Raw genomic sequence first — 65,878 nt, 5'->3', positions numbered from 1 at the left:
ACCTCTCTGAATCTGAAAACTTTTTCAGATGGGTGACTTTTTGCTGTTCTCTTGACTGGTAATTGGATGATGCTGTTCTCTTCTTGTACCTGCAAAGCTTTTGTGGAATGATGCTGGAGCTGATGGCTTTGATTCTTTTGTTAAGGTAATGGCAACTCCTGCTCCTGCTCCCCCTCCCCAGCCTGCTGTTCCTTCTGCTCCAGCAGTCCCCACAGCTGGGGCACCTCCTCACAAAGGAAGGGTCCTGGTTAGTCCCCTGGCAAAGAAACTTGCTGCAGAAAAAGGAATTGACCTTGCCCAAGTGAAAGGTAGGTTGCCCTTCCACTTCCTTGCCCTCACTATCAAGTGTCTGCCTCTCTAGGTACATTCCTGCCTTTTATTCTCTTTCCTTCCTGCCAGGAACATGCTTAGCCCTTACCAGAGGTTGTGTTAGATGCCTTCTCTCTGTGGAGTGGAGCTGTTTGACATCATTGACATCATCTGATGTTTTTGTTTGACCCTCTTAGGTACTGGACCAGATGGTAGAATCACAAAGAAAGATGTGGAGTCATTTGTACCATCAAAGGTTGCTCCAGTGAGTAGGTCTGAGATTTGTACTCCCTACCCTTCATTTGAGGGCTGCATTGCTATGGATTGAGCTAAGCCCAGTCCCAACTGATCTGACATGGCTGAAAAAGAGGGAATCAGAAGAAAAGGCAAAGTTCAGACCCAACAGCTCCTGGCTGCTGCCATAAATCTGTTCTTAGACCATCACTTGGCTTTGCTGTGAGGTGATGGAAGTGTTGCTTTGTGCACTGCTAGCAGGGATGTGGCTGAGTGTAGATGGAGAGTGCCCTTCAGCATCTCTCTGCTGTGTAAAACAACCATCTAGCAGGACTTGCTCTTCTGGGAGCTTCCTAGCAGTGAATATTCACAGCAGCAGAACTGTTTGTGTTGGGAACATCTCAGCCCAGCCATCAGCCTGACATCACCATGGCCCCAAGTGCCATGGCCACAGGTTTCTGGAACACCTCCGGGGATGGGGACTCCACCACCTCCCTGGGCAGCCTGTGCCAATCCCTGACCCCTCTTGCAGCGAAGAAACTTTTCCTCATCTCCAACCTTACCCTCCCTTGGCACAATTTCAGGCCATACCCTCTCCTATCACCACATACTAGGGAGAAGAGCCCATCCCCCATCACACTGCAGCCTCCTTTCAGGGAGCTGTAGAGAGCCATGAGGTCTCCCTCAGGCTCCTCCAGACCAAACACCCCCAGCTCTGAATCACTTCAGTCCTACATTTAATAACCCAATGCAGGATTTATAAAGAACCTAGTGGGCACTGGGGAGGCCAGGCTGGAGAGCAGAAATGTCTGCTGCCCTCAACCAAGAGGCAGCTTAGCCTCAGCAGGTGTCCCACACCCTGAGCTGCTCTGCACAGTTGGTATTTGGGTCCTGGTGTGAATTCTGCTCTCTCTGATTGCAGGCTCCAGCACCAGAGGCAGTTCCTGCAGCTGCTGCAGTTGCAGCAGCACCAGTGGGGACCTTCACAGACATCCCTGTCAGCAACATTCGGAGGGTAAGGAGCTTTTGTTCCTTCCTGGGGTGGTGGTTTGCAGGCAGGGCTGTTCCAAGTGGGTTTATTTCCTTCTCTGCTGTTGCCCACAGGTCATCGCTCAGCGCTTGTTGCAGTCTAAACAAACAATACCTCACTACTACCTTTCTGTGGATGTAAACATGGGAGAAGTACTGGTGCTAAGGAAGGAGCTGAATCAGGTGAAGCATTTAGGTATTTCAACTAGAAATGTTGGAGCAGATGATCCTTGGGGTCCCTTCCAACCTGGCGTTCTGTGGAGCTGTGTGGGGAGGAAAGCAGCAGGTTGAGGGAGATGATCCTGCTCCTCTGCTCTGGGCAGACCTCACCTGCAGTGCTCTGGCCAGCTGTGAGACATGGACCTCCTGGAGCAGGTACAGAGGAGGCCACAAAGATGGTCAGAGGGCTGAAGCACCTCTCCCATGAATCCAGGCTGAAAGAATTGGGACTGTTCAGCCTGGAGAAGAGAAGGCTCCGGAGAGACCTTAAAGCTGCATTTCAGTATCTGAAGGGGACCTAGAGGGAGGTTGGGGAGGGACTGCTCAGAAGGGCTTGGAGTGGTGGGATGAGGACCAATGGTTTGAAACTGGAGCAGGGCAGGGTTAGGTTGGCCATCAGGAGGAAGCTCTGCACAGTGAGGCTGGTGAGACACTGGCACAGGCTGCCCAGGGCTGTGCTTGAGGCCCCATCCCTGAAGGCATTCAGGATCAGCCTGGATGTGTCCCTGCGCAGCCTGCTCTAGTTGGAGCTGTCCCTTGTGCCTGCAGGGGGGTTGGACAGGATGCCCTTGGAGGCTCCCTTCCAACCTGATGCAGTCTGTGACTGGGAAAGCTGCATTCTCTCACAGGTTTGCTCACCCTGCTGTTTTGAGGATATTGCCATTTCCATTTTGGATTGGACAGCTAAGGATAGGGGGTTCAGTGCCTCTTCTGCCTGTTCTGAATCAGTTCTGGATTGCCTGTGACACAAGGAGACCTTTTATCTAGGTGCTGTGCACTGATTCTCTCTTCCCTAAGAGGGCTGCTTTGTGCTCTGCTTGGGGTTGTGCAGTTCTTCCAGCTGGGAAGTAAGGCAGAAGGACAGAAAAGGCCTTCAGAATAAAATTTAAAAAAAAAGTAACAAACTGAAGAAAATAATTTTAAGCCAAGTTTGGGGGAAAACAGGAATTAAAAGAGGTTGTAGATTGTTAAATGATGAAGGAGAAGCATTCACCTCCTCTCATCCTGGCACCTCAAGTGTCACTGCTTGGTCTGGGTGTTCTCTGACCTTTCCTCTGTGCAAGGCTGTGTCAGGGGCTGGCCAAGCTGCTTGAGCCAACAACCTGATGCCTCCAATCTCTCTGTTTGCAGGAGGTCTCGGATAACATAAAGCTTTCTGTCAATGACTTCATCATTAAAGCTTCAGCTCTGGCCTGCCTGAAGGTGCCTGAGGCCAATTCCTCCTGGCTGGACACCGTTATTAGGCAGTAAGTTTATGGTACGGTCGAAGCCAGAAACTTTCTTTGTTCAGTAAAGAGTTGATGGCAAAACAGCAGAGCTGCTGCTGAGGGTTTGAGGAAGGGCAGCTTGTATAGTGCAGAGGGTGGGGGGGGGTTGTGAGTGTGCTAAGAACCTGGTGAGACCTCACCTGGAATACTGTGTCCAGCTCTGGGGTCAACACAAGAGGGACTGGCACCTGCTGGAGTGGGTCCAGAGGAGGCCACAATGATGGTCAGAGGGCTGAAGGACCTCTCCCATGAATCCAGGCTGAAAGAATTGGGGCTGTTCAGCCTGGAGAAGAGAAGGCTCTGGAGAGACCTTAGAGCTGCATTTTGATATCTGAAGGGGACCTAGAGGAAGGCTGGGGAGGGACTGTTTAGAAGGGCTTGGAGTGATAGGATGAGGATCAATGGTTTGGAACTGGAGCAGGGGAGATTTAGGTTGGACATCAGGAGGAAGTTCTGCACAGTGAGGGTGGGGAGACACTGGCATAGGATGCCCAGGGATGTGGTTGAGGTCCAGTCCCTGCAGACATTCAGGATCAGCCTGGATGTGTCCCTGCGCAGCCTGCTCTGGCTGGAGCTGTCCCTGCTGCCTGCAGGGGGGTTGGACAAGATGCCCTTTGAGGCTCCATTCCAGCCCAGTGCAATCTGTGGATCTAAGGCTGCTGTGCAAAGTTAAATGAGTGTTGCAAAATGAATGCAGAGCTGTCTGAAGAGTTTTGAAGCTGCTTTTCTTGCAGGAGTAACTGGCCCCTGGCTTGTGTCTTGCAGAAACCACGTGGTGGATGTCAGTGTTGCTGTGAGCACTCCTGCAGGGCTCATCACTCCCATTGTGTTCAATGCTCATGTGAAGGGCCTGGCTTCCATCAGCAGGGACGTGGTGTCTTTGGCAGCTAAGGCCCGAGAAGGCAAACTTCAGCCTCATGAATTCCAGGTGAGAAAACTCAGACTGCTGCTAAACATTGCTGCCCTTGGCTTCTGTGCTGGACACAGGCTGAGCAAAGCCTACTTGGTGATGTTTCAGCCATGTTCAGCAGTATTCCACATGAAGGAGCTGTTGTGAACTTGGCTGTGCTGTCCTCTCCTTGCAGGGTGGTACTTTCACCATTTCCAATTTAGGAATGTATGGGATTAAGAATTTCTCTGCCATCATCAATCCACCTCAAGCCTGCATCCTTGCAGTTGGTTCCTCAGAGAAGAGATTGGTGCCAGCTGATAATGAGAAAGGGTAAGAAATTCAGTGTGGTAGAGTCACAGAATTGGCTCTGGTTGGGGGGGACCTCAGAGATCATCGACTCCAATCCCCCTGCCGTGGGCAGGGACTCCTCTCAACTAGACTCAGCTGCTCCAAGCCTCATCCAACCTGGCCTTGAACACCCCCAGGGAGGAGGCATCCACAACCTCCCTGGGCAACCTGTTCCAGTGTCTCCTCACCATCATCCTGAAGAACTTCTCCCTCAGCTCTAACCAGTCTAACCCTGCTCTCCCTCAGCTTCAAACCATTCCCCCTTGGCCTGTCTCTAGACACCCTCATGAGAAGTCCCTCTGCAGCCTTCCTGTAGGATCCCTGCAGGTATTGGAAGGCAGCTCTAAGGTCTCCCTGGAGTCTTCCCTTTTCCAGGCTGAACTCAGCCTGTCCTCATAGCAGAGGTGCTCCAGCCTTTGGATCATCTTTGTGGCCTCCTCTGGCCTCACTCCAAACAGCTCTGTGCCCTTTATGCTGGGGACACCAGAACTGGAAGCAGCATTCAAGGAACAGAGCCCTGGAGCAGGCTGGCCAGAGAGGTTGTGGAGTCTCCTTCCCTGGAGATGAAATTCAAAACCCTCCTGGACATGTTCCTGTGTGACCTGCCCGGGGTGATGCTGCTCTGGCCAGGGGATGGATGGATCCCTTCAGAGGTCCCTTCCAACCCCAGCCATGCTGTGACTGAACACCATGTGCTTCAGAAGCCCACAGAGAGCTTCTGCTCCTGCTGCTCTTCTGCTAAGGGCAGAAGGGCTTCTGCTAAGCCCTTTTCCTGTGCTCCATCAGTGGCACTGCCTTGCAGATGTGGTTTGGGTTCTGTTGCTAAGTGTTTCATCTCCCTGCAGGTTCGATGTGGCCAGTGTGATGTCTGTTACACTCAGCTGTGACCACCGTGTGGTGGATGGAGCAGTTGGAGCACAGTGGCTTGCTGAGTTCAAGAATTTCCTTGAGAAGCCAGTAAGAATGCTGCTATAATTTCCCATCCTGCAAGCAAAACCTTTCCTGGGTCACACTGTTTTTATTTGAAACCTGCTATTTAGACTTTAGTGTTCAGACTTATTAAAACAAAACAAAACAAAACAAACAAACCAGAAGAGGAGTTGCCTTTTTTTTTTTTTTTTTTTGAGTTGTTAATTTTATTTTAAATATGTATTATATTATCTGGTAATGCTATTTATTACCAGCCTGTACAGACAAAAAAAAAAAAAACAACCAACCAAACAAGAAATCAGTTTGCAAAAGTGCTTTTCAGAGCAGTTAAGGGCTCTGCTGTATTTGGGTACAGCTCCCTTGCAAACTCCTCCAAAGCAGAGGGAAGCATCCCAGATTTCAATGTTATGCAGGCAGCTTGCAAGCTGCTGGCTGCTCCTCAGCCAGGCTGAGAAACCATCTGCTTCTCAACCAGGGGGAGCAGCAGGGGGCAAACCCAAGCAGGTTTCTTGACCTCAGTGTTGTCAGAAACTGGATTTCTAAACAGCTCTTCACAGGAGTTCAGGTGAGGTGGTAGCAGAAGTGGAGTTTTGTAGAAGGTGAGTTCCCTTCTGTCCTGTTCTGCTGGGGGGGAGTGAGTGTGACAGGCACTGAGGGACTGAAGTGCCTGGGAATAGTTTCTCAGAGGCCAAGTGCAAATCTTTCTGGGAATTTGGCACTGGGTCTGGATCTTCTCAGTGATGTGATCCCTTTTGAGCACTGTCAGGTGAAGGAACACTGCTGGCTGTGGGGTCACAGCCTTCAGATCCCACAGGGGCTGTGCTGCCTCCTTGGGAGCTATCCCTGACATCTGCTTGTGGTATGAAGACTCTGGAGGTGCTCTTCACCTTGCTAAGCTCATCTCAGACTTTGGTGCCATGGAAGTAACTGTTCTGCAGAACGTCCAGGAGGAGCTGGGTGTTGGAACCCAGTGTAGGCAAAACCCCACTAACAACTCCATCAGTGAGCATTAATTGTGATGAATGCTTGGTGAAAGACATTTTCAGGCATTCTGAGATAGGAAGTCCTGAGTTAGTCACTGATGCTGTGGTTCTTCACTGGATTGTCTGTGTTGTCCCAGCCTCAGCTGCAGAATGTGCTCTCCATGGATTTGTTGGATGTAAAAGGCTTCAATAGTTGGTTGGACTCTTGTCCAGTTCCCTCAGTTCTTGCATCCTGCAAAGGCTGCAGTGCTGAGTGTTCTTCATTTCCACTTTGCCATGTGGAAATGCTGCTGTGAAAAGGTTGGCTGGGTAGGAAGCACAAAGTGAGCAGGGGAATTAAAATACAGAGGGATGGGGAGAAGCTTAAAAAAAACCCAGAAAGGAACAGTTGCAGCTGCTCTGTAGTCTGTGTATTGCATTCAGTACTGTCTCCTGTAAAGCTCTACAAAAGAAAAAAAAAAACACTACAGATATTGAAAGAAAATACTGTGGAAATTAAATATTAGTACTATTTCATTTTTTGTTGTTGTTGTGGGAACTATTTAATGTCTGGTTGCTGTGATAACCTGGTTGTCATGCCTGGCTTTTCAGCACAGAAGTGCACTAAGGTTTTGGGTTTTCTTTGATCATCTTAAACAAATCTCTTGGTTCCAGACTTGCTTTTAGTCAACCTATTAAATGTTTGGAATTGACAACTACTAAACCTTGCTCCAGTGCTTTTCTCTTCAGTTGTGTGTGGCTCCCTGTAGTGCTTAGAGCAGCAGCTCAGCTGTTTGGGCTTTCAGGCTGACAGTGAAACTCCCACCCTGTTAACCTTCAATTGCAGTGCTCCAAAATAACTCTGCTTTGGTGCTGTCATGCAGCAGGGAGCTTTAATCCTCCTGGCTTCCTTCCTGCAGTGCTCAGCACAGTCTTAGATTCTGGCTGCAACAGGCTTTCCCTGCACACCCCAGGAGTTCATCCCATGGAAATGCTCTCTGGCTGACTGCCAGACTCTCCTGTTCAGTGTCTGTGTGCTTGGAGTGCTGGTAGTGACTTGTGCTGCTGCTGGCAGCCTGCAGCAGGCCAGCTCAGCTCCTGCACTGATGGACTTGGAAGATTGAGACTAGAGATTAGGAAGAAATTCTTTCCAGTGAGGGTGGGGAGACACTGGAACAGGTTGCCCAGGGAGGTGGTGGATGTTCCCTTCCTGGAGGTGTTCAGGGCCGGGTTGGATGAGGCCTTGAGCAACCTGGGCTGGTGGGAGTGGAACTGGGTGATCTGTGCCACTCAGAACATCAATCTCTAATTGCTCTGTTGAGTAGCACAGAGCAGGTCTCCTGTTTTATGCTTTCACTCAGAGATTACCAAACCATGAAGAAGCAAGGTAAGGCATATTCAGGGTCTGAAAAGACTACAAAGCCTACTCCAGAGCAGCAGGGATTGTCCTAAAGGGAACAGCTACAGCACGCAGGGCAACTTGTCTAAGGGATTTTGCTACACCTCTGCTGCTTGTTCCACAGCTGAGAGCTGTTCCATGAGGAAAGGCTGAGAGCTGGGTTTGTTCAGCCTGGAGAAGGCTTAGGGGAGACCTTACCACCATGGACCAGTGCATAATGGGTGGGTACCAGGAGAACAGAGACTCTCTTTTGACAAGGAGAACTATGGAGAAGACAAGGGGTGATGGGGACAAGGTACTGCTGGGAGATTCCAACTGGAATCCAGAAGAAAATGTTTCCCCATGAGAACAGCTGGAGATTGAAATCATCTCCCAAGGGAAGCAGTGGAGTTCCCTCCACTGGACAGTTTTCAGCCTCAGCTCACAGGGTTCTGGGCCAGCTCCTTGCAGCTCTGCTGTCACCTAGAAAGGTTGGAGCAGATGATCCTTGGGGTCCCTTCCAACCTGGCACTCTGTGGCTCTAACCACACAAGTCCAGTCATGGATTTATTTAGCAAAACCACTTCACCACTGTTGTTGCTCTACCTTAAGGCCAAGTGAATGATGTAAGGAGGTTTGTATGGTCCTCTGCTACAGCTGGTAACATAGTCAAGTACTCCTTCAGTATTTAATTTCTTTACTTATTTGTTGTTCCTAAGTTGCATTCCTCCAGCTCTTCTACATTCATCTTCTAGGGGCATGTGAGGTATTCACCCCTGAAGATGAGAAGATAGTTAGAAAACCCCAACTCATCACCATCTAAAAGTTAGATTCTCATCCTGGGCTTCTGTTCTACCCTCTGTGAATACAAAGAGGGTGGAATGCAGTCTTTAAGGATCTGGCCTGGCAACTGGCAGTGTGACAAACAGCAGCCCTTTCCCTGTGTTAAATACTGCTGTAGCTCCCTCTTCATCCACCAATTCTGGCAGATCCAGCTGTAATTTGTATTTTCCAGGCACTTCCATGATGATGTCATCCTAAAGCAAGAAAAGGAAAACAGCTGAGTAACTGTTTGACAGCAGTCAGCCTGCCTGTGCAGGGGGTACCAGACAGAAAACACAAAGGAGATTCTTCTGCCTTACCTTTGAGATGCTCAGCTCACACTCAGAGACTGAGCCAACCCGAGGCAACTGAATCTTGAGTTCTATCTGGAGTGGTTTCTCCTTTGCATCCCTCACAGTGGTGATTTCATAGGCAGGGACAGTTGGCTTCTCTCTCATTTCAGGACTGGTGATTTCCTCTATCAGATGCCTTCTGGACTGTGTCACACTTTCCTCCTTCAGCAGTACAGGGGAATTGCTGCAGTCCTCAGCTTCCCCAGTATGCAGCAGCTGATCAAGGGTCAGCTCTTGGAAGAAAAAGAAAACTTTCATACCTATCACTCAGTTACCAAGGACTGTAAAGTTGTACTACTTGACAAATGGAACTGGATGATCCTTAAGGTTCCTCCCAACCCAAACCATTCCAAGAATCTATTCTCTGAAATGTATCAAAATTTTAACTGCAATTAATTGCCATTAGCAATTTTGCCTGGTGCTGCCACTCTCTCCTTTGCTCATGATTTGGTTTTATTGCCCAGGAGTTAAAAGTTGTTGTTTTCAGACCAGTAGTTACAGCAGCAACCTCTTTTTTTACTCAGGTGAAAACAGAAGAAACTTAGCACCTCAAAGGATCAAAGTAGAGTTCCCATGTCTAGTGGACAGAAGAAGAAGGGAGTTTGCTGTCCCAGGGCCACTGCTTTCTCAGTGGCCTGACAGCAGGGACGAATGCAGGCAGGCCAGCAGGGTTTAACTAATCCTGCTATGGATAGTGCTGCCTGACTCTGTTGGTTGATGCTTATGGCAAGAACTGGAGTGAGAGAGATATGAATTGAGTAAGTTTGTTGGACAGTCTGATGGTTCCTGGAGGAGAAGTGGCAGGAGCTCTCTACATACCCTTCTTTGTGTTCTGACTGAGCTGTGGAGCTGGCATCTGCCTTCCTTCCAGACGTTGCTTCATCATTGCCAAGCTTCCTTTCAGTGTGAATGGCTCCATGGTGTATGAAGAGGACAGAGCAAGGTTGCATTGCTCCTCAAGGAGTCTGAGAGTCAAATGGATCAGGTGCTCCATTTCCTCTGGGTTTTCAGCCCCCTGAAGAACAGCTGGGTTGTATGCAACGTCTATAATTCTGCAAAGCTCTACAAAAAAGAAGTGTCAGAATTATTGCCACCGTTCTTTATAACCACTCCCATTTAAAAGCAAAGGGAATGAATTTGTGGCTTCTGGGCTGATGCTATTGACCTCATCTAGAAATGACCCTTCTCATGTGGTGATCCTGCAGCCTGTGTGTTCAAGGGGAGGCCTGGGAACACCAAGTCAGCACGAGCAGATGTGGTCACAGAGATTCCTAGTGCATAAGTGCAGTACAGGATTTAGATGCACTCGAGTTTTGTGTTTCTCAGATTTGGTTTGTTTGTGTTTAGGTTGTTTTGGGGTTGGTTTTGTTTGTTTGTTTGTGTTTTGTTTTTCAGGGGTTGGTTTGTTTTTGTTTTGTGGTTTTATTTTCAACAAGGACGGACTCGTTTAGGGGCCCCGATGGGATACACCTCTGGCATCCTTGCCTTGCTGAACTCCCCCTGAGCCAAGAGCTGGCCGCGGCACAGCACCGCCCTCCGTTACAGCAAGAACCTGAGTGTGACGGCCGTGAGTGCAAGGCAATGCTGCAGGAAGAAATGCACTTGGGCCGAGTCATAGTTCCTTGGGGCCCTACCTCCTTCGCCAGATCCTTCTTCTAGCCGCCCCACAGTGACAGGGGTGGGGTCCGTGGGAGCCTTGGGCGCTGGGACCCTTCTCCAGCTGCAGATGTTGATAAACAGCGGGCCCCCGACGACGTCCTGCAGGAGACCAAGCCGCGGCTGAGCACCCCGCGCCCGTCACCTCCGGCCCCGCAGCCACCCCCTGGTACCCATCCCCAGCACCCACGCGGGGGACCGAGCGCTGCCGGCCGCGCACCCACCGCGGGCCGGGCCCGCAGGCACAGGTGAGGCTCCGGCGGGGCGTAAAACCGCTCGGCCTCGGCGCGCTGCTGCCGCAGGAACCGGCGGTAGGCCTGGGGGTCGTTCTCCGCCATCTCGTCCAGCAGCGACCAGAGTTGCGCGGCCCGCGCCAGCGCCGCGCCCGCCATGGCTGCCGCCGCCGTTGCTTAGCGACGGCAACCGGAAGAGGCGCGCGGCGCGGGTCCGTTCCCCTTTTCCGTCCGCCCCTCGCTCCCGCGCGTTCCGGCTCCGCCGCCGCCCTCGCTCCGCGCCCGCCGGCCCTCCCTGCCGGCTCGGCGGAGAAGGCGGACACTGCCCGCCTGTCCCCTCAGCCGTTCCTGGGCCGTCCCGCCCCGTGGTCGCCGCGGCTCCGAGCCCCGCGTTGTGCTGCCAGGGGGAAGCATTTCGCGAGCCGCACTTCCGGTTGGCGGCTGCAAGGAAGCCTCCGTGAGCGGCCCCGGCCCGGGCCTGGGGGTGGCCGTGGAAGGCGAGAGGATGTCCCGGGTGCCGGTGGGGAAGGTGCTGCTGCGGAACGTCATCCGGCACACGGGTGCGCACAACAAGGTACGGCCGGGGCCGCTGGGGGCTGCCGGCCTCCGCCGCCCCCTGTCCTCCTCCCTGGTGGCTCTTCCGCCTGGCTGTGCCCCACGCTCTGCGGGTCTGAGTGGAGACTCCTGGGCATCACCTGGGCGTTGCCTTGCGATGTATGTGGGGCCCGGGACTGCCGGTACCTCCCCGGTGGTGCGGCGCTGCCGGCGGAGCAGGGAAGGGGCCGGGCGGAACGCGGAGCTGTGATCCAGCGGTGGGGAGGGCAGGGGCGCTTTGCAGAGAGGAAGGGAGCTCGTTGGAGGAAGTTCCGTAGCTGTCGTTAGTCTCGCCGCCAGTTAAACCGTGAGTTCTCAGGCTGGCGAGGGAACGTGTGCGTGGATTTAGCGATAAAATGTGTCCCATGAAAGACATCTTCTTTGGGGTTTGCCTTTATAAAAGTAGCAAACCTTAACCTGGGAGCTGCTGCTGCAAGCAACACGTTTGTAAGCTTTCCCTAACGTTATGTTTTTTTCCCTTCTATGACTCCCAGATTCAGGAAGAGACAGAAATGTGGAAAATAAGAGAATGGGAGAAGCAGACAGAAGAGACTTACTGGAAAAGGCAAAGCAGAATGCTCTCAGACACCTCCAGGTGGGGTTTATTTTATTTTTATTTCCCGCAGAGTGTTCCAGAGAAAGAAAGCTGCATTTGTTGTGCTAGACAAGGTCAGCCCTTCCTCTGATTTTGCACTCTGAGCATCTCTGCCAAGAATTTTGCTGTGCACAGGGGGCTGTAAGCTTTGGAAAGCGTGTTAGCTCCTGAAGGGGCTTTGTGAGAATTGGTGGTGGTGGCTGTTAGAATGCTAGGTGGTCTTCCTGCATAGAGGGAGCACCCCAGCCTTGCTGGATTTTTGCTCCTCTGGCTGGGCTAGCCCCTTGCTCCATCAGACAGCTGCTCCATCAGAGCTGGCAACTGAAGGCAAACTCTTTCTGCAGCAGTCGGATGCGCAGCGATGGCTTCGATGAGGACAGCCACAGGGCTGACTGGAGAACAAAGAACTCACAGTTCCTTGACCTGGTGGAAGATGACCTCCTTAGGGCTCGATCCTGGAATAAAAAGCTGTATGAATGTGAAGCCAACATGCCAGACAGGTGAGAATCTGTGCTCATAACACTCATTAAAACACCTTCTTGTGGTCCTTTACAAGGTTACGTTTCTCTTTTCAGTGCATACTTGTGGTTAGAAAATCAATAATGCTGAGTCAATAGTGCTGATTCAGTAATGCTGAGTCTCATTCTGACACCACACACTTGCACTCACAGAATACTCAATTCTTAAGTCCCACTAAGCAGCAAAAGCTAAGTAAATAAGCTTAGTGTTTATTACTTTGCCCAAGGGACTTTAAAAACCTTGAGAAATGCAAGGGTAGTGCTCTCCAGAGTGATTATAAAGTTGTAATTTTCCCTAAGTGGAACTGGAAATAAGTTGTATTTCAGTAGTATCAACCAAGTGAGTGTCCTATTTCCTTCGTTCTTTGCTGGGAAGGTTCTTACAGCCCTTCTTGTTTGTGATCCAAACTCCTCTTCGTTCTGTGGCTCTGTCTTTTCACAATTTTGGAGGGTTTTTTTTTCCCTTCTTTGTTTCTGATAGATGGTTCTGATTTCTTCCAGGTGGGGTCACAGTGGTTATAAAGAATTGTACCCTGAAGAATTTGATACAGATAGGTAAGGAAAATAGATTTACTGATGTGAGGTTTCCCAGGGAGATTTTGATGCCCCCTCCCTGGAGGTGTTCAAGGCCAGGTTGGATGAGGCCTTGAGCAACCTGGGCTGGTGGAAGGTGTCCAGGGCAGAGGGGTTGGAGATGGATGATCTTGAAGGTCCCTTTCAACCCAACCCATTCTGTGAAGCTACAAAATTTTCCTGGGCCAATGGAGAGCCAGAGGAGGAGGCTGTATCCAGACCACCTCAGTACACACCCTCTGAAATAACAGCTCCAGGTTTTCCTTCCCATGTAGTGTACCTCTGTTTGCTGTGTTTCTCCTTATTTGGAGAACAGAAGTTCTTGTAGTGTTTCTGTGAAGTGTTCACAGAAGTGTTCTTGAAGTGTTTCACCTTACTGTGAAATCAGATCTTAGCATGAATTCTTTTTAACCTTCACCTAACAGTATCATCAAGTACAATATTTGTCAGGTTTACATAGTTCAAGTTGCTATAAATGAGCTTTCAGCACTCAAGTGGCTTTCAGCAAACGTTCTCCTTGGTTCAAATTCCTTAAGCCAGGAATATTAGTAAGCTGTGGGCCCAAGCTGTTGATTAGTGAAACAAAAATGTAGCTACCACAACTGTGGAAGCATCATCTGCTTCCCTGCTCTAGGAGTGGGCTTGCTTAAAACATTTGAGACAGAAAAGGTTCAGCTGCTCTGTGCCTGCCTGTCTGCTGCCTTTCGGTCATCCTTTGTTTGTTTGTTTTGTTACAGTGACCCTCAAGAAAGAGATGAACAAAATGTTATCAATGGGCAGAAGAAATCTCATCTGGGGAAACAAACAACTGCTCGGGAGTCACACAAAAGGAAAAAGCCAAAGAAATCACACAAGAAGAAGCAAAAAAAGAGATCACACAAAAAGAGAAAGAAAAAGAAAAAGGAGCAGGGGAGGACATCATCAGATTCATCCCGAGAGAGTGAATGCTCAGAAGAGGAGACCTCAAGCACCCGGAAGGGGAAACACAAGCGCAAGAAGAAGACCAGGAAAGTGCCTGCCAGGGAACCTACTTCCTCTTCTGGGCAGGACAGTGACTTTTCTCATGCAAGCAGCTCAACCACCAGCAGCTCTGAGGACAGTGAATCCGAGGAGAAAAAGGCAAAACGGCCCCCCAAAAAAAGAAAGAAACAGCACAGTTCTGCGTCAGAGAGGCACAGTGAAGTGCCAGAGAAGAAGAGCAAGAGGAAGAATTGGAAGGTGGCCGCTGATGAGAAATCAGAGGATAGCTCAGATGAGGACTGATGAGTCTAGGCTGCAGCTCAGACAGTAAGGTAGAGGACAGAGGCAGGTATTTATCTCTCAGCACTGCCCCATGGTACAACTTGTTTCCACACTGTGGTTTATACACATCCTGCCAGCCCCCAGGGGAGAGCCTGAGCCTTGGCAGCCTGCAGGAGGTGCCCCCTTGCTTTTCATTGACTTGCCATTCAGAATACCAGTTGTGTGTCTCCCTGGGTGGCTGGGCCTGTCAGATGGACCTCTGCTGTACCCAACTGTATCTGCAGGGGCAAAGCAGGCATGTTGGCACCATTTGGATTGTTCTTTTTCTTTTAAATGTTTTAACAGATTGCTTTTTTTGGGGGGGGAGTGTTACCAAATCAATGACTAACAACATTACCAAATCAAAGACTAACAACAGGAGAGGGGCAAGACAAGAAATCTGAGAGCAGAGGAAATGTCACTGGATTGAACTCTGTGGTAGCTTTGTCTTCTCATCCTCCAACAAAAGCAGACCTGTGTGGTGGCATGCACATGGTCAGCTGGACACAGAAGGGAGCAGGAGGGAACACTGATTGCAGCTGAAGGTGCAGTGACTCCTACCATGGTGCTGAAGACAAAACACCAGTGCATTTGCTTAGACTTCTCTGCAAATCCTGGCCTGGGCTGGCCCTTGTCTACCTTTCCTCTATTCTCTCTAGGGAGGATGCTGAAACCATTTGTGCTGACAGGGGAGCCTTGCTGGGGGGTGAGTTCTGTCTCTGGTCTGCCTAAGGTGTTACTGCAGAAACTGGTATGGGCTGTTCTCCCTGCAGCTAAGCAGCCCAGCCTTTTAACAAAATAAACCAATCCAGATGTGGTGGATGCTTTTGTCATTCTCTTGGGAGCAAAGCCTGGGACAGAGCACAGTCCTGACAAGCCTGGGTGGTCCTTGTGTTCTCTGTGCCATCTGTTTCTACCTGATCAGGCTAGGTGCCTGTGGAAGGCTTAGAGATGAAGCAAAGGAGGCTGGAGTGGAAGGCAGCCATCGGGGACATGCCCTCGCCTGGCACAATTTCAGGCCATTTTCTTTCCTTCTATGACCTGGTACCAGGGAGAAGAGACCAACCTCCACCCTACTGCAGCCTCCTTTCAGGGAGCTGTAGAGAGCGGCCTCCCCTCAGCCTCCTCCAGACTAAGCAAATCCGCAGCAGCTCTCCCGATGTCCCGAGCACCTTTTGGACAGCTGCTGCTGCTGCTGCCCCGGTGAATCGTCTCGTCGAGCTCCGAGCAGGGCCGCGGTTGCCCCGCACTGCCCGGGCCCGCAGCGCTCCCGGCCGTGCCCTCCCCACTGTTCCCTCATCCCCAGGGCGGAAGCGGAAGGGCTGCGGCGATTTCCGGCTCCGGTGCGCGGTGCCCTTGGGCGACTGGGGACGATGGCGGCACTGGTGCTGCTGCGAGCGGGGCTGCGGCGGCCCCGCGGCGCCCAGATGGGTGAGTGCCTGCCCTGCCCTGCCCTGCCCTGCCCTGCCCAGATCTGCCCTGCCCTGCCCAGCCCTGCCCTGACTCGCCCTGACTCCGTATTCTCTCCGCAGCTCTCCTTGGGGGCGCCCTGCTCCGCCGCCCCGCTGTCCTGACAGCTCTCGCCGATCGGAGCGCTCCGGCCCGGCAAAGCCACAGCTCGTCCCAGCAAGGCCATGGTACGTACGCGTCCCGAGGCAGTCCCCGCCGTGTGCGGGGCTCTGCGTGTGTGTGCGCGGCGGGGATGACCTTCCCCATGGCTGGCGCTGGGCCGTTATTTCCCCGCCCTCGAAACGGTTTCTCCGCGGCGTGTGCCTCATCTGGCCATTGTTTGAGCTAGGGAGATGTTAAATGTGAGTAAGCCAGGGCAGAAGGAATTGATGCGTGACAGGGTGGGGTTTGTTGGGTTCATCTTGGCAGGGATAGCGTAACCGGGATTGCCATCCTGTGCTGCCTTCCCCAGCAGCAGCTGTTGGTTTGCAGTCAGCCCCGGGGCTGGTTTGAAACAAGATATCGCTGACTTTACACTGCTTGAACTCGAGCATCAGCATGGGAACGCAGCAAATCCTTAAACAGAGCATGCTGACTGAATGTTAGAAAAGTAAATCTCTGCTGATTAACAAAGGTGGTAGGGTTCTGGGTGTGGAAAACTGGCTGAAAGATTTAAAAAATAGAAGACTTCTTGTGGTTCAGTAGCAGCAATAATTGGAAAACACTGCAGTTGTGACTTCCTTCCTTGGGCAGTAGGGGTTCTGGTTCCCTTATTCCCAGTCTGATCTGCAGGCAGAGACTATTTCTTGGTTTGTTTTTCCCTGTCTATGTGGTAAGACTACACAGAGGTAGTTCAAATTGTATCATGCTTGAGTAGAGGCCTTCAGGCTACTTCTGGACCATATATAGCCTGTGGTGGTCCCAGAATGTTAATCTGCAGTTAAAAATAGCAATATCAGTTCCCGGGCAGAACTGTCCACAGAATTATCATGATCACTGGAACTTGTAGTTTTGTTTATCTGGATGAAAGCTTAGTAATCAGGTCAGAGAAAAAAATTCCAACCTGTAGTTGTGTGTTGCTGACCTGGTTTTAAGGTTACAGCTCTCTGAACAGGAACTATGCACTGAAAAATGCTTCTCCTTGCAGGCAGTTCCAAGGCTGCATCTTTGCACTGGACAAGTGAGCGAGCTGTCAGTGTCCTCTTGCTGGGTCTCCTTCCTGCAGCTTACCTGTATCCGGGACCAGCCATGGACTATTCACTGGCTGCAGCCCTCACTCTTCATGGCCACTGGTAAGCACAATAGATCCCTCAGAATTAAGAGCGAAGTCTCAGAGGCAGGATGGCTCCAAGCCTTAGTTTTTAAGTCTCCCAGCTTGTGCAACAGCTGTGATCTTTGACAAGACATTTGTACCTTGGTCTTCCTTGGTCACTGTTGGCTCAGTCAGAAGGCAGGATCCTTATTACTATTCAGGAATCTGTAAGCATGCTCTGCTGTTCTTCTACACAGTATCCTGCCTTAGGAGGACTTCCTGACCACTGGCTGTGTAGAATCTTGGACATTTTTACCTTGTTGTAGGAACAAATAGAACAGAAACAGGACAGATCTATAGAAAACAAGCTGTTCTTCCAAGGTTTTGTGCTATAAGCCAGCTTTGTACAGCTTAGTGGTGATCAGGTTCTGCATAGGAAAGTGTTGATAGCATTATTGTGTTGATTCCTGGGAAATGGACTCCAGAAGACAATTTGTCACCCTGAGAACAGTTGGAGGTTGGAATTATCTCCCAAGGGAAGTGGTGGAATCCCTTCCATTGGGCAGCTGTAAGACTTGGCTTGGCAGGGTGCTGGGCCAGCTCATGGCAACTCTACTGCTACCTAGAAAGGTTGGAGCAGGTGATCCTTGGGGTCCTTTCCAACCTGGCATTCTGGGATTTCAGCCTTTTTTTTTTTTTTGCCTCTTCTCCTGTAGGGGTCTTGGACAGGTAATAACTGACTATGTCCACGGAGACACAGCCATCAAGGTGGCCAACACAGGGCTCTATGTGCTGTCAGCTGTCACCTTCGCCGGCCTCTGCTACTTTAACTACCACGATGTTGGCATCTGCAAGGCTGTTGCCATGCTGTGGAGCCTCTAAGATGCGACCAAGTTCCTGACAAAAATGATTGTTCACTGCTGCCTCTGCTTCATCATCTTTTTACCAACATGTTTAATATGAAACAGATGAGTAAAGCAAGGGTCCACGGGTTGTACATACTGCAGCAAGAGCAGAGCTAAGGCTTTTAGAAATAAATACCCAAGTTAGAGAAGTAGATTTAAAGTGGATGATGTCCAGGGGAGAGTGAGTTAAGCTGGACTGTAAATTGTGAAGAATTAATGCCAGACTCCCTAGCTGAAGGTAACTTGCTTTGTAAAGGCAGCTTTAATGAGTGTTTTTTTCTAAACCAGCTGTTGTTTGGTTATTTTATAAAACAAGCTTGAATTGTGGAAAATAGAAACTCTTACTTCTGAGATCACACCTGAACTGTATGTAAGGCACATCTTTGTAACTCTGTGGACCCTTGAGAGTTGATGTAGAAAAGGGAATATTTTTTCTTAATCCATGCAATAAAAAATATTTACAGAAACGGTGTGTGTGGTGTTCTGCTTTTTTTACTGGTTTTGGGTTGCTTCAGATGTTTTCTCTGCAGGTTAATATTAGGAGCCATAAATAGTTCATGACTTCAGTTTCTCTGGAACCTTTACATTCACCTGCAGCATTTTTTGGGGTTGTTTTCTAAATAAATACTGCTACACGTTTTCCTGTGTGACTGAAAAGACAACAACCAACCCCTTTCTGTCCCAGAGGCAGCCTCTTTTCTATATTTTGAAGCATTTTAAGAGAGGGAAATTAAATTCTGGGTTTTAACTTTCTTCTTAGCTTTGTATGTTCTGTTTTTCACAGTAGTGGGGAGTGGTTAACTGTTTCCATGTTTAAATGGTTTCTGGTGCTATTAATAGCAAGAGGAAGAGAATTTTGTGTACTATCAGATTGGTTATGCAATGAACAGAGTAAGTTGCTGTTGGCATGGATTTCCACCAAGCTCAAAATTCTTTGCACTTCATCTTTGAGATACCAAATTCAAAAGCTGTTTGGTCAAGTGGCAGTAAAGATTTGAGGGATCAAATTAGGACTATGCAGGCTTGCACATCTTTTTTTCCCCCCTTCATTCTGGAAAGCCTTGATTCTTTTTGCCAAGCATCTGAGTTTCTTTTCCTTTGTAAGATTCTTATTTTTGCACTGTTATACATTAGCTAAAAGCACAAAAACAGCTTGCCTCAGATAAAGAAAGTAAGATTTTTATTTGTAAAAAGACAAAACCTATTTTAAGGTTGTTGAAGTAGATCACAGGTTGTAAATTCCATTCTGACTGAAGTTAGAAACTTATCTTCATGGTTTCATCCACTTCATCTTCTCTTGACAGTTTCTTTAGAGTTAGTTTTCTTAAGCAGCCTTCTTCCTCAAAGGCCAAGAACATTCCTTGTTCCAGTGAGTATTCAAACTTAAATGCTTTGGAGCTACAGGATGTGAATGTCTTTTTGAAAAAGATGGCATTGCTTTCACCAGGAATGTCTATGGGAACTTCTCCTTCCTGAGGAAGAAAGGGGAATGGGTTAGTCGACAAGACAATTTTGTTTCAGCTCACATGTTGGAATTCTTAATTTTGGTCACTACTGAAAAGCAGCAGGGATGGAAAACAGGTACTTACCCTAAATCGAACCATCATTTTCCCACATTCTTTCTCACAGCACAGGTAATAACTTTTATCTGCTACCTGGACGCTGAATGCAACAGGCCTCCCTCCTGAGGGGGTGGTAGCGTTGTAATAGTGAATGTTGAATTGCATTCCATTGCCTAAATACAAATGATTTGTTATTAACAGTCTGCTCAGGAGACAGCTGTAACAGTTCTATTACATCTTGCACTGGCATCTCCTGTCTTCCCAGGATTCTTTTCCTGACAAGAGAGCCAGCCAGGGCATGAATTTTGGAAATGCAATAACCAAGGTTCTGAATTCAGAAATGCAATGACCAAGGTTTTGAATCTGGAAATGCAGTGACCAAGGCTTCGAATCTGGAAATGCAGTGACCAAGGCTTCGAATCTGGAAATGCAGTGACCAAGTTTTTAAATTTGGAAATGCAGTGACCAAGTTTTTAAATTTGGAAATGCAGTGACCAAAGCTTTGAATCTGGAAATGCAATAACCAAGGTTCTGAATTTGGAAGAAAGCATGTAAAGTTACCACTTACTATAGATAGGATGATCAAATCCTTTTAGGTGCATGCATAAATTGAGAATTTGATTTGTAACCGGTCATCTGTAAATCAGATTGTATCTGTATATATGTGGTCTGTAGAGAAATGAGTTCAACAAATACAGTTCTGAATGAATTGCTGAGGTTCCCCCCCACCTGCAGAAGAAAAGAGCCAAACCCATAAGCACATTGTTAACTACTGCTGGGGGAAGGCAGTAAGAGCTTTTAGTGCTAAATCTGTTGTTTGTTTAAAGGGTGTACCAGATTTAATCTCCTGATCTGTCACGTCCTCAAAAGCTGCCACGTTCAGATCTGGTCGAACCACAAGCAATTGGCTGTTCACGTTTCGAAGGACTTGTTGGTGAATTTTCTCCTTCCTAAAGGCATCACATTCCAGCCCTGAAGAAATATTAGGCAAAGAGGGTGACATATTTCAGCTGTAATCTGCTCAGATTTTAGCAGTTCACTATGGGCTTAATCTGTGTCAATAAGGATACCAGGTGAAATAAATTCTTAATATGGCTGTCTCAAATCAAGGAGAGGCCATGTCCTTCTTTCCACTCTGCCCTGTAGCAACTCAAGCCGGGAGGATTCCCAAAACAGACTGTTCTGTATATATAAGCAAGAGAAGCTGCAGTATCTGTTGATGAGAGTTCAGAAGCAGTTCAGGATCAGTTCAGAAACAAGAGTTCTCTCTTTTGCCCAACAATTAGAACTGAATTACAATGCCCTTCTGTTAGGGGAACAACTACCCTGTACTTAGGAGGAAATAAAGCAACCTCAACCTCAGAGAAGTGGTAAACTGCAGCTCTCTCTTTCACACTGGCCATTATCACTTTGAAAGCTTGTTCTCTAAAGCATACAAAGCATTTATGGGTATGTGTGAGCAGGTTAGTTCAGGTAAAATTGATAATGAAGTTAGTAAATCAGGAGCTTTCAGCTTACCATCATCATCTTGGTTCCAAGTGAGCAATGAAGGAAAAAAAAAAAAAAAGAGGAAAATAAAGGAAAAACAACATTAAGCTCTGCCCCCACAAAAGAAACCACTTTCTACCCACTTTTGTTGTGCAGGCTCGGCAGCCAGCCAGCCACCTCCAGGTTTCTAGCTGTACTCCCCAGTATCACTAATTGGCCACGCTGAGCTGTTCTGATTATGTGAGCATAACAGACTCAACAGAATGATGAAACCACCAATCATTTGGAAACTGCAGTTACCACCAAACCAAGAGGCATGCAGAATGTTTTAGGGTTACTTAAGGGTGAGCAGCTCAGACCAGTTTAAGCCTATAAACCATATATAAATAATAAACCCAGAATATAAATAATAAACCCAGAGCATGCAAATTTTGGGGTTTAATCAGCACTTTTAGGCTAAGTGAGAAAAAGGACAAGAAAAGGTCATTACAAATTGCTTCTAAAGGAGAGATTTTTTTCTAGCTTCATCCTACAAGATGGGAAGTTATCCCCATATTCAAAGCCCAGCCCTTCTGAGTGTCCTTTACAGGCATGTATTGCATGAAGCAACAAGTATTTTGCTAATTCAGATACTTGGCTTGCAGTACTTCACACTGAAGCTGATGGGAAAATTAGGTGCAGTCAGACTGCTAAATCTGTATTTTATACAGAATATTGATTGCTTAATCAGTATTCAGAGAAAGTTTGTAAATGCTTAAGGTGTTCAGCAGTGTGGCACTGACCTGTGAAGACTCTGGGACAGATCTATCACACTCAGGTTCTTTCTGCAGTGAACAGCCTGACTCCATCATCTAACACCTATCATTCTTGTAAGTGCATGGGGATTGTAGCTGGGGTTTTAATCTGCAGGAGTGCAGATTTATGTTGGACACGAGGAGGAAGTTCTGCACAGTGAGAGTGGTAAAATACTGCAACAGATTGCCCAGGGATGTGGTTGAGGCCCCATCCCTGGAGACACTGAAGATCAGTTTTGCTGTGTCCCTGTGCAGCCTGCTCTAGTTGGAGGTGTCCCTGCTGCCTGCAGGGTGCTTGGACAAGATGACATTTGAGGGTCCCTTCCAACCTGATGCAATCTGTGAATTTGTGAATCGGTAACTGCTTTGAGGATTGCTCAGGTAATAAGGCAAGGGAGGGAACAGGATGTCACAAAGCCAGGGATGCCCAAGAAAAGGATTTAATTGTGGATCAGCTTTTGATCTTCTATGCAGAAAGGAGACACAAGGTGTCTCAGCAGTGGGTAGGAATTACCTTCAAAATAGAGGCAGAAGTTTTCTCCCAATTTTACTGCACACACAGGAATCTCTTCACAGCTCATCTTCACTCTGACAAGGAAAAAACCGCACAGGATTCAGAGTTAAGAACAATGCTTTGTACTCTATAAGGCAAGGGAGTTCTTGGGCTAGTCCTCTCACAGCAGTCAAGGACTGCTCTGTTATTCGAAAGCAAAGGGGATGGCATTATTGATAAAGGTTAAAGGAAAAGGTGGCTCTAGGTTTAACGGGTAAAATACACAAACAGAGGACACTTCTTCCCCTGCTGTGCAGTAGGAGCTGGCCAGACGTTTTAACGATCACGTCTGAAATGAAGGGTAGAAGCGAAAGGAGTTAGGGAAAGGAGCTGTTACCTGACTGCTGGAGAGTGTGTCCTGACCTGCCTCGCCGGGACACAGGGATGCAGGGAACGAGAAATGCAGGGCCGCGCCCGAGCAGGTCCTGCCCTGCTCGGCTCCTGTGCCCCGGGACTGCGCGGAGCTGCCAGCGGCCGAGCCGCTGCCCACCGCCTGCCCGCGGTCCCGCTGAGTGATGCCCTCCACCGCCAGCCCCGGCAATGGGCACGGCTCTGCCACTTGCTGCAACCGCGAGAAGGGAACGGCCGCCGGTCCCACGGAGGGATGTCCCGCCCGGGTCGCACACGCGCGGGACGCTGCGTTTCCGCCTTTCTCGGGGAACGGCGCAACCCCAGTGCCAGCCGAGCTGCTCTGCCCCTGCCCCTGCCGCGCTCGGCACTCCGAGCAGAGGGTGCCCCTACCTCGCTCCTCGGCGGACTGCGGCGGAACGATGCAAGACGGAAGGGCGAAGGCAGCCGCCGGAGGGGCGGGGACCGGCGGCGGCGGCGGCTCCCACAGCCAGAGCCCACTCGCCCGTCCCGCTCCCTACACGCGTGGGTACCGGCGGCGGCGGGGTCCCGCCCGGCAGGGCCGCTCGGGCTTTCCCGAGGCAGTGTCACCGCCGTGTTACCTTCATGCGTGGCTCCGAGCCCGCGGGACAAGCGGTGTCTGCCGCAGGCGGCGGCTGTGGGAAGGGGCTGGGGAAGGGGATTTTATCCCCGCTTGCATCACTGTAGCACAGAAGGAGCTGACTGAAGGAAGAAGCCAGAGAGGACTCTTTCCCAAGATAGATGTCTACGTCTGCATGTATTCTGCGGCACTTCCCCTCCTCGGCGGAGAAAACAAATCATGCAAATCTGAGGTGGCGGAGGCAGCTCTTGGCGACTCCCTTTATCTCACACAGACGTAGGTCAGAGGACAAGGTTTGCTTTCAACACCAGCGGATTGCAGCCCGTTTGCTTGGTCCTTTAAGGTCTCAGTTAGCAGTTCTGAAGCAGGTAGTAGCTAACTCGGGAATCCCCTTCTGCACATTGGGTCTGCCTTGGGAGGAAGCCAGTTTAGGATTGAAACACGTCGTGCCTCTCTGGGGTTTTTTATAACGACAATACCAAGGAATACACAACTGGTGTCTGGTGGGAAATCTTCACATTCTGGCTTAGATATTTCGATTATTTTTATTTGGTCCTGAGTTTTCTTCATAGGCTCACATCCGTAAGGTACTGAAAGTAGTAAAACAAATCAGATATGTGGTCTGTTAATAAAAATATCTTAACACGCTAATGGTATCTCAATTAGGGAAACACTTTAAGAACATTTTCTTAGCATATTCTTTCATACCTGTTCCTTAATGGTGAGACAGTGTTGCTAATGACATAATTACCTGTAAGATTTGTGAGAATTAAATGAAGTGGCCGTGGCAATGTATTGAATATTGTTTCTGCTTTGGGGAAGTATTTCATTCTTGTTCTTTCCGTGGTTTCATTTCTTGTCCTGACTTTTGACTTTCAGAGCCTGTTTGGATAATGCACGCAAGATTAAGATCTTTTCTGAAAACCAGAAATGAAAGATGCAATGAAAAAACCCAGAGGAAAACTTCCCTTTACTCCAACATAACTTCAAATCTTGCAATGATTTTCCATCAGGATTAAGCTAGGATTTAGGAAGGCATTTAAGATACAGCATTTGATAGTTTTGGCTGACAATGTGAAGTAATACTGAAAAAGGTCTTCTGAATCATTGTGTCTAGTTTTGTCCTCTTGTAAGCAAGCCACCTCACCATTTAATGTCATTTCTTGATGAAACCAAGTACAGCTTTCCTACAGAAGTGAAAGACAACATAAGGAAAATGCAATCTGATTTTCCATCGTTTAGAGAAAAAAAAAAAAAACAGATGGTCTCAGCAGCTGTCTAATTTTACTGGCATTACTCATTTTAGTGGCAGTTAAAGTCTTTACTGTGTTTTGAAATGGGTTTATCTATCCTTGTCTGGTACTTCATTCTCATCCCAGAATGTCCCAGTGATTCAAATTGTGACTGCATCCATCACAGATGCTTAAATGAAATACCATCAGAATTGCTTTGAGTGGACAAACTGGAAGCCAGGAGGTTCTACCTGAACATGAGAAGAAACTTCTTCACTGGGAGGGTGCTGGAGCCCTGGAGCAGGCTGCCCAGAGAGGTTGTGGAGTCTCCTCCTCTGGATGCTTTCCTGTGTCCTGCCCTGGGTGATGATGCTCTGGCAGGGGGGCTGGACTGGATGATCTCTGCAGGTCTCTTCCAACCCCTAACATTCTATCATTTTATGATTCTATGACAGCTCAACACTTCAAATCTCCACAGCTGGATTAACTCGAACATTTAACTCCAGGCTTCTTCCTGGGGTCGCTGAAGCAGCCGTTTTAGTGGCCAGCCTTGCAGCCTCTTTCCTCAGGCAGCCTTCAGAGGTGGGCCCGGCTGGCAAAGCCTGTGCGGGAGCGGGCTGGGCTCACCTCATACCCAGGGCCCCACTTCCCGGGCACCGGCCCTGCCGCAGCCGCCGCGTCCCGGGCCAGGCAAGGGCTCCAGGGCGGCTCCGGGACCAGAGTCCCTCCCGTGTGAGGAGCGGGGACAGCCCTGCCGCGGCCGCCCTCACGCGCGCCGGCCGTTAACGGCCGCCCGGGCCGCGAGGCCCCCTCAGCGCCCTGGGCTGGCGCTGCCTGAGGAGGGGCCGCGGGGCGCAGGGTCGGGGAGAGCCGGGCAGGGACAGGGCCCTCCGGGGAGCCGCAGAATCGGCCTCCGCAGCCCGAGGCAGGCCAGAGACACCCTTCAGCAGCCGCGCCGTGAGCCCCAGCCCTGCCCAGGATGGCCCAGGCTGGCCCGGGACGGCTCGGGACGCGGACCCGCAGTCTCCAGCCCCAGGCGGTGCATTCGTCGGCCTTTGAGGCTCTGCCTCACACCGACGAGGAGCAGACCTCCTTCGCAGAGGAGCTTACAGAGGTATGGGTTACAGGTTTGACGCCTTTTTATGTATTTTCCTGTCGCACAAGGTAACCACTTAACCAATAGGACGCTGTACTTTTTTATCAGGCAGCAATGGCAAGCAACACACAGAAACCTGATGAAAATAGAAGTAAACGTAAAAAGGAGGTGGAGGTGAGCGCTACTCTATGAGGAAGGGAGGGAGGACCTTGACTCTTCATTTAAGCTACATTCTTACCCTAAAAGGTTGACCTAGATGATCCTTGAGGTCTCTTCCAACCTGGTATTCTGTGAATCTATGAATCTTCTGGCCCGAGGGGAGTGATATAACCTTCACCTTCCTTCTCTGGCCCTGATATGTGTTCCTGTCAAGGAGAGAGGGCAGAGAGCTCCATGGCAGTTTGTGTAGGTTAAAAGAAACATAAATGGCTTTCTTGTATCAGGAGAATGTAAAAATTCTTAGTGTTTGAAGGTTAACAAAGCTGAGGATACACTGTACACAGTTAAGAGAATCATAGGATTGGTTGGAAGCAACCTCTAAGATCATCAAGTCCTGACACCACCATGGCCATTAAACCATGTCCCAAAGTGCCATGGCCACATATTTCTTGAACACCTCCAGGGATGGTGACTCCACCACCTCCCTGTGCAAAGTCTATGGACTTCCTGAGAGTGAGTTTGTGAAGTACATCAGCTTTTACTGACAGAAGCAAAGAGCTTAAGCTGGTCCCCACCCACTCCTCTAGATGCTCTGCATGTTCACTGTGGATAGTGTTGATGCTGCGAAGCCAGTGACTCTGAAAACAAGTCTCTCAAGATCTTTTCCAAACTCTTCTTTTTCTCAGTGAAACTTTATCTGTGTAAGCTGTTTTTTTTTTTTATTATTGTGCTTTGTTATTAGAATGAAGGTTCAGAAAATCCTCAGTTGTCCTCCCATGACAAAACAGATTTGGCTTTTTCTGAAGGCTCACAGTCCCCTTACAAACATGAACCACTGGAACAAGTTTTAAAAGGTGATGTATTAAATAAACTGAAAGTAACAATGTGATTACCTGATTCGAAATGGAGATGAACATTTGCTGAAATGTTTAAACAAAATTCCTTTTCTTTTAACAGAAATGAACAAAGAAATCACGAACTTCTTATCAAAATATGCTCACATTTTAAGGCAAGTTAACTTTGTCCTATTTGCACAGCACTTTTCTACCTCCTCTAGAGAAGGAGGATTATTGTGCTGCAGGTTAGGGAAATCAGCACTGAAAACTCTTGAACACATCTTCAGAAGCAAATGCTGGTTTCTGCTACAACAGAGAACTAATTTGGGCAGAAACTGAGTATTGATAGGCAACATGTTTCAAAGTAGTGAGAAAGTTAATGGCTTTAGTATTGATTTTAACTACAGATTTTTTCAATTAAGTGAGAGAGCAGCGATGGATACTTCTTATGTCCAAGAACTTGATGGAATCTTAAAAGAAGCGAGGACCATAGAAAACCACTTAAGACAGAAAAGGGAGACTCTGAAACAGAGATTCGCTGTGATTGCAAACACTTTGCAAAGATAAATGGAGTTCGGTAGGCTGCAGAAATGCAGAGCAAGACTTGTAGTCTATTTTATGTATTAAAATGTAAACTGTGATGAGTGCTGTGATGAGTGTTTCATGTAAATATTTCTAGCAGTTCAGGAAATTTACAATAACTTAGGCACCAACTTTTAACATACAACACATAGGGTAGTTGTAGTTAGTACAAAACAATAATAAATATCATTTTCAAGTCCTGTGACTCCAAGAGATTTGACACATTCAACTATCTGGTTTTTACTTGTTGGCCCATTGCTTAGGCTTATCCCTGTGCTTCCATCCCTAGAAAATACTGGCAACATTTGAAACAGAAAGCAGAATGAATTTTGTGTTGTTTGGCTTTATGGCTGTGGAAGTTCAACAAAATTTCATTCAGAAGCAGTCATGGTATTTGTGACATTACTGCTAAGGGTGTTTTCTTCTTTTGTTGTCACAAGTAGGCTGTCAGTCTAGAATATAGTCTAGAAACTTCTATGAAGCATCAAATTTTGCTGTGTAAGTGGAAAAAGACCTCAGATTACTTAATATTAGCCATTTTATGCATTTTTTCCTTTTCTTTCTACTTTAGACAATGTTTTGGTGCTAAGGATCTTACTAGAATGTTCTTGCAATCTTATTTCCATTTTGTCTCAGAGTAGAAATAGGCTGAAAAGCTCAAATAAGCAACAGGAGAGTTCTGTTAACTTTGGGAAAGGTACAAAGAGGTATAAAGTCTTCATTTGAAAAGACATTTTAATACTGTTACAGCTCTTCAAGTGAAACCAAAGCCATTTTGATAGAAATATAAAAGCACATCATCAAAACTTTGCTGGTAATGGCAATAAAGAACCAGATAATGTTAACATAATCTGGAATGATTTTGTTCTTTAGATACATCAGTCTTGTTTGCTGTCTAGCCAGTTTATTTCAAGAGGGTTTTGGAGCACTTCCTTGTCATTTGGCTGTCACAAAAGATGAAACATAAAGTGTAAGAAGCATCAATTGTTCCAGTTGTGAGGCTGATGTAATAAAGTGCCAGACAGTCCTGTTGCTAGCATAAGACACATTTATATTTTCACTCCAGCACTGTGTATTAATTTTCTCTTTAAATCTTTTCAGTCTTAATCAATCCTTTTGTCCTCCTTTTATTAGCTAAAAGTCATTAAATGAGCAAATGTGCTACCTGTCAAACTGATAGTATTTAAAACAAATAATGAGAGAAATTGGACATCTAGGGTGAGATTTTCCCAGGTATTTAGATGCCTAAAGATGCAGATATGGACTTAGTAGGATTTTCCAAGTGCCTAAGCATGTAAGCGCCTTACATGCTTAGGAATTTTTGAGAATCCCCTAAGGTGCCTATCTGCATCTTTAGCATCTAAAGGCTTTCAGAAATCTTGCCACTGGTCTGTCATATTTCCCCCTCTCTTAACTTTTCCCTAACAATCACACCTAGTTTTGTAATCAGTCCCACTAATGCTGTTTAAACCAGAAGAAAGTGGAAGAAACAGGAAAGAAGATTTTGGAAGCTAAATTTTCTAGAATGTTGTGCTAAGTGTTTCTAAAATCTACAATCATCTATAATGAGGGCAAAAAGCAGAGTTTTAAATTGTCACCTGTGGAGTATCTGAATTTAGACATTTCCTTATTTATGTAAGCCTTTAAAGAACAATTACACAACTTTCATTACTATTAAATATCTGTTATTAAAGCCAGAAGCTTGCTGTGTTTTATGTCTGTGCTTGGGAAAATGATGCAACGTTTTTTAGGTCACCTTGAATTTAGATCATCTAGATTTAGTTTATGTGGCTCAAATAGCCAAGTTGCAAACCTTTGGCTCTAGTATTAATTATTCTGAAGAAGAAGAACTTAGAAAACTGTTGGATCACATAATCTAAGTTTCTTCCCTTAGGGGATCAAGAGGGCACATATCCATAGTGTCACTTGTAGTACTTTGCTCCATTTCAAAACTTCGTAACATCCAATAAAAAATTAGTACAAATATACTTCTTAGAAGAATGAAGAACAACTTTTTTTCTGGCATTTAAGTGCAGTTAAATTCAAACCAGACCTATCTAAATGACTTTGGGTTTTCTATTGTGATTTCTTATGCGGTTGTCATGATGTTGCAGTTTAGAGTGGGATCTCTGTGCTAGTGAGGGGATGGATTCTAGACTTTGAGGAGACACTGAAAGTAAATAGTAACTATGGCCATAGTAATCTAGCTGAGTCTATGAGCAGTGTGGTTATGCTTATTAAAGGGAAGCCAAAGCTTTGTTACAACTTGAAACAGGTGCTTCATAGGATTGGTTTAAAATTGCTAGGAGCAACAACGCCTCTGTTTTTGCTGCATTAATCTATTGGAGGATAGGTACAAAAATAAACACTGACCAAGTACAATTAATAAAATATGTGGTTGTGCAAACTTCCAGCTTGAAATGGTAGATTCAGAAAGTTTAAAACACCTTTTTTTTGCTGGCTAAAATCGTAGTGTGCTTTTCTGCTGGCTGCCTTTCAGTGTTCCACTCAACAGCAGAATACTCACTCCACACTGCTTTTCTTCTAAGCCAGTAGAAAACAAAATTTTTACTGTTTCCATTTGTCTGATCTGCTAATGATGTCTCTGCACTGATTGCCTCTCTCAGGTGTTTTAGTATTTATTGGAAAAAACAATGCAAAGTTTTGACTTCCTTCTCAGGTGAAACTAAAAGCTAATTCATTCTGCCTCTGAGGAATGAGCTACCCATGAAATCCAACTGGCACCCATCCCATCACGATCCGCTTTCCAGTTTTACTGAAGGAGGTTTGGACAGAAAATTAATTGGCTTTAAAGCTGCCAAATCTGATCAGCAAAGCTCAGCTGTTAACTACGTTTTCTTTAAGCTTCTTCTACTGTGGTTTAAGCTGCAGTTCCTTAGTAAATTAACAAGAATATCTAAGATGACAGATCAGTAACAGAATATAAGTGGATATTTTTTTTGTAACATAAGGTGGAAGTGTTTCAGACAAAGTTCCAACCCTCTTGAAGTCAAGGGGACTTTGGATAGTGAGTCTTTTGCATTTCTGAGCTTGCTGTGAGTATTTACACAGTCTGGGGATTGTAAGTGATGAGAAACTAATACTCAGTTCTTCTCAGTGCTCTTCTGTTAGCTAAAAATGGCAAATGGCAGATAATACAGAGACAGCTTAGGTTCTGAGTGAGGAGAATTCTTCCCTGAGAAAAGGCTGCTTGGGGCTGTTTACTTGAAATGAAGCTGCCTTTTAGCATGGATGTAGGAATGTGGGTCCTAATAGAAGATCAAATAGGCAATAGATGTGTTTAAGGCTCCTGGCATTCTGTCTAGAACTCATCAGAATTCAATTTTGCTAATCGTTTTCTGTTTTGTCTTTGAATTGTCTTTGAAAACCTGATGAAGGTAGTATTGGAGGACAAGTCTCATCAGGAGCAGCTGAGGGAACTGGGGTTGTTTAGTCTGAGTCTGGAGGAGGTTGAAGTGAGACCTCATTGCTCTCTATAACTCCCTGAACAGAGGTTGGAGTGAGGTGGGGGTTGGTCTCCCTAGTATATAGTAATAGAATGAGGGGAAATGTGTTGAAATTTTGCCAGAGGAGGGTTAGGTTGAAGATAAGGAAAAAATTTCTTTGCTGCAAGAGTGGTCAGGGATTGGCACAGGCTACCCAGGGTAGTGGTGGAGTCACCATCTCTGGAGGTGTTCAAGAAACCTGTGGCCATGGCACTTGGGGACAGGGTTTGGTGACCATGGTCGTGTTGGGTTGATGGTTGGACTGGATGATCTTGGAAGTAATTTCCAACCCAAACAGTTTTCTGATTCTATGATAGATCAATCAGACTAACTTTCCTCTTATAGGGAGTCTGAGGTCAAATTCTTAACAATTATTTTATAATCACCTGGTGAACATTAATTAATTCATTTATTAATTCATTTCCTTCAGAAAAGAAAGGGAAAGGTACTGGGCTTAATAAGTGGAATCATATTTGGTACTTGCAAACCAGAATAAAATAGCTAGAGTTGGTGTGATGTTATTGTGTGGCTGAAATGTGTCAGCTCTAAGATAGCAGATAAGACAGAAAAACATGTTTGTTCTCTTGCAGTCTGCCCTGGTTTGCTCTTAACTGGAGGCTGTGTTTGCCTCTTAAAAACAAAGTGGGCAGAGTGGGAACCAGCAATAATAAAGGGTGAGGAAAACTATGATCTGTGAGTAAAGATTGAAGCAGTTGTGTTTGGTTAATTCAGAGCAAGCACAAATTAAGGGAAGGAAGGACAGCAGTCAGCTGTTCACTGTGTCTTGTAGAAGGGACAAGAAGAAATCAGCTTAATTTGCAGCAGAAGATTTAGGATGAGCAATAATCTGTCCCACTTTAAGGACAGTGGGATGGGTAACCTAGAGTACTGTATGTGCTGCCTGGCTTGCTCAAGGGATAGGGCAGGTTTAAGAGCTCTTTAATAACATGAAACAGCCAGCAAAGTGCATTTGCAAAGTGCTAGCAGCTTCCTCCAGGCATGCTGAAGGAAAGGGTCCACCTGAAGTCCATCACAGTTTGAAACAGCGGAGCACTACCTGCCACTAGTGCTTCCCTCTCTGCTTTGATAGTCCAGTCTGGAGTGGCAGCCAATACTTGTAAGCCTTGAGATTCCTTGAGGTGCAAAATGGTTACTCAGATTTTGAAACAAAGAAGAAAAAAATTGAAAATATTGACAGGTGAAAAAATAAGGCAAGATGAGAAGAAATTTTAACAGAGCTGCCTTGGAGCCTGGCTGCCCGAAGTCATGGCTGCATCTCTCCTTCCCTTGTTTTTCTTCCAAATTCTCCAGCTCCCACTGGCAAATGGTGCTAAAACACTTTATATTTCCCCTTCATCAGCTCACCTGGCCCAGCTAAGGATGTAAGGGCTGCTGAGCTGCTCGGGCTGGAGGCAGCTCTTGCCCATGCCCTACAGCTGCCTGGCTTGACTGCAACAATGCGACACAGCCTCCCATTCATCCAGCCCGCCTGGGGAAGGCATTCCTGGCTTTTATTCTGAAGTGATGATGTCAGGCAGCTCTCTCCAGCCACCCATCAGTGCTAGCTGCACAGAATCATCCTGGCACCGGTGCCTTTGCTGACCATCTCCCAGCTGATGCCTTCCCAGCAGAATATGTTTTCCAAAATGCTTTTGTCTGCCGTCAGCCTCCTGCTTGCTAATTTGCAGCATCTCCTCTGCTCTCTGATGCAATTCATTCCAGGTAAAACGCATCAACAAAGAAATTCTTTAGCACATCCTCTTGGGAAGCTGTTTTCTGTTGCCGTTTAGAGCTGCTGCTGGTAGAGCAGGTCGGTACAGCATTTGCATTTTTATTCATCAGGAATGAAGGATCCTAAGTAATTTGAGGGGGTGGTTAGAAATTCTCTGTTGCTTATTGACAAGAGAAATTGGAGAGGCAGGTGCGCTGCACAGATTGCCTGGGATTACTAGCAGCTAGTGATGGGTTAGAGCTGGAAAACCAGTAGGCAGCAGATTCTCCCTGCAAAGGAGCCTGCTGTGAGACACGTAAACAGGCTGTGAAAGGGAGAGGATTGTTCTGAGCAGCCACGTTTCTGAGCCTTCCAGATGAATATTAAAGTGGGAAATGACTCCAAGGGATTTTGTATCACCACTAAACTCTGCAATTTGTGCCATTGCTGCACAGCTTGAGCTGCCTTCTTTGTTTTTTGGCTAAAAGAGTGAGATCTGCTATCAGGAAATAGGAACCAACAAAGACTTAATTCACCAGAATCTCTGCTTTTTGATGGTGGTGATGCTTTCCCCCTCCACTTTAAAGTATTGCTTCTGGGCTATCCAATGATCTGAAAGGTTCTCAAACCTACCTTCTTGCCCCACCAGATGCAAATTTAGGAAAAGTCCAGGAGGTTTCTTTTTCACTCTATGTCTTATGAAGTTGGTTTCAGCAACTACATCTGTGAGACAGAAAATTCAGAGGCAGAGTAATCAATGCAAAGTGAATGACCAAATATTCAGTCTAGCACTGGGAATGTTAATTAAACCAACCTAGAGAATTAACAGTTCAGGGGGTGATAAAGAAATTTCCTGCTGGGGAAAAAACAAACAAACAAACTTATTTGTATAAATTAATGATGGAGATTTTATCTGCCAGCAGATTGCAGCAGCTTTGTCATCTTGTTTAAATTTGGGCTCTCAGTTAAATTTAAATCATGGAATGGCTTAGGTTGGAAGAGACCTTAGAGATCATCTCCCTCTTCTGTCAATGTGCTTTGAAGCTGAACTCCATAGAAGCATAAAAAGCTGTTTCTTGCCATTGAACCATGAAAAAGAAACCCCTCTGTTATTTGTTCAGGCATTTGAGTGAGACAGTGATAATGAAAGGAAAAAAAAAAGAATAAAATCTATTCCATGTGATGTGTTTTCTCTGCCACTGATGTTTTCCTAGACCACCAGTTCATCATGCTTCTGTAAGGTAAGTGTTCCAAGGGCTGGCTTGTGTAAATCAATATTTAACCAAGAAATGGCAATTTCTTCCTGTCAGAATGAAAACGACCCCCAAAGTGCAGCATCTATTTCAGGTGTCCTTGGGAAACGAGATATTTCACATGCAAGAGATATTTCACAACTGTTTTTCTGCCTTCTCTCCCTCTCACAAACCTTTCTCTACTCCTTTTCTCCATTCTCCCCCCCATCCTCCTATGTTTTTTGTCACTTCTTTTATGTTCCTCTTTGCCTATTAGTGAGGAAGTGGGCAGCTGAGCCCCTAACAATGGGAAATCAACAAGCTAGATGGAACACGGAGTCAACTACCAGGACTTCCCAGCAGACACAAGGCAAGTGTAACAACCTGAGTCTGGGACACTCAGTTGATAGCGCAAATCAGTAGCTACAGCAACTTCAATTTGGGCTGGGAGGATGGAGAAAACTGGTTTGCTTGCCCTGTAGTTCTTGTCTGTGATTTAAAAGCTCCATAATGTGGGCCATATCTTGTGCCAGAGGATTTCCAGATCAGCCATTAGGGTTATTCTGAATTTCCATCAGTCCTCAGGGAAAGCAAAATTGTCACCTCACTCTCCCTGCTTTAAGAATACCGACTGTGAGCATTCTGTTTACTGAAGTCTGCACTCAGGTCTGGTCCTGGATGTCCTTCTGAGTCAAGCAATTAGGCTGTGCAGCTGCCTGTGGATTCAAATGGTGGGGGGCCCTTTGCCTTGGATTTGGATCTGTAGGTGTCCTGCTTTAGCTGGGGCAGGATCACAGACCAGCTGTGGTCTGCAGGCTGTTAGCAGTTGGAGTTAGCCCGGGGTGGGGGGACCTGAGCTGTCTCATGGGTGTATCCCATCCCATAAATGTCACCCTCATTATAAAGGGGGAAGGTTGCTGAGTGTGGAGGCTTCTCCTGCTCCTTGCTGTCCCTGGAAGGGCTCATTTGCTGTTCTGTACTCAAGAGCTGCTTTCCTGCTTAGTGTGACAGCTGTACCTGCTCTGGGATGAGTATGACTTTGTATTCTTCATAGTGGTGTTGATATTAATACTGTTTTTTCTGTTGCATTCAGTCTCTTTTCACTTCAGCCCATGGGTCTCCTCTCCTTTTTCTGAGGGCATATCTTTGGTATTGTGCTGAATGCAGAGGAGGTCATTGCTTATTTTTGTCTTCCACTTCTTGTCCTGAATCTCATAATCTCTTCAGAACAAACCTGGTTGGTTTGGATTTTGTGGTGTTGGTTTTTTCTTCTTCTTTCCCTCTTCCCCTCCTCCAGATTTTTCAGAATTGTCTTAGCTGTCATGTTTCTGAACAATTCTGGCTTGACTCTTCTGGCTATCATGATTTGTTCACATGTTGCATTCAGGATCTTCAGTCTGTTTCAGAGGTTGCCAGAAGCAAATGTGGTGCTTTCTTTTGCTGTGCTTGTTTCTTTCTCTCTGCTAGGGCAGGTCATGAACTTACACATTCTTGTTGTACACAGCTTGTTCTCAAACACTTTCTAGACCGTGTCTTGAAATGAATTCTAACTAGATTAGATTTCAGGAAGGATTACTAAGATGATCATGTGAATGGTAAGGTTACCACAGGAGAAGGAAAACGAAAAGAACGTGGCTTGATTAGCTTAGGAACTGATATGATTCCTCACTCTAAATACAACAGGTGGTAAACACAAGGGAGGGAGAACTACCAAAGCCACATACCAGTGGCTAACAAAGGAACAAAGGGGACAAACTGTCCTGTGAATAAAGTCCTGCTGTGAATTCAGAGACTTTTTCTAATCATCTGGGCAATGAGCAGCCTTCCAAAGAGGAGATCAGGGGCAGAGAACATAGTGAATTTTAAGGCAGGTCATATAGATGACTTTCTGGGACAGCAGATGAGCCAGGAGGTCTTTTCCAAGTCTTTTCAGACTCTTTTGTGGAGTTTATCTTTCTAAATTTCCCTTTGTAATGATGCTGCTCTCCAGGAAGTTTCATCCTTTGCTGTGCTGTATTTGTATCTGCTTAGATGCAAAAAAATCTCCTTAGGGACACATTGCTCTCAATATTTTATTAATCTTTTCTTCTTTATGATTTTTTTCTTCATGTTGTGCATCTTTACAATCTGTAGCTCAGCTTGCTAAGGCTGCAGCTTCTGCTGGCAGTCACTGAACCTGCCAAGTGCTGGTTGAGATGAAAAGCCTCCACTTCCTCCTAAGGCAGTCCTCTGAAGCACAACTGCTGGGATCAGATAGAGTGCTTCATATAGGAATAATCAGAACCTAATTGAATTTTAAGAGGGAGAGGATGTTGGTGGTTTGAGGTTAATTGCTTTAGCCCTGCAGCCTGAATTCTTTATCTAGCTGACTTACCATATTAGAGATCTAAAGAAGGATTTGAGGATTGGCAAGCCAGAGAACTACATTGAAGGCATCTTGCAATTTCCCTTCCTGCCTGCCTAACACCCATTCTGTCCATTCTGTTCTAAAATGCTGTCTGCCAGCCAGCTTGGTTCTTTTGCAGATGCTCTTCTGGCTGAGACAGCAAATTTGCTCTGTAGATGTGGAATTCTGATTCCAGAGGCTCACATGTAAATTGTGCAGCTGCTTCACTTAATCATCTGGATTAAGGAATGTAGGCTAGAAGCAGCAGTGGTGAAAGTCACTCCATTGCTGAATCAAAAAATCAGAATGAAGTTCAGGGTCAGTCTGGGCTTTGTTTAGTGTGTGGTCATGTCTGCAGCACTCCTGGTCCAGGAATGGATTTCTCTATGCCCTGCTGTCCTTCTTGAGGACTGTTTCACTTACACCTAAATCTTCATCACTTCTAATTTAGCTCAGGGCTCAAATTTAGTGAGGATGGAGCAGCGTAGCAAAGCAAAGCCTTCCCACTGAAGGAAGGCAGCAGCCTGTGTACTTTCTAGGTAAATCCACCTCTGCAGCTAAATGGATTGCTAAAACAATCCTTGTGTTGATGAGGCTTTGCAAACCAGGCTCCTGGAGCCAATAACTACTGTGTCCTGTGATTCCAATCAGTTCATGCTTTCTTAGTTCTTTTATCCTGTCACTGTGCCTAAGAAGGGGGTGTTGCATTCAAACAAGAGCCTCCACCAGCAATTACTCTGTTCTGCTATTGCTTGCTTATTTCCCTAGTAAATCTGCTAAATATATTTTGTCCTGTCCTGTAAATGTTTTTCAGGTCAGTTTTGTTTGTGTTCTTCTTGGTTTGCTTTTTTCTGTCCCTCTCCTCCCCTTCTCCTCGTCCCTCTCCTCCCCTTCTCCTCGTCCCTCTCCTCCCCTTCTCCTCGTCCCTCTCCTCCCCTTCTCCTCGTCCCTCTCCTCCCCTTCTCCTCGTCCCTCTCCTCCCCTTCTCCTCGTCCCTCTCCTCCCCTTCTCCTCGTCCCTCTCCTCCCCTTCTCCTCGTCCCTCTCCTCCCCTTCTCCTTTTCTGCACTGTGCTTTGTTTGGAAACCCCTTGGGTGATGTCCCAAATCCTGGGAAAACATCTCAGTATGTGCAATCTCTTCTGTCTCTAACTCACCTGTGACTGTGCTACCAAGGTGGAGTTAGAGGGGGTTTTAGGGTGCAGTTGTTCAGTCTGAGGTGTGCCCAGCTCTGTTTTGCTTTTGACAGTGTTGTCATACAAAGGCAGCATTCACTGCTTTACAAAGTGCCTGACTTCATCTTTCTGCTGGTGGCTTTGCCATGCAAGTCAGACCAGCTCCTTCCTGTCATTTCCTTCAGTGGCCCTCTTGTCAGAAACCAGTGGGACATTATGTTAGGCTCCCCTTCACCATTACTGCTGACTTCAACCAGATCTGTCTGCAGCCTCACAGGCTCTGATAGCAGATACCCTTATTCTCAGTTACTTGAAATAAATTCCAACTCTAAGCTTCATGAATGAAAATTTCTCTTCTTTCCCATCATCACGTATTTTATTACCTCCTTTGGACTGCTGAACAGGTGCCTCTCTAATGGATTAACTACAGCTAAACCCACTGGATTTTCAGCTCCTCGTGGATGTGTGGGGTATTATGGGAACTCAGCTTTACTCTGACTGTCCTCTGCAGCTTGGTTGCTTGCAGAATGCTGAATTCTGTTCTCTTAGACATCCAGACTCAAGCTCTAGCAATTGTTTGCTTAGTCAAGTGAAAATCTTAGTGACCTGCTTTTTGTTCTCACTCTTTTGTTTGCAGGTTTAAAGCATCTCCTGGCCAGCCCATCAAAAGAGCAAATCACCTTCCACAGCTCCAGGGGCTTGCAATGCATCTCACCCTTAATTCAGACAGTAGAGGAGACCCCTCAGCCCATCTCAGCTAAGATCAAAGGACATATTCCCAAATGGATTAATGGCAATCTTCTGAGGAATGGCCCTGGGAAGTTTGAATTTGGTGAGGAGAAGTAAGTCCAGGTTTGGTGAGTTTGTCAGTTGATTCTGATCTGAATTTTGCCTGAACCTAAAAGGGACCCCCACAAATGTCTCACCTCTGGAGCACTTTGTAGTTTCTTTTTAAGTAAGGCAAGGAATAAATGCTCATCTTATTCTTTCAAGAGCAGGTGCTCCCTCATCTGGAAACTCCCAGTGAACTCTCTGAAAATAGGAGCAAGGTTAACCTATTAAGGTTGGAGAAGCCAAGTCACAGAGAGGCTATGACCTACTCAGAAAGATATAATGAGGGAACAGAGGCAGGGATTAGAACATCCACACTCCTAGTCCTTTGTCATTAACAAAAGTCCATCCCACGAGCGTTCTGAAATCCCAGGCAGGATTTGTAAAGCTGGTTGCACTAAATTGAGTTGCTGTAGAAGCAAATCCATGTCACTTTCAAAATAGTATATTAAAATAGTGCAGCTGCTGTCTTTGGCCTGGAACCTGCTGCTCTAACTGGCAAACCTAGCACTTCCTCCAACGAATCTGATGGCACCAAGTGGCCAAAGGTCATCACCTTGCTACACCATCACCTAGAAAGATTGGACCAGGTGATCCTTGGGGGCCCTTCCAACTCAACCCATTCTATGATTCTCTGACCTTTAAAGGTCCTTCCAACCCAAAACTTTCTATGACTCTTTGACCTCCCCCCAAATCTCACTGTAAGTCAGCATCTACCTTCAGGTCCCACAGCTGCAAATTCCCTTGATTTGTTTCACTCCACTCCAGTGTTCTTCCCCGGACTCCTGTTTCAATGCCCAACAATAAACCTAAAGGACAAGAGGGACCAGCCTAGGAGAATGCCATACGTGTGCCCAACTCTTGTTCTCTTATCTCTTCTTGAAGATTTAACCATTGGTTTGATGGCATGGCCCTGTTGCATCAATTCCAGTTGGAGAAGGGTGCAGTGACATACCGGAGCAAGTTCCTGCAGAGCAATTCCTACCTGACTAACAGCCAGCACAACCGCATCGTGGTCTCAGAGTTTGGGACTCTGGCAATGCCAGACCCATGCAAGAGTCTCTTTGGGCGCTTCCTCTCACGCTTTGAGATGCCATGTAAGAGGGGGTTCTAAGAAACTTTGGCCTGCACCTTGTGGTTAGGCTTAAAAGGAGGTGTGAGGAAGGTCTGCTAGGGCCTATTCTGAGCACAGGTTTTCTTCTTAGAAGATGACTTCTCAGAACAACAACCAAAATGCAAGTTGGTGATTTAGTGCCACTTCAGCTCACTTGGTTCTGGGAGTTTGCAAATTGCCGACAAAAATCTTTCCCCAGCGCTCACCCCCCTGTGCAGCACCCCAGCTCTGGTAATGAGCATTACAGTTTACATTCTACCTGGGAGGCAGATTTGCCCTGAAAATACCTTGCCTCGCTAAGCCTGTAGGGTAAGTGGGCTAATCCTTCCTTTCCTGTACTAAGGTGCAGGAGATGATATGAGTGGGGTGAGAGGTGGGATTGCACAGGGAGGGACTACCAGCACCTGTAGGATTTTGTGTCTCTCAGGAAAGAAATAGGCTTAAATGCAAGCAAGGCATTTCCCAGTAAAACCAGAGCAGAACTAAAACTTGCAACTTGTTCATGTGTGTGACCATCTTCTGCTTCTTACCCTCCCTGAGGAGATGGATCCTGCCCTGCAGTGTCATCTGTTCTCTTCAAAGGTGCTCAGGCCTTCACTCAGTGGTGTGCCCAGCTCTCCAACTCCCCACCCCAGCTCTCAATGAGTTTCAGAACTCATCTTCTTCACCCAGCTCCAGCAGGTTGTTGCTGCCCACTCCTGCCTATTTGACTCTTTGCACATGTGTAGGCTCTTCCTCACTGCAAAACTGCTTGGACTCTGGGCTTCTGCTGTACCAGCATCAGGCTCTCTTCACCACACATAAAATATCCAGCTGGGGAGAGCTGCTTTTCCCTCAGCTGAGGAGATCTGATGAGTCACAGCTCCCCTAGGAGTAGCAAGAACAGCTCTGGCTGTTGTGAGGTTGTAGCTCTCAAAAGGCTCAGTTTGAAAAAAGAGAACTCAGCTTTAAATAGAGAAGGGGGAAAGAGAAATATTCCCTGTCCAAGCCCTGCCACACAAATAGTGTCCCTGTCCCTCCCCCTAGCTCAAGCTGCACCTTCCAGTCTTGCCTGTAAACGAAATGTGGCACTCCTCAGACAGCTGCCAGAGGAGAGGGCTTTGACTAGGGAGGGAAGGGAGCAGGATGTGAAGAAATAAGAGGTCAGAAACAAAGGGCACATGTGAGTGTGAAGGTTATCTTGGCTTCACTGCAGTGATCTCCACAAGAAGCAGTCCTTGTGCTTTTATCCTGAACTCACCTGCAGATTCCTGAGAGCCTCTGTAGATTAGTGAGATGTTTCCAATCAGTCACAGAGGGATTAGTGTCATTGCAGGTGGCTTTATTTGTTTAAACATATCTAAGTTGCTCTAATGTGATGTGAGCTTCAACAGAGCTGTGTAACACTGCAGGATTTCGTTTCAGACCCAAGTGACAACGCCAGCGTGAACTACGTTGTGTACAAAGGAGATTATTATGTCACCAGTGAGAACCTCTACATGTACAAAGTGGACCCAGAAACACTGGAAACGAAGGAAAAGGTGTGGGCAGGTGGGATAAGGGCTCAGGGTATGGTACAGGAGAAGCAGCTGGAGGAGGCCAAGTTTAGACTGGAGATGAGAAAGAAATTCTTGACAGTGAGGGTCAGGGGGACACTGGAACAGGTTGCCCAGGGAGGTTGTGGATGCCTCCTCCTTGGAGGTGTTCAAGGCCAGGTTGGATGAGGCCTTGAGCAGCCTGGGCTGGTGGGAGGTGTCCCTGGCCATGGCAGGGGGCTGCAATTGGATGATCTTGAAGGTCCCTTCCAACCCAAACCATTCTATGACTATGAATCACTCCTTGCTGTTCCTAAAAGCAGCAAGGGGAAACCCTGATTCCAAAAGCAATCAGTGCATCTTGGAGCCACAGCCTAAGCATTGCTTCATGGTGTGCTTGAGTCCCTGAAAAATCCACTTGGCCGCAAGTCAGCTCTCAGGAGTGAGGATTGAGTCACTGCCCCCTGTAGCAAGCAACAGAAAGACAGATGTAGCCTCACGTCTGTTTGAGTGCAGCTGGCATTCTTCCAGTCCCCTCATTGCTTGTCTGCACTTGTCTGTACCAGTGTGTGAAAAAGAGCAGTGCACACAGGAAGCAACATCACTGATCTCAGCTCTGTGTTCTTGCCCTGTCTCTTCATTCTTCCTATCTGATCCCTTTATCTCCTTCCACCCAACCTTTAAACACTCCAAAGCAGTCCTTCAAAGTCTTGACTGAAACCTCTGTTGCAAATGGGTGGTGAAGCCAATGTAAAGTCGAGTCTAACTTGGAGATTAGGAAGAAATTATTTCCAGTGAGGGTGGGGAGAAACTGGAACGAACAGGTTGCCCAGGGACGTTGTGGATGCCTCCTCCCTGGAGGTGTTCAAGGCCAGGTTGGATGAGGCCTTGAGCAACCTGGGCTGGTGGGAGGTGTCCCTGGCCATGGCAGGGGGCTGGAACTGGATGGTATTTAAGGTCCCTTCCAACCTAAACCATTCTATGACTCTGTGACTTTCATGAAACTGACCTTTAAAAGACTGTGGCTTGCAGGAGAGCAACAAGAAAGCTCTGTACTGACTGAAGGGTCTCTGGCATTTGCAGGTGGACTGGAGCAAATTTGTTGCAGTGAATGGGGCCACTGCTCACCCTCACTATGAGTCTGATGGCACAACATACAACATGGGCAACTCCTATGGGAAGCATGGTAAGGCTGGGCATGAGCAGCCTTGGCTTGTGGGAAGAGTGTGCAGGCTGCTGCTTGCTGCTTCAAGGAGCACTTGTTGAAGAAACTTCAGTGTCTAAAAAGACCTTGAAATTGCTGATTGTCTAAATGATGGCAAACCAGGCTAATTGTTTCAGCCTGTCAGTCTGTCTCATAAAAATGAATTCTCTCAGTGATTAGTAACAGATACTTCTGACTTTGGTCTGTGACTTTTCAACAGATTCTCCTCTCCCTCTCCCAAGTTATGGTGGACAATAGGAGAATGATTTTTAAAAGTCCCATCCAGCACTGAAGCATGATCCAAAGAAGCAGCCACAGGTTTTCCACTTAGAATATCTGGTGTTTGCTAGGGACTATGAGGATAGTGGATAGGAGAGAAAGTGGATTTTTTTTTTTTTTTTCCTGATCTGGCTGTCTTGCAGTAAAGCTGAATTCTCTGGGGCTGTTTTTTCTTCTTCCACAAACCATGTGCACTGCATCTAGTGGGCATCTAGTTACATCAACAAATCTGCTCAGGGTTAGCATTCACTGCTACTTAATGAAACTTTCAGCTCCCCAAGGCCTGTGCAGACAGCCACTGCCTTTCGTGGTGCTTCAGGCTGCTTCCATTTCACTGAAGATCTGCCCAGTTTTGACCATTTTTCATTCTTGCTGTTTTCATTTCCTTTTGGCTTTAGCAATGCCCAGCTGTGCAGCACACTCTCCAGTGTTCCCAGCTGGAGAGCCCAAACTACAGGTTGTTATTCAAATGTGCTGTTCTTTCCTGCTCATCTGCTCAGAGTTATTAAATGGGCACCAGTCATCACCAGGGCTCAAGGTTTTTCATTTCCCTTGATACTCAAGCAGTGGATCTGGTTTTCTTCCTGATCCTGTTATTATAGGATGCTCTAAGACAATCAGCTCGAGGAGGGCAGATTGAGACTGGATATTAGAAAGAAATTCTTGACAGTGAGGGTGGGGAGACACTGGAACAGGTTGCCCAGGGAGGTTGTGGATGTCCCTTCCCTGGAGGTGTTCATGGCCAGGCTGGATGAGACCCTGAGCAACCTGGGGAGTGGGAGGTGTCCCTGCCCATGGCAGAGGGTTGGAACTGGATGATCTTTAAGGTCCCTTCTAACCCAACCAGTTCCATGAATCTCTGAATGCACTGCAGACTAAAATTAGATGGCATTCTACCAAACTGAGATCTTTCTACTTCCTCTCAAGCTTCTTGTTTTGCTGGGTACCCTCTGTGGATTGTTCTGCTGACTTGATAACTGCCTTATTTTTCTGCTCACTTGAGCTGGAACTGAGGTTCTAGGATTCTAATGAAATAGAAAGGAACAGAAACTGCCTGCATCTCTGCCTGCTTCTCTGCCTGGGGAGAGCCTTGCATCTAGTGGTGCTGAACACCCTTTCTCCTTTCCAGGGTCTAGGTACAACATCATTCAGATCCCTCCACAGAAGTCAAGCTGTAGTGACACCTTAGAGGGAGCAAAAGTGCTGTGCTCCATTGCTCCAATGGACAAGATGAGACCCTCCTACTATCACAGCTTTGGTAAGAATGCTTTGTATCTCCCACTCTGTGCCTTTAGCCTGCTGTGAGGCAAAAAGGGCTTTTCACTGCTCTCTGCCCTTGAGATTTTTATTTGCCTAATACTCAGCTGGTATCTCCTTTCTTTTCTTTTCAGGAATGAGTGAAAACTACATCATTTTCATTGAGCAACCCATCAAGCTGAATCTCTTGCAGATTATCACTTCCAAGCTCTGTGGGAAAACCATTGTGGATGGGATAAGCTGGGAGCCTCAGTACAATACTTACTTCCATGTGGTGAATAAGCACACTGGGGAGGTAAGGTGGAACTTTGGTCTTTCCAGTATCACTGCATCTTAGAGTACTGGGTAGCATTTAGATACAGCAATATGAATCATTCCAGCAGCTACTGCAATATACACTTTATCAGTATGAGCAAGGAAGATTTTCCTCTCTATTGATTAATTTCTTTGCCAGCCCTAAAAGAACAGGCAGAAGTAAGCAGTTTGGGATTCCTGGGACTGCAGCACAGGGTCAGAAATGCAGTTCCCAGGTCAGTCATAGCCTAGGGATGATGCTATAGGGATGGAGACATGACAACAAGAGGCCAGGGGCCTGTCTTGGGCTGCTTCACGTTTTAACTCTCCTTCATCTGGTTTAAACACAAGACAAATCCCAAGGAATAAGTGGGGAATGAAATGAGGGGGAGAAGAGAAAACTCTTCTTGAGGAATGGTTAGGACCTCCAGAGAGGAAATGTAGCCTTGCTTATGGTCACTGTAGGTGCTGCCAGGCCAGTGGTGCAGCAAGCCCTTTGCTACTTTCCATCAAATCAATGCCTTTGAAGATGGTGGCTGCGTGGTCCTTGATCTGTGCTGCCAAGATGATGGAACAAGTCTGGCTACTTACAAACTGCAGAATCTGAGGAAGAGTGGGGAAGGCCTAGATCAGGTAAGATCTGTGTTGCATAGGATCTGATGGGGTTCATCTTCTTGGAGGAGCTATTCTGAAGGAAGGGCTGAGGTTAGTAGAATGGAGAACACTCTGGGGGAGACCATCAGGCAGAGGATGTGAATTGGGGAAAAGAACCGTGGAAAATGGAAAGACTAAAGCTACAGTCTATTGGTATTTGTCTTTTCTGTTCAGTATCTTAGCAGAAAACCTTAATGGAGTGGTTCCTTAAAACTTTTAACACTGGTGTGTTACACAGACCTCCCATCAGCCTTCTGGTTTAAAAACCTCAGTTTTAATGCTCCTCATTTTCCATATCCCTATGAAATAATTTTCCCCCCCAAGAAATTATGCAGGAATAACTGTTTTTTGGTGACTTTTAAAGGCATTACTTCAGCAAACCAGCCTTTATGTAAATCACAGGAACACAAATACCACAGAGATCCCTACATTGTTCCTCAAACTTAGCACAGCCTGTACTCATGAATCACTCATGCCCAGCTCCATTTAAAGCCATGTAAGAAACATGAGTTTGCATAAATCATCCATTGGCAAAGCTGGGGGTGCTTTCAGTTTCTTGGGCTGCAGATGTGTTTATTGGAACTCCCACCATATGGTGGATGAGGGGCAGGCATTTCTATGTGTTCAGACAAATCTGAACTTCCTCTGTCTGTGCTCTGAACTGTCTAGAAGCAAGTCTGTTCTGACACCTGCCTGGTTATATCCCCATAGGGTCATTTGGTTCTCCTTTCCTTTGGTGGTTTTTTTTTTGGTTTTTTTTTTTTTCTCCCTCCCAAGACTTGCTGAACATGAATTCAAGTGCAGCACAGAGGCCTGGAGCACCTTCTTCTGGAACCACCCTGCCCAGGGCAGGAGGGTTGGAACTAGATGATCCTTGAAGTCCCTTCCAACCTTAACAATTCCATGATTCTTCTCAAGCTTTTTGACTGCATGCAGCTTACAGGCTTAGAAAGTTCTTCCAGGGATGGTTTGTGTTACTGAAAATGATAGGGAAGTTTCTCTGTTCAGCCTTAGGCTTCCAATGTGGGACTGCCACTAATCATTAATAGGGCTGGGTGGGTTTCCAGCAGAGGTATTCCCTCTGCTTGCTCCCGGGCTGTAGAGGTCTCATGGCCTGTAATTTCCCTGGCAGCTCATGATCTTGGCTGGGCAAGAAGGGCCCAAGTCACGCAGCCCCTCTTGGGGGCTGCAAAAAGGATCAGTATGAGTCTGTTCTAACAGGATATTGTACAGCACATGTCCCAGTGCTGCCCTGGGAGCAGAACTGAGTGATTTGCTTACCCAGCTCAGGTTTAATTACAGTGAAAGCAATCCTGACCCATTTACTTGGTTGCCTTTTTGTTTCTGCTGGGAAGAACTGGAAGGAGCAGAGCCCTTGTCAGAGCTTGTTAATGCCACTTAATGGAAAGAGGATTTCAGGGGCAGGAGGAATGTCTAAAAGTTGAGAATTGTTCCCCAAAAGGGTTCTTAGCCTGCAGTGCCAGCCTCCTCTCCCCATCACCACAACTTGTTGTCTCTGTGTTAGGTTTATGAGTCCATAGCCCGAGCTTTCCCTCGTCGCTTTGTCCTCCCACTGAATGTGAATTCAGAGACACCTGTGGGGAAGAATCTGAACCCCCTGCCCTACACCTTGGCAAGGGCTGTGAAAGATGCAGATGGCAAGGTAGGTATGAGAGACCTCAACAGCTGCACTATGGCTGGGGTGACATTGCCTCAGCAGCCATCATCCTCTGCTGTCATCTTCTCAGATCTTGGGCACCAAGCAAGCAAGGTTTAGTCATTACTAAGAGGGGACTTTGTGTTTCAGTACAGAGGCTACCACAGTGCCTTAAATGGAGAGGGTCCAGAGGAGGCCATGAAGATGATCAGGGAGCACCTCTCCTATAAAGACAGGCTGAGAGAGTTGGGGCTGTTCAGCCTTGAGAAGAGGAGGCTCCAGGGAGAGCTTAGAGCTTCATTTCAATATCTGAAGGGGACCTACAGGAAGGCTGAGGAGGGACTGTTCAGAAGGGTTTAGAGTGATAGGATGAGGGACAATGGTTTGAAACTGGAGCAGGGGAGATTTAGGTTGGACATCAGGAGGAAGTTCTTCTCACTGAGGGTGGTGAGACACTGGAACAAGTTGCCCTATCTCTGGAGACATTCAAGGTCAGCCTTGCTGCGTCCCTGTGCAGCCTGCTGTGGTTGCAGGTGTCCCTGCTGCTGCAGGGGTGTTGGACAAGATGCCCTTTGAGGCTCCCTTCCCACCCAATGCCATCTGTGACTCTGTGAATGAGAGAGCAAACACATGATTAGGTTCTTCTGCACAGTCAAAGCTAAACTGACACTTGTGATGAATACTTCTCCTAGGTCTGGTGCACACATGAAAATCTCCACCCTGAAGGCTTTGAAAAGGTGGGGGGCTTGGAGTTCCCCCAGATCAACTACTCTGGGTACAATGGCAGGAGGTATCGCTACTTCTACGGCTGTGGCTTTGGGCATCTGGTTGGGAATTCCTTGATCAAGGTTGATGTGGAGACCAAGAATTTCAAGGTAAGGTGGAGTAAGATTATATATTTTTTTTTCATCAGTGGGAGTCATTCTGCTGAGCTGGCCTTACAAGTCATTTACAAGGCACTTCACTCTTTTAGGAGGTCTCTGTTCAAATGGGTCTCAGAGAAGATTCTTAATTCCATCTCTCACCTAGCAAATTATGGATGTGGCAACATTTAGCAAATAGGAGAGGGTTCCTAGATAGGTGGTGGCATAGAAGGGGTCTTCCAGGCCAAAGAAGAGTCCTATCTTATCAGACAGTACAGAAAATACACAAATAGCATAGACACTTGGAGATAAACCCCCCACATATCAATGACTGGGGCAGGAAACAAAGTTCAGGATATTTTGAAGGTTTAGAATTTTTCCTCTATCTCCCTTAAGCAGGGAAGAGTGACCCCCAAGGCACTAAATGCATATTAATCAGGAACTGTGCCAGCTACTAGAATGAGTTGGGACTGCTCAGACATCCCCACAGGAATTGCTGTGCTCCAGACCCTCGTTTTGCAGCAGGACTGCCCTCCCTCGGCACAGCCCCAGGCTGCAACAGGAGCAGCAGCTGTGCCCTCAGGTGGTGATGGTGCTGGATCTCCTCTCTGCTGGCGTGGCATCTCTCTCTCCACACTGCCTGTGTGAAGGTGGCCAGGATGGTGGTGGTGTTTGAGCTTGTATTTGTGCCAGTGCAAACTGCTGAGCACTAGGAACCCTTTTCACTGCCTGTTTGCATGATGCCTGGTACAATGGGCATGCCATCAGCACCATCATACTACTGGAACCAAAAGGATTAACGTAAAGGTGGAGCTGGAGGTCTTCTGGAGCAGAGTATGCCTGGGTGTCTTTGTGGGGAGCACTCCAACTTGCAACTCTGCTAACTGTAGTAGACAAGCATTAATGAAATGAATGTTCCTGTACTCTGCTAACTGTAGTAGACAAGCATTAATGAAATGAATGTTCCTGTGCTTGCCAGATTTGGCAGGAGGATGGATCCTACCCATCAGAGCCTGTGTTTGTGCCAGTGCCTAACGCTACAGCAGAAGACAGTGGAGTCATCTTGTCTGTAGTGGTCTCCCCCACTGAGGTAACTTATTGCTGCTAGTTTGTCAAAGTCACACAGTATTAAGCCTCCTTTCTAAACCACAAAGCTGTGTTTGAGGCTCTCAGGCAGACAGATCTAGCACCATGCTTCTCAGGGTGCATGGCTCTGCAGCTGCCAGGCACAGCCAGGCAGACCTAGAGCAGGATTGTGCCTTGGAATCACTCTGTTTCTTGAGTGGCATCTTTGCCTGTCACTGCTTCTGGCCAGCTCTCTAACAGGTTCAGTCTGTGTGGCCTGGTTGTGTGCAACAGATGTAGTGTGTTGAGCAGTGGAACAAAGTTCAGCCTGGGTATTCATTCTGGCTTTGCTTTCACCTTGCAGAACCAAAGTGCTTTCCTGCTTGTCTTGGATGCAGAGACCTTCCGAGAGCTGGGGCGAGCAGAAGTTCCCAGGCAAATGCCTTATGGATTTCATGGCATCTTTACTTCCCACTGACTGCAAGCCTCTGCCACCTTGTGTAACTGGGGCTGGGTCAGGCTCAGAAAGAAGCCTCTGCTTTCTTTCACCTCCCACCTTTGCATTATGCTCTGGGTGGAGGAAGTGCTGCTTCCTCCCTCATAACCTCTTGAGTTAGACCTCCCAATGTACAGCAAAGGGTCTGAGGAAGGCAGAAGCCTTTTCACTCAAAGAGTCCACTGTTTTATCTTAATTTCCTTGCTATATTGATAGCCCAGTTAGCAGCAGCTCACAAAGGCTGCCAGGTATAAGGCTTGCAAGGGAGAAAATGGAGATGAAGATGACACCCTCTTCCCCTGGCAGCAATGCACTCTGAAGGGAAGGGAGTGTCAGTGCTAAGGGCAGTGACCTTGGCTGAAACGTATAAAGCAGAAGGGAGGAATAAACCCAGTTAGGACCAGGTAGGCCCAATGAAGGGATGTAATTTCACCCCCATTGTGTAAAGATGGCCTTCAATGACCTCCAAAGGTAGATGCAAACTCTCCCAGAAGCTGTACCTGTAGTGCTTTTCTCTGTACCCTAATGGCACCTTCAAATAAACCCTTGTGAAGATTCTTACTGTCTTTCCCTGCTGTCATCAGCCCAGTGGCTAACCTTGTGCTGTGCACAAGAGGGAACAGCTGCAAGTTTGACACACAACTTATTATGTGATATGGTCCTGTAGCCATTCAGGATGTGTCTGCAGCATGCTCCTGCTTAAACAGCTTAGCTGGAAACAGCTCTGATGGCCAACACTGCCTCCTTCCTCCTAATTCAGCCAGTATGAAACACACAGCTCCACTGTGGCCTTGACATCCCTTTCCTTTTAAGTTGAGCAGATCAGAGTCAAACACCCATTCAGCTGCTTGCTTCTTCATCCAGGCTCCTACAGTTCCTGACCTCTGAGGTGCAAGTGGATAGGTGTGTTGAGGGAACCTGTCTAGCAGTTCTCCTGCAGGCTCTGTCTTTAAGGACACAGCAAAAAGAAGGCTTCCAGGAAAATGGATTCCTCCTCCTGCCTCAAGGACTACTTCTATTGCTTCATTATGAGAAAGGTGGAGAATGTTTTGAACCACTTCCATAAGAAAGAAAACGAATGCCTGTGCCTTAGAGTTTAAAGGAAATCCCTTGCTTGCTCTGGAGGCCAGCCCAGGCAGAACAAAAGCAAATCACAGCTGACTCACTCTTACCCAAGTGACCCAGCTTTCTCTCCTCTCTCGCCTTTCTTCACCTTCCTTACAGGTCTTGGGAAAAGAGGAGGGAGAGAAACAAGTCTTGTAGAGCAGGGCTGCAGCCCTGTCACAGGGTAGAGAAGCTCATGCCAAAGCTGCTCTCACAAAGCCGGCAGATGGCAAACATCTCCCACTGCTGGTGCTCCAGCTCTGCCAACCGGCTGCCTCCTCCAGCTCCCCTCTCCCTGACTTTCATGTCAGCAGCGGAGTTGCTGGGGAATAACCCCCAGTGAGGTCATGTCCCCAAGAATGGAAGCTGAACGATGCTAAGTGCGAGCTTAATGGTGGCAGGCAGAGTTCTGTCACCACAGCTGCTGCTCTTTTAAACTCTTTTTGTCTTGATGAGGTGGGAAGGGGACAGGTGCTGTCAGAGGTTCGTGTTCTGTTAATTGCAAGCACCCAGAGCACTGTACTACAACAGTGCAAAGTCCATGTGGTATTTATCAAGCTGTTCTCCAACAGCACCTAGTCCTACCTCCTGCCTGTGATGTGTGTTCCCGGACATGGTTTGATGGCCACGGGGGGGTTGGGTCGATAGTTGGACTCGATTCCCTTAGAGGAGTTTTCCAACCCAAACAATTCTGTGCTTCTGTGAGCAGGCGCAGCCGAGCTGCTGCAATGCCCAAAGCCTGGGCAAGGCGAGGGCGACCGGGGCGAGCTGCCCGAGCAGCCGAGCCCCGCCGCCAGCGGAGCACAGCCCCGCGCCCCGGCTGGCGGCGGGCAGCGGCAGCCGCTCAGCCCCGGTCCCGCGCGGTGGCGCTGCGGAGCCGCCACTGGCCGCCGGCGCCCGGATGGAGCAGCTCACGCCGGCGCGCAAGCACCGCCCGGCCATGGCACCGCCCGCAGCGCGGCTGGCGCGGATCTCCCGCACCGTCACCTTCAGCGCCTGCCACCGGCTGCACAGGTGAGCGGCCCCGGCACGCCCCGCCCCGCCCCGCCGCCCCGGGAGGCGCCCGCGCTGCCCCGCTTCCCCCCACGCCGCCGGCGCTGGGAGTCCGGGAACGGCACCGGGGCCTCGCAGGGGGCTGGGGAGCATCCGCGTCCTACGAGTGGCCACTGCCGGGGCGGGGGATGCGCGGTGCCTCCTGTCCAGTGCTTCTCGCTCCTCCTTCTGCCCATTTCCTGCGGCAGCCAGCCCAGACATAGGCGCTGAGGTGGGATTGAGGATAGCTAAAGGGTTGCGTTTAAATGGCACCGATTTGGTTGCCGTGGGGGGTTGGAACTGGATGGTCTTTAAGGTCCTTTCCAGCCCAAACCATTCTATGAATCTGTGAATTTATGCTTCCAGTTCGTAAGCAGCTCACTGTGCCCTTACTTATGCCTAAAGAGTGCCATGGCTTGAAGTACTCCATGGAGTAGCCACTTGAATTTCTTCCAAGGAGAGATTCAAAGAGGAAAGTTATCCTTTGTCCTTCTCGGAAAAGCTCCCTGAGCTTTTTAAGTAATAAATAACAGTGTGCATGCTTTATGCGTAATAATAAATATGCCTAATAATGCACTAATAACATGCATAATAATAGATAAAATTGCTCCTTACAGCTACCTGAAGGGATGTTGGGGTGAGGTTGGGGTTGGTGTCCCAAGTATCAGGTGATAGAATGAGAGGAAATAGCCTGAAGTTGTGCCAGGGGAGGGTTAGGTTGGAAATGAGGAACAACTTCTTTGCTGCAAGAGTGGTCAGGGATTGGCACAGGCTGCTCAGGGAGGTGGTGGAGTCCCAATCCCTGGAGGTGTTCAAGAAACCTGTGGCCATGGTGGGGTTGGGATGATGTTTGGACTCAATGATCTTACCAAGGAGCCCAAGTTAAATTTGGCAGAGCGAATTGAGATGGAAAGCAGCAAAGTCCTGAACATCTGCAGTGGATCCTGAAATGCCACCTCTGTGTTTCTCACAGTAAATCACTGAGTGATGAAGAAAACCTGAAGCTGTTTGGGAAATGCAACAACCCAAACGGCCACGGACACAACTACAAAGGTAAGAGGTTGGCTGCTGTGCTGACACAGGTTGTGGTGGATAGAGGCTGCTCTGGAGCAGGCTGGATTGAATGTGGAGTAACCCATGTGGAGCTGGGTCCATTGTGTGCAGCTTGAGCTAGTTGAAGGTGTCCCTGTTTGCTGCAGGGGCTTTGGACTGGGTGGTCTTTAAAGGTCCCTTCTAATCTGAAGCATTCTGTGTGCCTCACAGAACGTCAGGGTCTTCTGTCCCAGGCTGTACTTTGTTGTTAGGTTGCTGGTGTCATGGTGTGGTGCTGACCTTGGTGTTTTCTTGGTTTCAGTGACAGTCACTGTGAGAGGAGAGGTGAGTGTGAGCAGTACTTTTCTACTCTTATGGTGGCAGAATGGGTGGGTCCCAGTCTCCCACAGTACTAAAGTTCAATTTCCCAGGGTGTTTGTGGGAGCTCTGTGCACATCACTAGAGAAGATTTTCCATAATCACTCTCCCATTCCCTTTGCCTCTGACAAAGGTTTGCAGGTGACCATGGGACAGGCTGAGAGAGCTGGGGATTGTCAGCCTGGGGAAGAGAAGGCTCCAGGGAGATCTTAGAGCAGCCTTCCAGTACCTGGAGGGGCTCCAGAAGAGCTGGGGAGGGACTTTTGAGAAGGGCTTGGAGTGACGGGATGAGAGGGAATGGATTGAAGCTTAAGGAGGGCAGATTGAGACTGGAGGTTAGGAATGGTTTGTGTTGGAAGGGACCTTAAAGATCAACTAGTCCCAACCTCCCTGCCATGCATAGCAGGTTGAACTTCAAGACCCTTTAGCCATGGGCAGGGACATCTGCCACTAGCCCAGGTTGCTCAAGGCCTCATCCAGCCTGGCCTTGGAGGAGGCATCCACAACCTCTCTGGGCAACCTGTTCCAGTGTCTTTCCACCCTCACTGTCAAGAATTTCTTCCTAATCTGCAGTCTAAATCTGCCCTCCTCAAGCTTCAATCTATTATAAACTGTATGTAGCCTTTGTAAACATCACAGGAGTGGAGCTGAAACCAGAGTGTGGAGGTGGAAAACTGTTTTCCTTGTGGCTCAGGTGTCCTGAGCACACATAGTTAGATATTCACAGTCTGATTGGTACAGGCTCATGAGAGCCTTGCACGTGTAGCTTGGCTACTGATCTGCCTTCTGTTTCCCCTGCAGATTGACTCAGTCTCAGGAATGGTTATAAACCTGACAGACCTGAAAGAGTACATGCAGGTAATGGCACTGCTCTGCTACACATCCCCTGGGAGAATTGCTTAGAGCTGAGGACTTTGTCTAGTAGCAGGGTGAAGCCCTGATGAGCTGAAGATGGTAGGAAATAAAGAAGAAATCCAGGAATAATCTAAGATTAAATGCTTTAGCAGTGTGGTGTGAGGCAGTACAGGTGGATGGAGAGCTCTTAATGCTCTTCTAAAATACTTTTGCCTTGCTCCAGCCCCACATGCATGGTAAGTTGAACTTCAAGACCCCTGTGCCACTGAGACAAGATTGTTGCTGCTTTCTTTTTCCAGGAGGCCATCATGGAACCACTTGACCACAAGAACCTGGACAAGGATGTGCCATACTTTGCTGAGGTGGTGAGGTGGGTGGTGTGGTCTCCTTGTGGCATTGCTCTCAGGGTTAAGGAAGAGTCTCCAGGGTTCAGTCTTGCATCTGAAAGAGGAGGCCTCGAGAGCTGTGTGTGGTAAAGAGCTGTGGCACACACCTGTGCTGCATGCCCTGCCTGCCTTCCAGCCCTGCTGCCATGGAGCCTGCCTCACTCTGCCAGCCTGGGGGCAGGCCTGCTGGGGCAGTTCCTGTTGTAGAATCACAGGATTACTTGGTTGGAAAAGCCCTCTAAGGGCATTGAGCCCAACCATCAACCCCATACCACCATGACCACCAAACCCTGTCCCCGAGTGCCATGGCCACAGGTTTCTTGAACCCCTCCAGGATTGGGGACTCCACCACCTCCCTGGGCAGCCTGTTGCAGTTCCTCACTCAGGCTTCAGCTGGCTTTGAAATGATGAAATGATTCATCTGCTAGGAGGATCTCTTGCTCTATTGGCCAAAGCACCTACCAAGGGAGGCAGGAAGGCGAAGCCTGTTTGCCCCTGAGCAGCCTTTTGCAGACTGGCACTTGAAACCTGAGGCTGCTCCTTGGACAGCCTGGGGAGGCAGCTATGGGCTGTTAATTAGACCTTGTTTTGTCCCTGCTTGCTGGCTCCAGGGTGTGATTGTGTGAAACCTGCCCATGTGGCTCCCTGTGGCCTTCAGCATCCTCCCCCTGGCCCCCTCTGGATGCAGCTTCCTCGGATATCGGTGCTGTCGGTTCTGAACCTGCTCTTGTTTCATTCTTAGCACCACAGAGAACGTTGCAGTATTCATCTGGGAAAACCTCAAGAAGCTGCTGCCCATGGGAATTCTTTATAAAGTCAAAGTCTGTGAAACAGACCAGAACATTGTTGTTTATAAAGGAGAAGAAACCATCTCTGAGAAGTGAAATAAGCCTCAGCTGGGCAGAAACTCTGCTGCACAATCCAATCTGTGCATCAATTCAACCCTGCTCACTGTGTTTCCTACACCTAGGCCCTGGCTGTGTGTTAGATAGGAACAAATGCAGATATTTCAGAAGGATTCTTGCAGCAATCCAGCAGGTTGGGTTCTCAGAATGTGTTGATTCCTCTGCTTGTTCTCCAGACATTCCCTGTGCAAACTCAGATCACCAAGCTGAGATGAAATTGCCAATTGGAAAGGCAGCAGCTTTCTGGAGAGACCAGAGCCTGGCAAAATGGATGGGCTCTGGTCACAAAAGGCTTTGAATTTCCTCTAATGAAATGTTGGATTTATGATTTTTAGTAACCTGGCTTTGGGGGTTTTCTTCTTGATCTAACAGAGAATCATTATTGAAAATTAGAACTACCTGATCCTCTTTTTTTGTTCTTTTTTCCCCACTCCTCCTACAGGCTCATTTCTTCCTGTGGCTTTCTCTGTGTGAGGTGCTGTGGTTGTTCACAGAGCAATTCCCAATTAAAAAAAAAAAAAACAACAACAACCAACCAAACAAAAAAAAAAACCAACAAAAACCCTCAAAGGTCAGCTTGTCCTTGAAGGGAGCAGGGACATCTCCAACTAGAGCAGGTTGCTCAGGGCCCCAGCAAGTCTGAGCTTGAATGTGTCCAGGGATGGAGCCTCCACCACCTCCCTTGGCAACCTGTCCCAGTGTCTCCCCACCCTCATGGTGCAGAACTTCCTCCTGATGTCCAGCCTAAATCTCCCCTGCTCCAGCTTCAAACCATTGCTCCTCATCCTATCACTACATCTTTGCTCAGACTTTCTGGGTGAGCTTCTAAAAGGGAATAGAAAGAAAAGGCTGGAGGTGAGGAGTATTCCATCCATGCCTGAACAAGACCTCAGCTGTGGGAGCTCCAGCATTGGTCTGGGGTTTATTTTTTTCCCCTCTTAATTGTAATGCTGTGGGGGATAATTGGCTGAAGGTTCATCCCGGTGTCACACAAACAGAAAGTGCTCAGTGCATCAGGTGAAGACAAATTATTGCCACATTATTACCCCTTCTCCTCCCTTATTTGTCCTGATGATGTAAAACCAGGCAGCTTTTTTTTTTTTTTCAGTGTGGCTTCTGGCCAGGGAGGTTTTGCTGTTTATCTGAATGCTGCTGCTGCTGCTGCTCTGAGCTCACTAATGAGATGTGCCATTCCAGTTTGCTAGGATGATGTAAATCATACTGGCTGATAGCTGCTGCTGCTGCTTCACAAAGCATTTGGTGTCTCCAGTGAGTCATGGTGACTAAAACATACCATGTGGTGTCTTTATCAGAAGAGTAATTTAGCTGTTGACATTGTCCACACACACACAAAAAAAGGAGAAGCAAATAAATGATTCTGTCTATAAAGCACAGTCCCTTTGCTATTAAAAGCTTTGAAGTCAGAAAATAAAAATGGCCCAAACTCCTGATCTTTAACTGCAGTGCAACATAGCCCTGACAAGGTCCTGCAGCAGCTTGGCCATTTGTATTTATTGCTGTGTTGCATGCTGGGGATGTGGCCATGTCCTTCATTCTCATCTCTCCAGATCTGAATGGCAGCAGATCTGGAAAGAGATTTATAGAAGGGGTTGGGTTGGAAGGGACCTTCAAGATCATCCAGTTCCAACCCCCTGCCATGGGCAGGGACACCTCCCACCAGCCCAGGTTGCTCAAGGCCTCATCCAGCCTGGCCTTGAACACCTCCAGGCATCCACAGCCTCCCTGGGCAACCTGTGCCAGTGTCTCCCCACCCTCACTGGAAAGAATTTCTTCCTATTCTCTAGCCTCAATCTGCCCTCTTCAGGCTTCAATCCATCCTATCATTCCAAGCCCTTGTCAAAAGTCCCTTCCCAAGAGACGAGAAAACAGAATCACAGAATCAACAGGGTTGGAAGAGACCTCCAAGATCATCAAGTCCAACCCCACGTTATCTGGCCATGCCACCAGGGCAGCTGCCTGTATCTTTCCTTTTTTTACCCCAAAGGCAATCATGGAGCCACTCCACCACAGAATCTGGCTCAGGAGGTTTAAGTATTTTGCTGAACTTGTGAGTTTTGTAGGAGCAACATAGGGCAGAGACCACCTAGGTCCTACAGCTGTGTGGATGCACACAGAAGATCAGAGCCAATCCTTCTAGAAAGAGAGCAGTGTCTAAACAAACCAAACCCACTCCTGGTACAGCAAGAGCCTGGTTCCCTCCCATCTAAATGGCTTACAGACACCCACACCCACCCCAATAAAAAGCATACAGGAGTGGGCAATGCACACAACCCTGAGAATGCCCAGCCCAAGGCTCTGCCCAGATAGCAGCTCCCATTGTACCTGTGTGTTATCATCACACAGCCTCCTTGAGCACACAGAACAAATAAATGCTCCTTGCAGGCAGAGAGCCACCAAATGCTCCTTACCCTCCTCCTTTTGCTCTTCACTGGCTTCACTTTCCCTGCCCTGCATCTGATTTGCCTCCCAGTTGCACACCCAGAGGCTTCTGGTAATTGGAGCCAGGGCTGGAGCAAACATCCCAATGAGCTTTAAAGGAGTTTGATACATGACTGGGAACTGTGCTTGAGAGCCCCCAGGCTTCCTCCAGTCTCTCTCCTGTGTCTCTGCAGACACCCACCCAAAGCAGTAGCCCTGGGAAATGAAGAACATGCAGGGAACAGCCAGGAAGATGTCAGTCAGCAAGTCAGACCCCTGGGAACTCTGGGACAGAGACAGGGATGGGAAGAAATTCTTCCCAGTGAGGTCCCTTCCAACCCAACCCATTTTATGAATCTGTTTCTCTCCAAATCCAAGGAAGGTTTTGCTCTGCTTGCACTTCAGTTGGTAACTGAGGTGACACTGGTTCTCTTCTCAGAGTTATTGACACCTATGGCGTTTGGCTTTTATGATTATTCTCCACAGCAGTTTTACAAGTGTTAGTGTCAGCAGTATCTCTAACCCACTGGTAGGAGCTTCTTGGGTGTTGCAGGGCTCACCTTCATTTCCCTTTCTGCTTGAAGCAAAAGGAATTCCCCTGTGCTGGGTTCAACTTCCCCCTCAGCATGCAGCACGCTTTGCACTCTCCTTTTTTTTTTTTCCTCCCTGGTTCTGTTGGTGAACTAGAATTTACGAGGGAAATTAGGTAGGGATGTCAAAGGAAGTGCTGATTTTCACTGCTGCACGAGTGAAAAGGTCATGAGAATGTCACTGGTGAGGCTTGTCAAAGCCAGCAGCCATTCACCTCTCCGGAGGGGGTGAACTGCCTTGCTCTGAACGTCCAGTGCTCAGAGGTCGTTCTCAGGAGTTGGAGTGGCCAGAAAGATGTTTGGAAGAGGAATTTCAGATCTATTATTCAAAGCAAAGAGCTGTAATCTTACGAGGTGGACCTGTCAGCAGTGAGGTGTAAATTGCAGGGAGGTTGCAGCACTAACTAGAATTTTGTTGGGTGTTGTGCACTGCAGCAGCAGAAGGTAGGACATAGGAGGTGTTCAGAGCTCTGACAATTAACCCTGCTGCCAGTCTCACAGCAGGCCCCTGAGAAGGTATTTCTACTAAACTCTGCAGAAACATTCCATGAATGCAGAGCTCCAGGCACCAGGTGGTGCAAATTTAATTGTGCTTGGGACTTCTGACTTTGCAAAGCAATCACTCCACAACCTACCAGCTAAGAGGAAAATCAGTGAAAATGAGCATGGAGCAAGTCAGAGCTTACACTGGCATTGAGAAGCTGGAGGATAGGAGAGGTAGGGATTAATGTTCTTTGATGCAAATCATGGCTTTTGGAGTTAGACAAACTTTGAACAAGCAATGGAGTTGAGCAAGGCTTTGCTGGCCCAGCCATTGCCTGCAGGCTGTTGGCAATCTGGCCAACCCCAAGCTGGCTCCAGGTGTATCCCATCCCATAAAGGTCTCAGTATAAAGGGGGAAAAGTTTCACTGCAGCTGGGTGTTTTCTGCCCACCTTCCTCCTGAGGGCTGCTTTGCTCTTTGCTGTGCCTTCACTGGGCTGAGTATCATTTTGTGTACCTGGGATGGGTAATGGTGGCAGCTTTGCTGCTTTACTAAATCCATTTTCATTTCAGTCTCCTCTTTTGCTTGACTCCCCTTCTCTGCTGGGGAGTGATAGAGCAACTGCTAGAGCCTAGCCCTAGAGACAGACTAGGAGCAGAGAGGTGCTCCCACTTTAGAGCAAAACTAGCTTTAGCAGGGAGAGGAAGGGCTCAGAGGGAGAAGGGGACTTGATCTCTGGAGCCAGCAGTCTGGAGGGATCTGATGCTGGAGCAGCTGTTGGGAAATTGGGGTGACAAAAGCAGATCTGTGAAGCAATTCAGGTTTGATGGTGTGGTTTGTAACAAATAAGAGCCAGAGAATCACAGAGTGCTAGAATAGTAGGGAGTGGAAGGGACCTCTGAAGGTTATCAAGGTCTTAATCACATCTTCATTGAGGCATTAATCCCAACTGTCCAGTTTTGGCTGTTAATATTTCAGATAATTCATCACACCTGGTGTCTGAACGGGAAGTACAGATGGGCAGAGACAATTTTGTTCCTGTTTTGCCCAGCTCCTGTGTTTTTCTTTTTCCTCAGGGACTTGAAGGCTCCTCTACTGCCAGGCTCCAGGATAAAGCTTTCATCACTTGGCAGGTAGAATTTATTCTGCAGAAATAAAGGCTGATTTTTATGGACATCACAAACTCTGGGCTAGTAAGGCAGGGTTAAAGCCACATCTGTGATCCATGACCACTGAAATGCTCTTAGGGTGTGGAGCTCAGCCTCCTGAAGAGGCATCAAGATGATGATGATGATGAGAGGGGCAGGTCTTTCTGGCTCTACCCACCAAAAAGCTGCCTGCCTGCCCGCCCCTGTGCAGGATTGCAGTCCTCACCTTGTCCTTGATTTGTGTCTTTCTCTGCTCGTCTGTAGGGTCAAAGCCAAACATTTTCCAATATTCAGAATAATTTCAACCCCTTTCCCCCTGCCGCATCCTAATGAAGCCAGGCAACAATGTTAGGGGCAAGAGCCAACTCTTATTTCTTTCTTTATTTTCTTTATTCATTTTCTTTATTAATTTATTCCTTTAAGAAAAAAAAAATTACTTTCCAGAAGTTTGAAAATCCCTAAAAAAACACTATCCATATAAAAATAATAAAATCAAGACATTCATTGGCCCATTGATTAAAAGCACAAACAAACAAAAAATTACCCAGAAAGCCAGAAGAAAACCAGAGAAACTTCATCAGGAATCCACTGAAATAATAAAATTGAGGGGGATGCTGGACCAAATAATATGGAGCATAAATTCCCAAGGCCTGGGCTTTGGTGGAGGACACCAGGAGGATCTCCAGCTCATCCTGGAGGGGGTGGTGTCTCCTCTCCAGCTTGGTGGCCACAATTCTTTGTCCTTGCACTGGAGGTTTCAGCCAGGCTGAGGTATGTGGATCCTACATTTCCCCTCCCAGTCTCGATTCTGCTTTCAACTTTTGGGGTGAACACAAAGTGGGGAGCTCTGCTGGAGTGTCACTGAGGTGCACACACACATGGGAGCTGGCAGAGCAGGTCCCAGGCTGCACAGCCCAAAGCAGACCTCCTCTTGAGCCTCTCTACCAGAGCAGCTCCTGGCACCCTGCTGAGAAGAGGACCTTTTCCCCCAAGTATTTTCATACTTGCTGGGGGGGTTTGTATGCTTCACAGAACCCCAGGTGATGAGAGAGGAACTCCTGCAGCATTCCCCTGCCAGAGGGAGCCTGCTTTTGACTCTTATGCTCTTCTAGCTGAAAAGCTGGACCTGGCTTGCTACCACACATTTCATCTTGCTGGCCCTGGGTGAGGGGAGGAAGGGGAGGATCAGCTCTGTGGTCAAACAGCCCTTTATAATTTCCTGTAGAAGTGCAGTTATCATCCCAGCACACAGAAGAAGTGAAGAGTTGTCCTGAGTAGATCAGCTGCCTGCCCTCCCCCCTGTGCACCACGAAGCAGGAGGAGCACAGCTGGGCTGGCTTCTCTTCCAGACTTCTAGGAGAGGAGTTTCCATGTGACATGGAACAGCAGCAACTGGATGACAGCCACCAAGCAGGAGCTACTCTGAACCATGGAGACAGAGTTGGGGCTGGTGGATGGTGATACTGTGGTTGTGTCTGAAATGGAAGGAAACCCCCCCAGGGACTGATCAGAAGTGGAGAGGCTCAGCTGAGTTACTGCCCTGCTCCAGGAGGTTGTGTTTGCCTCTGATTTCTCACAAGTGAGTGGGCAAAGCCATGTCAGGGGAAGTGAATGTCTAAAGGTGACCTACAGGAAGGCTGGGGAGGGACTGTTTAGAAGGGCTTGGAGTGATAGGATGAGAATCAATGGTTTGAAACTGGAGCAGGGCAGAGTTAGGTCAGACACCCCTGGAAAAGGCTGCCCAGGGGTGTGCTTGACGTCCCATCCCTGGAGACATTCAAGATCAGCCTTGGTGTGCAGCCTGCTCTAGCTGGAGGTGTCCCTGCTGAGTGCAGGGGGGTTGGACAAGATGCCCTTTGAGGCTCCCTTCCTACCCAGTGCAATCTGGGAATCTGTGAATGTATCTGATACCAACTCCCTCGAGGCTCCTGCGTGGTAGGGAATTCTCTGGAGTACCAGAAACATTGATGGCAAAGCCACAGTTTCCACTTTTCATCTGCATGGCAGTGTGAGGAGGGGGATGAAGCCTGTGCCAGTCCCTGCAGAAGACACCTGTCCTCTCCTTTGGAGCTCTTTCATACCCCTTAAAGGAAAAAGGAAGGCTTCAAGGTCAACCTTATAACCTGAAAAAAAACACCTGTAGCTAGCTGTAGTGATTTTTGCCTGACTGTTGGAGGGGAGAGACACACATCCTTTAAGCGAGGGTACATGAGCCCAGCTTGCCTGCCTTCCAAAACAGCAGAGCACAAATGAAGCCCTTGCTTGGTGTGAGTCCTTCACCCTGCAGTCTGAACTGCCTAGCTGAAGCTTATTTACCTTGGCTCAGAGTCCTGGTCATGAACTCGGTGGAGCTGTCCTTGAGGATGATGTATGCCCTGTGGGAGGAGAGAGAAGAGAGGGAAACCATTCAAAGAGAAGCCAAGTGCCCCACGCAGGCACCTGCAGAGATACAAAGGAGACATTCAAAGCAGATGAAGAGACAGCAGCTGTGAGGTCACCCTGAGCTCACCTCTGCTGCCCTCCAGCCAGGCATGACTTTGTGGGGGAGTTTTAACATCTGAAAGGCTGCTCCCTCATTCTGCTTTGGCTGCTTCACTGCCCTTCTCTGGCCAGAGCAGAAATGCCTTGTGAGAGGGTGGCAGCTGACTGTGCCCATCTGCTCAACTGTCATGAGCTATGGGCTTCTTCCCTCCCACAGATAAGGCCAATCAGGCTGATGGCTCTGTTTCCCTCAAACAAATATTTCCCACTGATGCAACTCCATTAGTGTTAATGAAAACCAGAGGGATGCTCAATGCATTGCCTGCCACAGAGCTAATCTGCATCCTTGCTGAAGTGAGCAAGCTTTTAAACCCTGAGTCTCTTCCTGGGGGTGACCTCTAAATATGGCTTTGCAGAAAATGTTTCCCTGGTATCTGCAAGAGCAAACCTGGAGAAGGTTTGTTTCAACCCCTGCTCCAGAGGTGAGCTCTTGAGCCTGGCTCTTGCCAAGAGTTTGCACAGACAAGTTCTGTCCCAACTGGATACTTAAAGGTGGAGTAGCCCTGGGCAGCCTGCTCTAGGTGGAGGTGTCCCTGCTGACTGCAGGGCATTGGACAAGATGCCCTCTGAGGCTGCCTTCCAACCTGATGCAGTCTGTGGGTACAGCCTTACCTTATCTCCACAGAAGATATGTTGCTGTCTGGGGATCTCCACGTTGCTGTTGTCTGGTTGGCTCCCAGCACCGCCGTGCCGCTGGCGGTGCAGTTGTTCCTCTCTCCCTCCTCCCACTCTCCTACGGTGTCGTTTTGCGGGGATAAGGCTTGCAGCCAGTACTCGGTCACGTTGGTGCCGTTCCTGCTGTCATTCACCGTAACTGGAAAGAGAGAAGTCAGACACAGGGAGGGGGCTGTGCTGCGAGAGCCACCTCCTGCAGGGCTCTCAGTCCTCTCTATGTGAGAGGAATGCAGGGAGAAGGTGATGTACTACAGACCTCCCTGAACCTTCCCTACAGGAGGAAGAATATTTATCTGTCCCCTCAGACACCACCTGGGAGGAACTCCTCAGACACCACCTTCAGCCCTTGCCATGGTGGGTACCAGACCTGCTCTTTGCAAGTAATCTCTCCTGGATTCCATGCAAACAGCAGAGGTAGGAAAGCTGAAGGAGCCAAGCTTTTTGTTCCTCCCTTTAGCCCATAGCTGAGCATCCCAGACCCCTCCCTTTCTTTGCCACATCTCTGCCCTGGGTTGCTGTGTCACAGCTGTGACTAATCTGCACAGTGCTGCTGGGTTTGTTGCAAGCAGAAGCTGGGACAGTGAAATGAAGCAAGAGGCAGTGAGCAAAGGAAGCAAGAGGATCTGCTTGCCAGGGGCAAGGCTTTGCCTCCCAGCCCAGGCTGCTAAACGTCCTGCAGTGCCATCACCCTCCTGCCCCTTAGCACCCTTCAGGTCAGGAGTGTTTCAGATGAGAGCTGCTAAGAGAGTCATGAGCTGCAGGAGCTGATGTGAGTCTGTAGTTAGCATCAAACTTGGAGTTCTGTGCTCAAACAATTGAATAACAGCAGTGAACAAAACTAAAAACACCCAAAAATAAACCCCCAGCCAACTGCAAACTGCTCTCTGGGTGAGATCTGATGGAAACTGTGCCAGTTTACACCAGCAGAATACCTTCTCCTTTGCAGGAAGGGAGGGAGAGGTCTTTCCTCCACTATTTTCCTCAGCATTTTGGTCTTGCTGAACCTCAAGGTGAGGAGAGATTTGTTGTCAGAGCTGGGAAACAGGCTCAGGCTGCTCTTTTCTTTGCAGCTATGTCCTCTGAAGTATTAAAAGCAGTTTCTTTTTTCTCCCCCTGTGACTGACCTTGCATATCTGTCAGCACCAAAGGAACCTTTTCACCTTTGTTTTTGCAGCCATTGCCACTGAGAAGGGCAAATTCTCAGGAAGGAGAAAAGGGAATGAATTCACACTCAAAAAAAACCTAAACATTGCCCCTAAATCCTGTGGTTTCCAAAGCAGTCAGATCCCTTCTATGCAAAATGAGGGGAAAAAAAAGATTAAGGGAGGGAAAAAACAAAAAAGGACCCTGGGGAAGGAAGGAGAATTTGGGACTGAGCCTGTAGATGGGAGAGGGGAAAAAAAGGAGTCTGAGGAAAGAAAGAGAATTTGGGACTGAGCCTGTAGATGTGAACATGAAATACAGGAACAAAGAGGTAAAAAGTAGTGCTGCTTACCTATCTGCTGGCTGAATGGTGATGATAATAATAACAATTAAAATAATGATGATAATGAAAATAATAATGATGAAAATAATAACGATGAAAATAATAATAATAAAGCAGCCATTAGACCTCAGACATTTTAAATAGATTTAAGGGCACCCCAAGACTGAAGCAAACAGCTGGGTTAGGGGAGATGCATTTGTGTGCAGGGTGAAAACTCAGAGCTCCAGGTGGAGCTGCCTTACCTTGGTAGGTTGTGTTTGCCTGGTAGGTGCCAGGTGTCACCTGCAGAGTGGAACTGCTTGCAGTTGCATTCAGGAGCAAAGGACATCTCTCTTCCCCCTGTGTGTGTGCTGGGAGGATTAGAGTCCCAAGGAAGAGGAGTTGCACCCAGAAGAAGAAAGTTGCCATCATCCACTTTGCCTCTGCTTCACAAAACACCAGCAGCTGGGAGCTGAGAGAGCCTCACACACTTCCCAAGCCTATTTATACTCTGGTTTGGATGAGGTAAATGCAAATAGTTCTTCCTCCCCATCCAGCTTACATGCACACACCCCCAGGGGAGGTTTGACTCCTGCTCTTAGAGGTTACTTCCTTCTGCCTGCTTAGCCTCTGAGTGAACTGATGAAAATAAAGAGGTGAGCAGTTGAGGGGGGTTGGAATGGTGCTCTCTGTGTCAGTATGTCCTGGAAATCAGTCTCTTCATGCCTGCATCTCTTGAGCTGCCTTTCCATGGTGAGCCCTGTGTTATGTGTTGCATCCTCTTGTAGAAGCTCATGTTCTGGAAAGGTGGAGGAGGAGCAGCATCTGCAGTCCTGTTTCCAGCCCTGCTCCAGGCTTTTGTTAAAGGCCAAACAATTCCAGAGAGTGTGAAAAGCCAGCAGGGGGAAATCCTTGCAGAGATGTTCAAAGGCAGCCTCTCTCCTGCTTGGAGGAAGCAGGGTAGAGAAGGATGATGTCCCTAACCCTGAACCACCCCCCCCCTTACACAACACTTCACTGATGCACAGCATCTTGGTGTTAGGGGAGCACCACTTCATAGACTCACAGAATGGGTTGGGTTGGAAGGGACCTTCAAGATCATCCAGTCCCAACCCCCTGCCATAGGCAGGGACACCTCCCACCAGCCCAGGTTGCTCAGATCCTCATCCAACCTTGAACACCTTCAGGGAGGGGACATCCACAGCCTCCCTGGGCAACCTGTTCCAGTGTCTCCCTACCCTCACTGCCAAGAATTTCTTCCCAATCTCCAGTCTCAGTCTGCCCTCCTCAAGCTTCAATCAATTTCCTCTCATCCTGTCACTCCCAGCCCTTCTCCAAAGTCCCTCCCCAGCTCTCCTGGAGCCCCTTCAGGTACTGGAAGGCTGCTCTAAGGTCTCCCTGGAGCCTTCTCTTCTCCAGGCTGAACAGCCCCAACTCTCTCAGCCTGTCCCCACAGAGGAGGTTCTGCAGCCCTCTGACCATCTTCACTTGGGCAATTCCTCTCAGATGGCAGCATGAGGAGTCACTGTGGCTGTACCTCTCAAGTTATCTATGAAAACAAACTCAAGTTTCAGTTTCCCCTCTTTCTTCCTGCCTGCATTTCCCCATTCTCCTCTGCAGGCTGTGGGCTGGGGGTTTCAGAAGCTGCTGAGGTGATGTTGCTGAGTGGTGAGCTATCAGTGCTGGTGAGGAGGGGAGCACTGCCTCACCTCTGTGAGCAGGAAGGGTTCCTCCTGCCTGCCCTCCCCCCTGTTGGGAAAGAAGCAGCAGGGACAGTGCAAGACGAAACTTGGGCTGTGTGACACCCAGCAATTAAAGATGGTGATGGTCCTGAATCAGTTCCCTTCAGGTGGACCTGTTCCCAGTGCTAATTCCACTGAGGGCAGATATTTCCAGCAGTCCAAATGAGCAATGTGCTGAATGCCTGGGTGCTCCAGATGAGCTGGATCCTCCCCAAGCAAAGGACATTCCCTTTCTTTCCCCCTCTCTGCCTTTCACCTGCAGACATATCCTTGGCAGCCCACAGGAAGATCCTGGAGACTCTTGATGCCTTTGTGCTGTATTTTGGTCCAGTCACCTCCTCTGCTTCATCCCAGGATCTGCTGAATCACCCAGGTGTGTGAGGTTGGATGAGTTGGAGGTCTGGATGTCTCTCCCTGTGGTTATGTTCCCTTTTTTCCAGCCCCAAAGCACCTCATCCAGGCAGGTCTCACCACTTTGCTGTTGTGTTGAATGTTTCAAATAAGAGTTGAGAAGAAGTGGGAGAAAAAAGGGCAAGTGCAAGAGAAAGGACAGGTGAGGAAAAGGAGAGCAGCAGGAAAGAGGCCAAAGAGAGGATGTGTTGGAGGAGCTGCTCCCTGGTCAGTGATGCCAGCACTGGTGGGAGTTAAACTTGACACTGATGCAGGCAGTGTGGAAAAAACGAGAAACTGAGCTTTTGTGGGTTGAGTTCACAGAACCAAACACTCCTCACAGGCCCTCATTTCCTTGTGGGATTCCTCCTTGCCTTCTGCCCTGGTGGGAGCTTTCCTGAGTAGTGTCTGAGGGCAGCAGAGGGC

General features: G+C 47.9%; 8 protein-coding genes across 10 annotated transcripts in view; 6 read left to right on the top strand and 2 right to left on the bottom strand.

Moving 5' to 3' along the window:
* Positions 1-5,390, top strand: part of DLAT (dihydrolipoamide S-acetyltransferase) — a 9,324-nt gene extending 3,934 nt beyond the window's left edge. The window contains exons 7-14 of the mRNA XM_054395726.1: positions 146-308; positions 507-574; positions 1,466-1,558; positions 1,648-1,755; positions 2,923-3,038; positions 3,825-3,987; positions 4,145-4,281; positions 5,145-5,390. Of these exons, the coding sequence (XP_054251701.1) occupies positions 146-308; positions 507-574; positions 1,466-1,558; positions 1,648-1,755; positions 2,923-3,038; positions 3,825-3,987; positions 4,145-4,281; positions 5,145-5,274 (978 nt within the window). The 3' untranslated portion in view covers positions 5,275-5,390. The remainder of the gene's footprint in view (positions 1-145; positions 309-506; positions 575-1,465; positions 1,559-1,647; positions 1,756-2,922; positions 3,039-3,824; positions 3,988-4,144; positions 4,282-5,144) is intronic.
* A 3,069-nt stretch (positions 5,391-8,459) lies between these two features.
* On the bottom strand, positions 8,460-10,792 carry PIH1D2 (PIH1 domain containing 2). Its single transcript, XM_054395561.1, has 5 exons — positions 10,625-10,792; positions 10,379-10,502; positions 9,564-9,806; positions 8,712-8,977; positions 8,460-8,606 (listed from the first exon to the last, which is right to left on the bottom strand). The coding sequence occupies exons 1-5, from the start codon at positions 10,790-10,792 to the stop codon at positions 8,460-8,462; spliced, it is 948 nt and encodes a 315-aa protein (XP_054251536.1).
* Positions 10,793-11,137: 345 nt separating this feature from the next.
* NKAPD1 (NKAP domain containing 1) lies at positions 11,138-14,367 on the top strand. 3 transcript variants are annotated; one of them, XM_054395596.1, is made up of 5 exons: positions 11,138-11,207; positions 11,722-11,822; positions 12,170-12,322; positions 12,842-12,895; positions 13,666-14,367. In XM_054395596.1, the coding sequence occupies exons 1-5, from the start codon at positions 11,139-11,141 to the stop codon at positions 14,174-14,176; spliced, it is 888 nt and encodes a 295-aa protein (XP_054251571.1). In that variant the 5' UTR covers position 11,138; the 3' UTR covers positions 14,177-14,367. The 3 variants fall into 3 exon arrangements, with proteins under 3 accessions (XP_054251571.1, XP_054251570.1, XP_054251569.1); XM_054395595.1 differs by having other exon boundaries at positions 13,651-14,367; XM_054395594.1 differs by having other exon boundaries at positions 12,167-12,322; positions 13,651-14,367.
* A 1,200-nt stretch (positions 14,368-15,567) lies between these two features.
* SDHD (succinate dehydrogenase complex subunit D) lies at positions 15,568-18,261 on the top strand. Its single transcript, XM_054395597.1, has 4 exons — positions 15,568-15,625; positions 15,727-15,831; positions 16,791-16,935; positions 17,612-18,261. Exons 1-4 carry the CDS (start codon positions 15,568-15,570, stop codon positions 17,775-17,777), a joined length of 474 nt encoding a protein of 157 aa, XP_054251572.1. The 3' UTR covers positions 17,778-18,261.
* Positions 18,262-19,056: 795 nt separating this feature from the next.
* Positions 19,057-22,225, bottom strand: IL18 (interleukin 18). The gene is made up of 5 exons (XM_054395630.1): positions 22,159-22,225; positions 20,881-20,889; positions 20,197-20,334; positions 19,390-19,535; positions 19,057-19,272 (listed from the first exon to the last, which is right to left on the bottom strand). The coding sequence occupies exons 1-5, from the start codon at positions 22,223-22,225 to the stop codon at positions 19,057-19,059; spliced, it is 576 nt and encodes a 191-aa protein (XP_054251605.1).
* A 3,363-nt stretch (positions 22,226-25,588) lies between these two features.
* TEX12 (testis expressed 12) lies at positions 25,589-27,036 on the top strand. Its single transcript, XM_054395725.1, has 4 exons — positions 25,589-25,648; positions 26,376-26,487; positions 26,591-26,642; positions 26,892-27,036. Exons 1-4 carry the CDS (start codon positions 25,589-25,591, stop codon positions 27,034-27,036), a joined length of 369 nt encoding a protein of 122 aa, XP_054251700.1.
* Positions 27,037-32,173: 5,137 nt separating this feature from the next.
* Positions 32,174-48,269, top strand: BCO2 (beta-carotene oxygenase 2). Its single transcript, XM_054395664.1, has 13 exons — positions 32,174-32,279; positions 33,778-33,870; positions 37,697-37,901; positions 38,776-38,987; positions 40,409-40,524; positions 41,602-41,704; positions 43,131-43,259; positions 43,393-43,553; positions 44,018-44,185; positions 45,732-45,869; positions 46,556-46,738; positions 47,706-47,816; positions 48,156-48,269. The coding sequence occupies exons 1-13, from the start codon at positions 32,174-32,176 to the stop codon at positions 48,267-48,269; spliced, it is 1,839 nt and encodes a 612-aa protein (XP_054251639.1).
* A 2,062-nt stretch (positions 48,270-50,331) lies between these two features.
* PTS (6-pyruvoyltetrahydropterin synthase) lies at positions 50,332-54,073 on the top strand. The gene is made up of 6 exons (XM_054395700.1): positions 50,332-50,405; positions 51,397-51,476; positions 51,778-51,800; positions 52,635-52,691; positions 52,988-53,058; positions 53,817-54,073. The coding sequence occupies exons 1-6, from the start codon at positions 50,332-50,334 to the stop codon at positions 53,956-53,958; spliced, it is 447 nt and encodes a 148-aa protein (XP_054251675.1). The 3' UTR covers positions 53,959-54,073.
* Positions 54,074-65,878: the final 11,805 nt, after the last annotated feature.

Source organism: Indicator indicator, chromosome 34, assembly GCF_027791375.1.
Source record: "Indicator indicator isolate 239-I01 chromosome 34, UM_Iind_1.1, whole genome shotgun sequence".
Taxonomy (NCBI): Eukaryota; Metazoa; Chordata; class Aves; order Piciformes; family Indicatoridae; genus Indicator; species Indicator indicator.
The sequence above is the reverse complement of the archived record's forward strand: the minus strand, read 5'-3'. Positions and strand labels throughout refer to the sequence as shown.

What these genes read in the sequence shown, in the direction of transcription:
- PIH1D2 (XM_054395561.1), bottom strand. Translation starts at nt 10,792, where the DNA reads ATGGCGGGCGCGGCGCTGGCGCGGGCCGCGCAACTCTGGTCGCTGCTG. An exon ending in GCCTGCGGGCCCGGCCCGCG is followed by an intron (nt 10,503 to 10,624) that starts GTGGGTGCGCGG and finishes GGTCTCCTGCAG; the next exon opens with GACGTCGTCGGGGGCCCGCT. An exon ending in AGAAGGATCTGGCGAAGGAG is followed by an intron (nt 9,807 to 10,378) that starts GTAGGGCCCCAA and finishes TCTTTTTTGTAG; the next exon opens with AGCTTTGCAGAATTATAGAC.
- NKAPD1 (XM_054395594.1), top strand. Translation starts at nt 11,139, where the DNA reads ATGTCCCGGGTGCCGGTGGGGAAGGTGCTGCTGCGGAACGTCATCCGG. An exon ending in ACACGGGTGCGCACAACAAG is followed by an intron (nt 11,208 to 11,721) that starts GTACGGCCGGGG and finishes TATGACTCCCAG; the next exon opens with ATTCAGGAAGAGACAGAAAT. An exon ending in ATGCTCTCAGACACCTCCAG is followed by an intron (nt 11,823 to 12,166) that starts GTGGGGTTTATT and finishes CTCTTTCTGCAG; the next exon opens with CAGTCGGATGCGCAGCGATG.
- SDHD (XM_054395597.1), top strand. Translation starts at nt 15,568, where the DNA reads ATGGCGGCACTGGTGCTGCTGCGAGCGGGGCTGCGGCGGCCCCGCGGC. An exon ending in GCCCCGCGGCGCCCAGATGG is followed by an intron (nt 15,626 to 15,726) that starts GTGAGTGCCTGC and finishes TTCTCTCCGCAG; the next exon opens with CTCTCCTTGGGGGCGCCCTG. An exon ending in CTCACTCTTCATGGCCACTG is followed by an intron (nt 16,936 to 17,611) that starts GTAAGCACAATA and finishes CTTCTCCTGTAG; the next exon opens with GGGTCTTGGACAGGTAATAA.
- IL18 (XM_054395630.1), bottom strand. Translation starts at nt 22,225, where the DNA reads ATGAGCTGTGAAGAGATTCCTGTGTGTGCAGTAAAATTGGGAGAAAAC. An exon ending in AGATCAGGAGATTAAATCTG is followed by an intron (nt 19,536 to 20,196) that starts GTACACCCTTTA and finishes ATTTGTATTTAG; the next exon opens with GCAATGGAATGCAATTCAAC. An exon ending in AAATGATGGTTCGATTTAGG is followed by an intron (nt 19,273 to 19,389) that starts GTAAGTACCTGT and finishes TTTCTTCCTCAG; the next exon opens with GAAGGAGAAGTTCCCATAGA.
- TEX12 (XM_054395725.1), top strand. Translation starts at nt 25,589, where the DNA reads ATGGCAAGCAACACACAGAAACCTGATGAAAATAGAAGTAAACGTAAA. An exon ending in ACTGGAACAAGTTTTAAAAG is followed by an intron (nt 26,488 to 26,590) that starts GTGATGTATTAA and finishes TTCTTTTAACAG; the next exon opens with AAATGAACAAAGAAATCACG. An exon ending in AAATATGCTCACATTTTAAG is followed by an intron (nt 26,643 to 26,891) that starts GCAAGTTAACTT and finishes TTTTCAATTAAG; the next exon opens with TGAGAGAGCAGCGATGGATA.
- BCO2 (XM_054395664.1), top strand. Translation starts at nt 32,174, where the DNA reads ATGCCTTCCCAGCAGAATATGTTTTCCAAAATGCTTTTGTCTGCCGTC. An exon ending in CAACTCCTATGGGAAGCATG is followed by an intron (nt 41,705 to 43,130) that starts GTAAGGCTGGGC and finishes TCTCCTTTCCAG; the next exon opens with GGTCTAGGTACAACATCATT. An exon ending in TAGTGGTCTCCCCCACTGAG is followed by an intron (nt 47,817 to 48,155) that starts GTAACTTATTGC and finishes TTCACCTTGCAG; the next exon opens with AACCAAAGTGCTTTCCTGCT.
- PTS (XM_054395700.1), top strand. Translation starts at nt 50,332, where the DNA reads ATGGCACCGCCCGCAGCGCGGCTGGCGCGGATCTCCCGCACCGTCACC. An exon ending in CAGTCACTGTGAGAGGAGAG is followed by an intron (nt 51,801 to 52,634) that starts GTGAGTGTGAGC and finishes TTTCCCCTGCAG; the next exon opens with ATTGACTCAGTCTCAGGAAT. An exon ending in TACTTTGCTGAGGTGGTGAG is followed by an intron (nt 53,059 to 53,816) that starts GTGGGTGGTGTG and finishes TTTCATTCTTAG; the next exon opens with CACCACAGAGAACGTTGCAG.